Source organism: Asterias amurensis, chromosome 9 (genome assembly GCF_032118995.1).
Source record: "Asterias amurensis chromosome 9, ASM3211899v1".
Lineage (NCBI taxonomy): Eukaryota > Metazoa > Echinodermata > Asteroidea > Forcipulatida > Asteriidae > Asterias > Asterias amurensis.
Window position 1 is genome coordinate 17639271 of NC_092656.1, and position 63554 is coordinate 17702824.

Below are 63554 nucleotides of genomic sequence, written 5' to 3' on the forward strand. Positions count from 1 at the left end.
AGACGTCCAGGGGGAAAGGGACGAAGGGATGTCTGATGTGGCGGGGCTACTCCAAGAAAAGTTATGGGTTTATCAACGTCAAGATTCCTGGATCAAAGAAAAGTACAATGATTCATGTGCACAGAGTGGGTTACATGGCGTACACCGGAACTCCAAACTTGCCGATGGGAGATTATTTGGTGGGGTGCACCCCTAGGAGCACTTGGTGCTTCCGCTTGCACCAATAATGTAACAATTTCAGTTGCATCTAGCTCATCCGCCACAACGACCCAATAAGCTTAAGAAAAATAGTAAAAAAGACTGTCTCGAAACCCCCAGGTGCACCAAGCAAACCCCCAATAGTAGCACTAGTAAGGACTCGGTGAACCTAGGAACACTTGGTGCTTCCGCTTGCACCAATAATGTAACAATTTCAGCTGCATCCAGCTCATCTGCCACAACGACACAAAAAGCTTAAGAAAAAACAGTAAAAAAGACCGTCTCGAAACCCCCAGGTGCACCAAGCGAACCGCCCCCCAATAGTACGTAGCACTAGTAAGAGCGCATGCAGCAACAAGTCATGGTTGATGACCCTGTGCTCAGTAAGCTCAGCCTCCCGCTGCCCCGGATGAGCTCGAAATCTATTCGGGATTTTATCCGCAAGCACGAGGCAACAGCCAGCAAATTTGACCCGCCATTATCAGAGCATAACGGATGAACCAATACCACATGCCCCTCTGTTGCCTCCGAAACGAAGTCAACCAAATTGGCCCAAAACCACATTTAGTGAAATTGAGTGCCTTGCTGGGACGAAACTTACAAAATCAAAGCAGGACTTGCATGCGTCTAAGAGGGCCAAGCGAGCACATCGCCAAGATCCACCAGCAGCACAATCGCGTCCACCAGCAGCACAATCGCGTCCACCAGCAACACAAACAAGCGCTTCACTTGCCCCAGATGCGCCAGTCTTGCCTGCCAAAACAACACCACCTACTAGATCTACAATACTTAGTCCAGCAGCACAACTACGTGCACCAGCGACACAAACAAGCGCTATACTTGCCCCAGATGTGCCACTCTTGCCCTACGATACATTGCCCTCATGACCTACTTCACCAGTACCTAGTGCTTCTTAAACTTCAGCACCTACATCTTCTTTAGTTATTATGCCTATTTCCCAGTGGTCTTGTTTAACAATGTATTCCAGACGATTTAAGGAGAGCCAAAAAACTTCAATTAGATCATACAAATGAACCTCAAGATAAATGCCGATCGCAGTGGGCCTAGGAACACTTGGTGCTTCCTCTAGCACCAATACTGTAACAATTTCAGTTGCATCCAGCTCATCCGCCACATCGACTCAATGAGCTGTCTTTGGTTGTGTGTAAACATATAGTGTTTGTCTTATTTTTCTATCATATACAAATTAAGTACATGTTTTAAGAATTTTATTTTTCTTTCTAGTATTTTAAACTTATTGCTGTTTATCTCTCTTACTATGTATTGCAATATTTTTACTGGTCATTCTGTGATACTTTTCATTTTTCATTTTTCATTTGTTAATGCAGTTACATTGGCTTCCTGTCAGGTATCGGATTATTTTTAAGGTGTGTTTGTTAATTTTTAAATGCTTAAATGGTCTTTGCCCTTTGTATCTGTATGATCTTGTTGCTACTAGACCTGTTGTTAGATCTACTCGTTCTGCTAGTGATGTTACTCTGTTGATCCGCCCCAGAGCGAAGCTGGTTTCTGCAGGTGATAGGATGTTCTCTGTAATTGGCCCTGAACTGTGGAACCAGCTTCCTAAGCAACTTAGGGAAGCCAGTAATGTTGATAAATTCAAGGCTGGCCTTAAGACTAATCTTTTTAAGCGTGCTTTTTTAAACAACTAAGTACAAGTACATGTACATATATTTTTGTATTCTCTGTAGCAATTCCAGTTTTTTAACTAGGGTTTATTCTCTGTGTTTTTTAATCATTGATTGATGGTTGTGTACAAATTCTGCATTTATTACATGTTTACTGTATTTTCTAATGGGTGTTTTAATTGTATGGATTTCAATATGTTTTCTTTTAATTGTTCAGCGCCCAGGAGCATGTTTACATGGATAGGCGCTATATAAATTTCCATTGTTATTATTATTATTATTTACTTTTTGTACCTTTATCCTGTAAATACATAGTTTAATGATTTTAAAGTTTTTGTGATGTATTTTGTAAGTTTTAGTATTTTTTATATAATGAATCCAACCGTACGTGGTTGCAAATAAAATGAACCTTAACTTACCTAAGAAAAAACAGACAGTACAAAACACTGTCTCAAAACCCCAAAGTGCACCAACCCCCCCCCCCCAATAGTATCACTAGTAAGGCCTTGGTGGGCCTAGAACCAGTCTCAGTGGGCCTAGAACCAGTCTTAGTAAAACTAACAAAATTACAAACAGGACAAACAAACCTCATAAGAAAAATGGTGGATGTCTCTAAGGTAATATCTGTATCCAACATGTCTAAAGATATGTGAGTTGCAGTTGCAGACAACAAATCATTCCACTAAGGCCAAATACTGGAGATCAACTCTAATAATAAAATCAGAGTAAATTTTGTACAGGAGAAATCCAGAAGGTTGGGCGGTTAAATTGTTTGCTTGCTTATTTTGTTTTCAATAATCATGTTCACGCAGGTTACTCCTATACCATGTATACAGGTCATGTATATTTCAATGTAGCCTTAAACTTGTAAAAAATGAATGGACACAAACGGCAACCCACGCTATGAGATCTACGAGTCAATTCTGTGTCATACATTAAGATCACATCCATGCGATGTGATAAAAGCGCCACGAAAAGAGGTTCGGTACTGGTCATGTGACAACGTAGTTCGTCAGTTAAATAGGATGTTTTTTAACAGTTGGAAACCCGACAGTAGAAAAGAGACCACACTTTCATTATTTTCTTTGGGATGACTATTAGTTTTCAAACAATCAATAATTAACTTTAACAATCTATTTGAGATTCATTATTGCATATTCTTTACTTATTCTCTTGATGTTGTGCTGCCATTTTGTAAAGTGTTGTTCTCGAAACCCTCGATGAAAGGTGATGTGTGATCTTGTTCCGAGTGAATCAATCTCGGGTCATGTTCTCATAGTTCGGGCGTGAGAACAGCCCACTCGGGCCAAGAACACACTGACCGAACTCAGCCAATGTGTCCACCAGGCTGCTATGGTTCAACCATGGTAGAATTAGATTCTACCTCCATGGTTGAACCTTCCTCTGTACATCATGTACATCACACAATGACTGGCTGCTATAGCAGACATACCAACCTCTGGGATCACAAAACTGTATCCTGAAACCCCAAAACCTGTATTTTGCATCAAAAACCTGTATTTTTCATAAAACATGCGTAAACGTAGTTTTAAGCCCCGAGACAGTCAGTTTCCCTTGTGGTTTATATTGATATTAAAAATTTGGGCAGAGGTTTCCCTGCGAGTGGTTAACCAAATGAAACAGGTTTTGTATGAAAAAGATATTGATAAATCATATCTTATAAGAACCCTTGTTAAAAATCATTTTGTCAAAAGAAGACATGTAAAAAAACAAAATTGGATGCGAGGGAATCTCCGTTGCGCTCGATGTGTGGTGAACGTTGAATAAGGAATACCACAGGAAAAAACTTCACTGGAGTATCATTGTCGGCCGTAAGTAGTCGGCCGAAAACTTATTTGTGTCATTAAAAAAATATTGAACTTGAGTTAAAAAAGGGCACGACGGCCCACGAGGAAAAAATTGTTTTTTTGCGGTGATGCTCAAAACCGTATTTTTTTTTGCAAAACCCGTACACCCGTATTTTTTACAAATACCCGTACGAAATACGGGAAAAACGTACTAGTTGGCATGTCTGCTATAGTCATGGTGTCCACCTGGCTGCTATGGTTCACCCATGGATTCCACCTCCATGGTTGAACCGTCCTCCATATATCACACAATGACTGGATGCTATGCGTTCATCTAGATTATTGCATCAATCTATTGTTACTTGACTTCAAGGCACATCTCCACCTTCTATAGCAACCATAGCTGCCATTAACTCTTCATCACTCTCTGTTAGATCAGTGGTCACATCATCTACATTATTGACTCCTGACCACCGGTGTTCTATGTTACCTTCTACTTGAACAGCTGCGGCCAATAGCTCTTCATCACTATCACCACTCGTATTGGTTACCGGTGAAGATGCCTGGTGTTCAGCTTGAATAGCAGCAGTTAGTAATTCCTCATCCTCAAAGTCATAGATTGGTAGAAGGTTTGATGGTAGTGGTACGTCCACTGACTTGTAACCAGTCGCTCTACAATCTGGATCATGGCACTTCTGGTAGTAGACGCCCTTCTTAAGATCAACCAGAATCCTATCAGGAAAGAGTAATTCGTAAAGGTCATCAATTATAAAGGGGCACAGAATATACAACCAGCAGTAACTACTACAAAAACAGTGTTGAAGGATTATGGATTCCAGGGGGTAGGGTTCCGTAAGACACGGCACTTGCAGCTCAACATCTTTCCCAGACCAGAATCTATTTTCAGATCCAGATTCTTGATCTTGATCTTGATCTTGACCTCTACTGGTTTGTCAAATCTAAATTTTGCTGTTTCCAGAAATGCGACTGGCCACTGAAAACAAATAAACGAAAAATCCACACTAAACTGAAAAGAGCTTGTCCTGATGGGGTCAACGTGTTCAGAATCTGTGGGTGTGTTTGATTAGCTTCCTATGTGTACCGTGGGTTTACACCCGTGGTCAGACGGTAGCCATGAAACAAGGCTTATCGAATGCTGTGGGAAAATTAAGGTCGGAGGTTATTGAAAAGCTGCTTACAAGCACAAGGACAGCTCCGTCATCTGCTGAATTGGAATGCATCTGAATTGAAATGCATGTGTCCGTGAATACACAATTTAATAAGATTAAAGCCAGTGGACACTATTAGTAATTGTCAAAGACCAGTCTTCTAATAAACTTGGTGTATCTCAACATACGCATAAAAAAATAAACCTGTGAAAATTGCGCTCGATTGGTTGTAGGAGTTGCGAGATAACTATGAAAGAAAAAAGCACCCTTGTCACACGAAGTTGTGTGCTTTCAAGTGCTTGATTTTGGGACCTCAAATTCTAAACTTGAAGTCTCGAAATCAAACTCGTGGAAAATTACCTCTCGAAAACTACGTTACTTCAGAGGGAGCCGTTTCTCACAATGTTTTGTACTATCAACCTCTCCCAATTACTTGTTGCCAAGTAAGGTTTTATGCCAATAATTATTTTGAGTAATTACCAATAGTGTCCACTGCCTTTAAAGGGACACACCGACTTCGTTGGGCTATTTAGGCTACAAAATACACTAAAACATGATTCTAAAGGTCTTCCAGGAGTGGAGAGAATAGTTGCTAAAAGAAACCATCAATTAGGCCATTTTAACGCATTTTTCCAAAAACGAAGGTCACATGGGTTATCCGAACCACTGTTTTGGTTCGGTTAACCCATGTTATCCGAATATAGTTTTACTTCCAGCCGTATAAAAATAAATTAAAAATAAATTTCAAAACAATTTTTTTAAATTTTTTGTTACAATTATTCATGAATATTTGACAAAAGAGACTATGTATACAGAGTGCGGGTAAAAATTGTAAATAATTATGAAATAAGGGACGTAAGATTCTCATTCAGAGAGTTCGTGCAATGGAAGCGTGTTTTACAGCGCCTTGGCATGGGAGCAATCTGGACGTACATTCCAAGTTTTGCTTACGTTCCTTCAAGTTCTAGAGCAGTGTCTTACCAACTAGACTACCGAAGTTGCGCGGTAGCTAGAGGCAGTTCGAATCCAGTTCCTCCCAAAAGAGATTCTCCAAATGATTGTTAGCCATAAGTTGACCCTTTATATAAACAAAATGGCTTTTGACTTACATGATATTATTGCTCTTGTGCTGTCTATTAATGTTCCCACACCAACGATTCTTAATGATGTCATAGATGAGAAGTTGACCTTGTGTGAAGTAGACCCAACGTCTTATATCTCCTTGGATGCCACCATTATTGATGACAGTCAGGATGAAATCATCTACCTCAGGATAAGGAGAGTGAGCAAACCCTTCAAGATGTCCTGAGCTTGACTCTAAAAAGGTCAAACACACAAATGGTCAAAAATGTCCTGAGCTTGACTCTAGAAAGATTAAACAAATCAATCATCACATGTCAGTCCTGGGCTTGACTCTAGAAAGGTCAAACACACAAATCGTCACATTTCAGTCCTCAGCTTGACTCTAGAAACATTACACACACAAATCATCACATGTCAGTCCTGGTTTTGACTCTAGAAAGGTCAAACACGCAAATCATCAAATGCCAGTCCCGAGCTTGACTCTAGAAAGATTAAACAGTCATCACATGTCAGTCCAGGGTTTGACTCTAGAAAGGTCAAACACACAAATCGTCACATTTCAGTCCTGAGCTAGACTCTAGAAATATTAAACACACAAATCATTCCACATGTCAGTCCAGGGTTTGACTCTAGAAAAGTCAAACACACAAATCATCAGATGTCAGTCTTTGGTTTGACTCTAAAAAGACTAAACATAGAAATTGTCACATGTCAGTCCTGGGTTTGACTCTAGAAAGATCAAACATACAAATTGTCACATGTGAGTCCAGGGTTTGACTCTAGAAAGGTCAAACATACAACCCATCACATGTCATGAGTTTGGGGCTACATACCTGCCCTTGGTTCGTCTTTCATCACAGCCACATCACATGATGTCTTCCATTTGTCATCATGGTCCATTGTAAGCACTGTCATATTGGGACTGTATCTAGAAATATCAATTATAGAAAATAAACTTTGATACATGTATAAATCAGCAAACATTTGAAATTGTGTGCTTTATATAGAGGTTAAAGCCAGAGGACACTATTGGTAATTGTCAAAGATCAGTCCTCTCACTTGGCGTATCTCAACATGCATGTTTGCATAAAATAACAAACCTGTGAAAATTTGAGCTCAATCGGTCGTCAAAGTTGCGAGATATTAACGAAAGAAAACACACCCTTGTCACACAAAATTGTGTGCTTTCAGATGCTTGATTTTGAGACCTCAAATTCTTAATTTGAGGTCTCGAAATCAAATTCCTGACAAATTCATTCACTGCGTCATTTCAGTTTCTCACAATGCTTTATACTATCAACAGCTCCACGTTACTCATTTTCAAGTAGGTTTTTATGCTAATAATTATTTTTGAGTAATTACCAATAGTGTCCACAGCCTTTAAATCTGCATTGGGGATCAAAGAATATTATTAGGTTTTCACCTTACTCGTTTCTCAAAAACTACAGCATCTTGGAAGGAGAGCTTTCTACTAGCTTTATCTTAAAACCCTACAAGTGTAATGTCAATCTGTGCAAATCTTGAAAAAGTACCTGAATCCTTCAAAGTACAAATGTATGGCCAGAAATTAGGATTTCAACATTGCCGTTCCAGCAAGCCCCACATAAAAGTTTTCTGTTGTAAAAAGTCCTTAAATAGACAGCCACCACAGCTCGTTACAATATTCTGATCAAGATATTTTCTAATACATTTGTACGTCTCATATTGTTATACTTTAATGTTATCAAAGCAATGTTGATGACAGTCAAAGTGAAGGAATTGTGATTATTAACGCATTTACCTTACATTAGTGATGAGAGAGTCTAGAAATAAGTGTCTTTCTGTAGCTACTTGAGTGCTGTTGGTTTTCTTGGGTAGTCTTGGCTTGTATTGATTGTCTGCTGCAACCACCAGGGGATTAGCCTTACCATGCTTGATGCACTTATACAATCGGAAGTTTCGATTACGTGTGTACACACCTGCAAAACACATTTTTAAAATACAATCATTTCAATGCAGACAACAAATTCAAATGCACCCACAGTTTTCTCAGTAAACTAAAACACCAGACAGTAACTGTAAATAATACTAATAATAATAATAATAATATCGAAGTCTTATATAGCCCACAAACAAACAAGGTACTCAAGGCACTGAGTAAATACAAACTTTCAGAAAGATAGGTTATTGCAGTGGTGGATTCTGAGACCCAATTATGTAGCACTTATAAGGGTTTACAAGGTGCTACGGCCCATGAAGCAGCCACAACCAGGAACACCAGGGCGAACCCCTTCTCTTTTTGATAAGTGCACTGGGTTCTTTTACATGCGTTACACAACACATTGGCTTTACGTCCCATCCGAAGGACGAAGCAATGGTGTCTTGCTCAAGGACACAGTGTCACGGCTGGGGATTTGAAACCACACTCTGCTGATCAGACACTAGAGTTTGAATTCGGTGCTCTTAACCACTAGGCCACAACACTTCCACAAAACTGTTTACCTCGTCACGAATGTACAAACTGAGCATCCTGTTGATTTTAGCCATGAATAATAAAAAACAATTAGTGCTGAAATCCATCACTTGGTCACGCTCATGCATATCATGGCGCTTTAACGTTCAGTATTTTTCCTGCAAGGTCAGGGTTCAAAGTTACAGAAGAACACAATGCATCATTTACCTCTCCTGTGAGTGTGTCCCAAAATGCACACAACATTGGGATCATATTACACAAACCACAATCCATCAGTACTGTTTGTGTGAATGAGTCACTTCATGTACATTATGGTTGCTTATTGGTTATAGCTAGAATGAAATGGGTGGTATCTAGCTAAATATGCTCACATGAATATGATGAACAGTCATGCACATCAGTAGACACTTTAAAAGAGAAGACACTGTGTGTGTAACTGAAAGGCCCTGGTTTTTACACCATGGGTAGACAATAAAACAGACAGATGCATAGCTCCATTTATTATATCTTAAAAATCTGGCATTGTAAGATATGTCAGAATTTTATACTTCAAATACAATTGTTATACCTCGGTAACATACTGTGAAGTTTGATTGGTCGAGAACCAATCATGTGGCGCGCAACAAAAACGCATGTTACATGGCTCGACGGGCCGGGTAACATGAAAAGTGATGTACACCGGTGTACATCACCTTGATCGTTCCCAGCATTGGTCGATTTCCAGCGCTGTACGAAACACACGCGGGTTCGAGGGAACTGTTTCTTGTTCGTATGCTCATTAAACAATGAATATTTTGTCGTAACAATGTTTGAAGATGACAACAGAACTTTGAGAAGAGGAATAACAATTAAACAAAGGTATAACAAAACAATTGTTGCACGTTGTGACCTGGGTCCATGGGTTTTGTACACACTCGAGTGTACAAAAAGCAATGGACCCCGTCACAGCCTGCAACAATTGTATAACGGCGATATAATCGAATATCGCGATTTTTACTTGATGATACATCGTGGGATAGTAAAGGCAATACCGCCAAAGCTTATTCTGAATATCATGCAAAGGAGTCCTGTCAACTCTAAACAAGCACAAAAGATAACCAAACGTTTAAGCTTTAAAGAGCATCAGATCAGCAACATAATGTACAATTTGGGGATATCTTGTGCTTCAAGCATGTCTGAAAATAGAGGAATTATTCTACGATTATGAGTGACTTATCAAAAGATTGAGTCATAGTAGTAGAATAAATCACCATATTATTACCTTGATCTACAAATAAGACAGCCTTTCCATCTCTGTTTTGAACAAACAGTTGACGAAGCTTGGTCAGGTCATCTATACGACATGTACTTGCATCATGTAATGATTGCTTTGATCTCTTTGCATCTGGTTCCCCGTCTTCATTCATGGTAGCTTGGTGGGTAGTCAGATCATCTATACGACATGTACTTGCATCATGTAATGATTGCTTCAATCTCTTTGCATCTGGTTCCCTGTCTTCATTCACGGTAGCTTGGCTTGTAGTCTGGCAGAGGCATGTGATCTTATGACAAATATGATGCACAAAATTACCTATTGAAAAACAAAATACGAAGCTTGGTCAGGTCATCTATGGGACATGTCTTTGCATCATGTAATGATTGCTTTGATCTCTTTGCATCTGGTTCCCTGTCTTCATTCACGGTAGCTTGGCTTGTAGTCTGGCAGAGGCATGTGATCTTATGACAAATATGATGCACAAAATTACCTATTGAAAAACCAACAAGTTATTGATCACATCCAGAGCTTGAATCAAGGGTAAAGTCCCACAAGACTGGGATGTCGGACACTTCGTACCTTTGCCACTTCGTACCCTGGACACTTTGTACCTTCGGGACACTTCGTACCGTAACCAAATTGGTCACTTTGTACCGTGGGCGGGGTACGAAGTGACCATCAGCTAAGTCACTTCGTACTTATCACAAAGCACCAACAAAATCATAAACGATGCAGAAACTGGTGAGAAGGTACGAAGTGTCCACGGTATGAAGTGTCCAAAGTCACTTCGTACCTTCAAAAGATGAGAAGTGTCCAGGGTACGAAGTGGCAAAGGTACGAAGTTATCCTGACACCACAAGACTATAGAGCTTGTACATGTAGCTCAGAATGTTTACTGGTCTACAATATCACATTAAATTTTAAATTGCTGTTATTTGAACATCGTTCTCATATTCTTCACCCTCACTCTGGAACAAGTTGCCGCACAACATCAGAACTGCTCCAAATGAGAACATTTCAAACATCTGCTGAAAACTTACCTGTTAACTCATTAATTTTTGTTAAGCACTTCGGGACTGTTGTGTGAAGCGCTATATAAGTACCGTTCAATATTATTATTATTTATATATTTGGTTTGCAGTAACACCATGTGTGTACATGTATCTACATGTACTTGCCAAGTAGAGTTTGTTCTGTATAGAACCGTCTTGCTGTATATTCTACCACCGTGTAGTACATTCTTGGGAGACTTTCCTGCTTTTTAACTACTACAGGGGCGGAAGGTAGAAAATCGGCTGGGACTACTACTTTAGCTATTATCTTCAAGTACGCCCTAATCCGCCAATCAGATACGCAGAATGGAGTGGTGATAAAAACCTATATTGCACAGCTAATATCACTACCATGCGTCTTGTGTGTTCTATGTCACGCGCCAAGTTTGCTTAAAGATAAATACGTTATCACACCCGTGCTCGTGGAATACAGAAATTTAGCGCGTCTGCGTCCCATATCCAACTCGGCCGACGCAGAAGTGCTATGTTTTTCTGTATTTGATAACTTCTGTGTGAAACAACAGCGGTTCGAGGCAATTGTTTCTTGTTCGTCTGCTCATTAAACAATGAATATTTTGTTGCAATAATGTTTGAAGATGACAACAGAACTTTGAGAAGAGGAACACATTGTGATTGGAGTCCATGGGTTTGTACACCCTCGATGGGAAATGGCACCGTTGGCTTCACCTCGGCTTCCATTTCCCCCCCTCGAGTGTACAAAACCACCATGGACCCCGTCACAGCATGCAACAATTGTATACTGAATCATCTTTAGAACCAAGTTTGCAACCAAAAGACGTACATGTACATGTACCTTCTCTTTTAGAATACAGAATTATCTTTTAGAGTCTTTGATCAGACTAATAAGCCATTTACATGTTGGATTTGAATATTGTCTGGTACAGTAATGTGCTTGATTACAAGTTACCGATTAAATTCAAATTTCTCAGACTACCAAACAGTTGCTATGTCATTATGATTAGACATTAGAGACAAGCTTTTGCTTAGTTACATGTACATGAAAATAAGAGACGTTGAATACCCAAATACATGGGTGGCACGGTTGGCTTGTGCGTAAAGCGCTCGCCTCTCACCAAGGTGACCCCAGTTCGATTCACGGTCGAGGCCATATGTGAGTTGAGTTGTGCATTGGTTCTCAGCTGTGCCATTAGGGTTTCCAGACCATCCGGTTTTCCTCCTTCAGAAAAAAATCACACACTTTCGATCTTGGCTGTGCGCCGTGGTCATAATGGGTTGATGTGGCTGGCAGCTGAATGTGCCCTTGCATGCCTGCTTCTAAAACACTTTGTATCCGCGTCCTTCGCAATTCAGCTCTAGCTGCGAGTAAGGACGATTAGCCCCCCAAATTATTATTATTATCATTTTTATAACACAAGATTGCTCATCCGGCGGTTCCTATACATAAGCTTGCCCCAAACCATTAGACATACAATATGTGCACTGTAGAAACTGTCTGTCTCTATAGTCTGAGGAATTCAAATGCAAGTGGTACATTGTGCCTAATCAAGTCATGGTACCAGACATTATTCAAATTGAAGCAGTAATTTGAGGGTCTTAACTAAGCTTGGGCGATATCGATTGATTTTATTCACGATATATCGCCGCCAATATATTAGTGCTGGGAGAATACTGAAATTTTGTTATTTTGATACCGCTGGCCAACTATCCGAAATTAACCGGATATTTGAATACTTTTTTCGCCGCTAGAGGGCGCTGTTTAAAAAAAAAAAAAATTGGTTTTTTTTTTGCCACTAGAGGGTGCTGTTCGTTTGTGAATGAGATCTTTTGGGCGGATTGATATTAGTTTTAGACAGTGTCACTCGGTTCATTCATAAAAATGACCAGATCTAATTTAAAGATGGCGATTTGCTTTTTCTTTTGATCGTGATTGACTCTACGTGAAGGAAAACTTGTGTAATCTTCGAACAAATTACGTCAGAATGTCATTGTTTCAACTCTTCACGGAGGTGAGCATAGTTAAATACTTAATTTATACTGTTTTATACTGTCTTAATACAAGTTTCATAAAGATTCAGACAAGACATTCATATCAGTTATCGCCCGACGGCCGCGGATATTCGGATAGTTAAAGAATATCCGGTTACTTGGTTGTAATTACAGAATTATCCGGTTTGTAAATAGGTATTCGCGCCCTACGCGGATATCCGCTTAAGAATAAAAAAGGCATTCGCAGTACGGATAGGAAAAACCTATTCGCCATTAACCGGATATTTGAATAATTCGGCCAGGCCTACAATATATCGTGATATTCGATATAATCACGATTAATTAAATTTAACATCATCAGTCTTTTAAACTCCCAGTGAAAGCTTGAGAAGAGACAGTCATTGCATAAGGGAGGTGTTCTAATGACATTTTCTTCTAGTTTTACCATGTTTACTCCAAACCTATGGGGTGCAAGATGTCTCAGCTAGGAAATACATTGCGAAACTGCGATACTTAATCGATATCGCGATGTATCGTGATATATCGATATTTCGATTAAAACCAAATCGATCCGCTATCGACATCGTTTCCAAATTAGTATCGCGATATTGGATATTATAACACCCCTTGCAAGTATTGTGCCTGCTCATTGGTTTAGAGCGCGTCACATGACATGTCTTAGTTTTGCTAGACGACGGCCGTGTGATAGAGCGTCGGTTTGCCATGCGCTAGTCCGAAGACTAGCACACGGCGCCGTGCGCTAGTCCGACAGACTAGCACACGGCGTGCATTACCCAGACGTCCGTTGCGTGTACGAGGATGATAAATTAATAGTCTGTAACCATTTCAGATTGTCCGACACTACATGCAACACAGTAGGTAAAAGTGTTTGCAATCTGTGTTCGCGTCGTCCGTGGATTGTAGCATTCAGGTCTGTAACTTAATAATAATAATACAGGTTTTAGAAATGTTTGGGGTGTTATAAAACAAATATTGACTGCTTTTACTCGTGCAATGGTTAAAAACTATGACTCCCTCGGTGATCCCCGGAGCGTTCTATTTTCCCTCGGCTTCGCCTCGGGAAAATAGAACGCTCCGTGGATCACCTCGGGAGTCATAGTTTTAACCATAGCACTCGAAGCAGTCAATATTTGTATAATATCGTGGTATCGCCCAAGCTTAGTCTTAACCCAGACAAGATAAAGTGTTTAAGCCTTTATAAGGCGCATCACAGTATCAATGCAGATGATAAATCAACTTGATTTAGACTCAACTTTACCTGCTTGGATGTTATCCTTAAATACACAGCCAGGTAGATTAAAGATGAGATGTCTGCTGAATTTACTGTCCGTTGTAGCATCAAGATTAATGACTTGATGAACATGACAAGAGATGTCATAAATCAAACTCAACTCATCACATACAAACTGTAACATCAAAGAGAGATTGCAAGATAAGCGACTTGACGAACATGACAAGATTATGTCATAAATCAAACTCAACTCATTACATACAAACAAAGAGAGATTAATAACAAGATGGATTTGGTAATGGTGTGGTGGCCGAGCGGATAAGAGCACCAAACTCAAGCTCTTCTTCTGTTCAGCAGAGTGTCACGTGTAGCTCCGAAACCTGGTCGTGACATTTGTATCCCTGAGCAAGACACTTAACTATAATTGCTTCTCTCCATCCAGGGGTAAATGGGTACCTGTGAGGGTAGAAGATGGTTCTTCTGATTGATTTATCCGAGTAGCGCATATTAATGTTGCACAAAGCTGTATACAACTAACCACCGAGACAAAATAATTCAATATTGGTAAAAATTCAACACAAAGATGCAAATATTTTGCCAAATACTTCTGCAATACCACACCTGATTTAGGCCATCACAGGTGATTGGTGACCCAAAACATGGTGTAACATGCCATGAAGTGTGCGAGTGCGCAGCGTGTCTGTCGTACATGCTCGTTTCTGTGGTTCACAGGGTTTATGTGAATACATTAGATGTTCTTGTGTTGGTTACTGTACTATTGGACCTCTTAAAACTAATAATAAAACCATTTAACTTTGAGCTGTCTGAACAGGTAGTTTTATTGCTATGGCCCAACGTCATAGAGCTGCTTATAGTAAGCTCAAAATGTTACTAAACAACTTTCTACTGAGCAACAGTAAGCAAGAAAGGAATCTTGAATGTTACATGCAGAATGTTACTTTGGCTGGTTACCTTATTGTAGTAAGCAGATATCATTATGCTTAACTTATTGTGCTTCAGCAGCTCTAGGATTTTCAGCCCTGCTTCTTTGACCGATGGGCGCATGATAGAAATGGTTGGAAGTCATCAGTTCCCTTTTTAACAGTTAAAGGCAGTGGACACTAGTGTTAATTTTCAAAGACTAGCCTTCAAAGTTGATATTCATGTTTACCTTTGTTTGTTTACATTGTATTCATGTTTACCTTTGTTTGTTTACATTTTATTCATGTTTACCTTTGTTTGTTTACATTTTATTCATGTTTACCTTTGTATGTTTGTTTACATTATATTCATGGTTACCTTAATGAAGCTCTGAACCATTTCCACCCCATTGCATTCTGGGTTCAGGGATTTACTGAATTCAAGATCAAAGTAGAGTTTGCATGTGGATCCTTCGGGGATGAGCTCATAAAAGCTAGCATGTTTATCATGAGCTGCAAGGTGATAAACGGTATGCCAAAGCTGCAGGTAGTTAGTGATGACATACTTGCGCTGGCCTCTTCCTTCGCATTCAGCGTTTACATTGTCCACTTCAAAGGCAAATACATGGACATCCTACAAAAAGTATCAAAGACAAAGCATTATTATTAACGAGAATGTACATTTTTGGTAAATCACCCTTTAACTAAATGGAATTAAAAACTTATTGGGTTAAGAAGTGCAGCAGCTTTCGATACCACAAAGTATTTTAGACTCTTTTCACTTCAAAGTATTTCTGGTTAAAGACACTGGACACTACTGGTAATTGTCAAAGACCAGTCTTCTCACTTTGCGTTAAGCTTGGGCGATATTGCTTTTATTATTCCACGATGCATCGTCAAAAAAAAATCACCATATTTGATTATATATCGTGATTCATATCTGCACGGTAAAATTCTGACAACTTATGTTGCCAAATTTTAAAACCCTGTAAACAAAAACAAATCGAGGTATAAATCTGTGGGGTGTACTGTCTATCCATGGTGCAAACCTGGGCCTTTCAGTTACACACACATACTGACATGTAAAGTGTCTTTTGAAGTGTCTACTGCGCATGACTGTTCTTACATAAGTGCATATTTTGCTAGATCCCGCCCATTTCATTCTAATTAACCAATAAGCATCCATAATGCACATGTGGTGACTTCTGATGGGTTGTGGTTTGTTATGATCCCAACGTGGTTTTCATTTTGGCTCCACACAAAGGGGGAACATTATACAATTGTACTGCTTCTGTAGTGTCCGTGTGAGACCGCCCAGGCAGGTGGCAGGCGGCTTCACACACAGGGGAAAAATTATACAATTGTACACGTATATACTTCTGTAGTTATTGTGTGAGACTGCCTGGGCGCTAAAGACTTTGATGTAGTTTTTTCAAAGAAACCCTGTCATTTCGGGATCAATTGGGAAACTTGCGGTTGGTTCTGGGACTTCATATTTTTTTGAAACAGCCCTTTGTGGTTGCAAGACGTGGCAATTTGGGAATACATCTTGATACTTCATCAAAACCATGATTTGCCGATAATGTCCAATAGTGTCCAATAAGTAATCTGTATTTATCCCCCAAAATTTGAATCTAAAAAAAAAAAAAAGGTTTCTAATTACCAATTTTTCCTCCTGAATAGACATAAAACCACTCAAGATTTTATGCATGTATCTCAAAAACCAGGTTACCGTTAAAGGGTATATATATATATATGTACTTTTTCCTAACATAAACACAATGTCCACAATTTACATTAAACTTACACAGTTTGAAGATTATGATAGTAGACAGCTTCCCTTGAAATTTTACTTACTGAGGTGCTGTAGTTTTTGAGAAATGAGTAATGTAGTAATTTTCGTATCAGTTGTAGCATGTAAAGACGTGTTTTCAACCAGTTATGCTACAGTTTTGGTATAATATCATAACTGGTTAAGGGGATTTTACATGCTAAAATCATTTTGGTCTCATGAGACCAAAATGATTTTGCGAGTTGTTTGACTCATTTGTTAAGAACTACACAAGTAAGTAATATTTGAAGGGAAGCTTTCCACTATCATTATCTTCAAACCCTGTAAGTTTAATGTAAATCTGTGGACATTTAGAAAAAGTACCCGAATCCTTTAAACTCCAACCTACGTTGTACAAATGTATGTCCTACCCCAAAATTAATTCTGCAATATGATTATGTCTGACGTCTGTGGCGACATAAACATTTAAAGGCCTTAAATTTATCAGGCTTCCGAGTCCAATTTGCATTTCTGTGAAAGCTATGTGACAACTTCTTGCAGTGTTCCTGCACAAAGCACACATATTGTATTATACATGACATAGTGATAGTGAAAAGGTTGGACTTACCTCTGGATGTACAGCAGCAACATCAAATGCTTGCTTCTGTCTGTATACTGTATGCCAGAATGGTGAAGGATCAAGCAGACTAAATAGAAATAAACCATACATTAACACTGATTATAACACTCCTCTTCTGTATTCTGGTTGGCTGAAACACGGTCATGTTGGATGAACTATTGAAGGCTAGTGATCGCACGCGTGTTTAGTACCAGAGCGACACTAGTCTTTGCAAATAGTGCCCGCTGTAACAGCGCCCTCTCTTGACTTGAACCGTGAACAACAACTACAAAACTCCTTTTTCTGTTCTTATTTTGACATTTAAGACCAAGCTGTGTTTTAAAACACATATTGACTGGCATAATTCGGTAACTACAATGTAAGTGTATGTTTATTCCCCCTCGGGCCTGTGAGTGATCAGAAGAGGGGCCTATTTCCCTCGGCCTTCGGCCTCAGGAAATAGGTTGCTCTTCTTGTCACTCAAAGTCCCTCATGGGAATAGACACCTCGTTGCCAGTCAATATGTGTACAATACTTCATGAACTGAAAAATAGTGACCACAATATCACTTACTGTACACTGTCAAGTATTCACTTCACATGGAGGGGGTGTATGTATCCGATTACATGCACATGGTACACACTGAGTGAGAGCTACATACGCCTTTCTTAATATTTATATGCATGAGGTACGTCACAATGCTAATCCAAAACGAGGCAATGGGCGCAGCCACTGCAAGTGATGGGGGACATGCGCCCATAGCCTCATTTTGGGTAAGAATTATGATGTCATGCTGTGCTCATGCATAAATATTAAGAGAGGCGTATTGTAATACAGACCACCACCCCACCATGTAAAGATTGTACCAAGCCTTGAAAAAGTTGGCCAGTTGTAGCATTGAACTATAATTGTACATCATGTGTTCATGCTCTATGCTGTATGTTTCAAGCAAGACCATGGTGAGACTCACTAAATCAGAGCAAGGAAACCTCGAGTACTGAGCAAGCATCAAAACAACAACCACCTCAACCATTGACCATAACCAGCAGAGGTGGGGCATAGACTCCTGTCAGCTTGCTCTAAGCTCAATTTTATAGCAAAAAAATTAAATTATCACTGCAAAAGAATATTATAAGACTCAACTATGAAAATTGTGGGGTTTTTATTATCTGAAAGTACTTAGATGATTAGTTACTTAAATTGAAAAGTCTCTACAGAGCACCAAAATAAAAACATGCCTTGAAGTGATTACCAGGGAAAACCAGGGAATCTCTGATCCGATTGGATAATTGTGGGAAGTTTAGAGCAAAGGTCAGCATCGTGAAATTTCAACCAGCATTCAAAATTGGCATGTTAACCCTGACTAATACCTGATTGGCAGAGTCTAGCACACACATAATTTGTACATGGTTTATTAAGGCCCAATCAGATATCAGGGCGACTGTCTGGTTGTTTGGTGATATGAATTTAAAGTAGGATGGGTGGTAAGACATTCTCTTCTAGCAATTGTTTACCATTGGACTTTTTTTTAAACAGAACTAAGGAAAGTACAAAGCTTGCAAGTGCTTTTAAAATACAAATCGGAGTTAGGGTGAAAACCCAAATTAGATTGTTGAAAAGTTTGTTATAGGCCCCTATAAGGTTATACTCAGTTTCAGACATTAGGATTTTCACCATAGATGATGTAAGTTTCAGGTAATGGAACTGATACGTGATACCGGGTACAGATAGTGGCATTCAGGTTGTATTTCTTCACGTAAATAAATTATATTCATAAATACCTCAGACAGTTTCGCTATTTCTATTGATGGAGAGCGTGTCACGTGGGTGTGACTGAACCTTTATTTATGACCAGTAAAAAGTGTTGAAACCTGGGCGTGACAGGCGAGCTTGCACCTGTGCTTATAAGACAGTTTCTTCATTCATATTGGTCAAGAAATGGCTGAAACAGTTGTGCCACATCACACAATACGCGCAACGTGCACAGCATTCCCTTATAAGGAGTTCCTTATAAGGAGTTGTTAAAGGAACACGTTGCCTTGGATCGGACGAGTTGGTCAAAACAAAAGCGTTTGTAACCGTTTTTTATATAATGCATATGGTTGGGAAGATGTTTTAAAAGTAGAATACAATGATCCACACAAGTTTGCCTCGAAATTGCGTGGTTTTCCTTCTACTGTGCGAACTAACACGGTCGGCCATTTATGGGAGTCAAAATTTTGACCCCCATAAATGGCCGACGTGTTAGTCGACGAGGTAAAAGGAAAACCACGCAATTTCGAGGCATGTTTGTGTGGATCATTGTATTCTACTTTTGCAACATCTTCCTACCCATATGCATTTTATAAAAAACGGTTACAAACGCTTTTCAAAGACCAACTCGACCGATCCAAGGCAACGTGTTCCTTTAAGGGCTTAACCATTCCATAGCTGGAGGGGTGTTGTGTTGAAAGAAATGAATGAACAATTATTAATTTTTGCATTTGTTTTACTTTTTGACGAAGAAGTGTTGTTGTTTTTTTGTTACCGAAAAGGTATTTACGAATGGGAGTAAAAGATGTGTTGAATTGGTTTTCGAGTATTGGTTAAAAAACGCCGAGGTCCGGTTCTTGATAATTTATCTCTACTTTGTCTCGGTAAAATTGCCAAGAACCAGGCCTCCTTGGGATTAAACCAGTAGTTGAAAACCTCTTCACCACACATTGATCCCCTTATTCAATTTTCAAATAAAAAAAGTGACAGCTGAAGTAGTAATGAATTATAATACATCCTCGACAAAATTAGCTGGCATCCAATTTGCCCTGGACACAACCTTACCATGGACAACCCATCTCTGATTATTTCATTACTCACTGTGGCCTGTATGGCGGGATTAATGGAAAGTTCTTATACCACTCTTCAATTGCTTCCAACTTCTTCAGTTTCTCGTTCCAACGCTTCCTCTTCCTGAAATAAAATCAAACCTCAATAAACAGTACCTCAAAGATGAAATACACCAATGTAGCCAAGGTCCCTTGCTATAAAATTTACTTGCGTGGATTGTTTATTTGTTATCACCATGCATGACTGATTTTGTGAGCTTTCCCACTGCTAAGTTAAAAAACTAACAACCCTTGTGCAACATGAGAGTGATATGACGAATTGGTAATCCTGATCACCTTAGTTGGACAAGATAGCACCCACTGTATGGGCATTTTCACCTAGGACATTGTTCAATAAACAAGGGTTCCTTTCACACATTGATGTAGCCTAAGTCCTTGGTCAAAACTTCTGCTAGTGTAAGATTTTGTCGTCGGTCTGGACCTGCGACAAAATGTAGCAATGTTGGACAAGATTTGTTAAGGGGACCCTGGACACTCCACAAATTATTGTCCTTTCACACGAGGAGCATTTTGTAAAATCTTACAACCATGCTACAATTTAGCATGGGACCCTTGCTAAATTGCTCTTGTGTGAAAGGGGCTTTTAAAGATGACATCTGAATGGTTGAAACCTGATGTTTAACATGGGGTGTTTTAAAATATACAAATATTGACTGCTTCGAGTGCTACGGTTAAAACTATGACTCCCGAGGTGATCCCCTGAGCGTTCTATTTTCCCGAAGATCACCGAGGGAGTCATAGTTTTAACCATTGCACGAGTAAAAGCAGTCAATATTTGTTTTATAACACCCCAAACATTTCTAAATACTGTAGTATTATTATCGAGTTACAGGCCTGAATGCTACAATCCACGGACGACGCGAATACAGATTTACTTACTGTGTTGCATGTAGTGTCGTGCAATCCGAAATGGTTACAGACTATTAATTTATCATCCACGTACACGCAACGGACATCTGGGTACTGCACGCCGTGTGCTAGTCTTTGGACTAGCGCATGGCAAACCGACGCACTATCACACGGCCGTCGTCTAGCAAAACTAAGACATGTCATGTGACGCGCTCTAAACCAATGAGCAGGCAGAATACTTGCAAGGGGTGTTATAAAACTGATTCAAACTACAGTGTAAGCAAATCTGTGCTATACCTAGGCAATCATTGGCAAGTAATGAAATTCATAACCTTAGGCCTACTACATGTGTACTACAGTTGTGCTTAAATTAGTTGTGACGTTGACACTAGTTTTGCACATTACTTCCAAAACCAAAGATTGTGGATGGCCGCAGATGCCAATGTTAAAATTCAGGTTGAAATGCATTGCAGTGGATGCAATGCACTGTGCAACAATATTAGAGCAGACAATGATAGTAAGAAAACTTTCAATACACAGCTCAACGGAAGAAAACATAAAATCTTTTTTTAATGGAGAGATGAAAAGGGGAACATCTCAAAACTTGACCAGCTGTTACTTCCCAACTCTTGGCCTTGTGATTTATTTGGAAATTATGACACAAAATGTCAACTTTCCCATAGGACCAGTGTAGTAGTATCTTGCCTGCCAGAAAACTCAAAGCATGTATATAAGGTTACACTTTATTGTGAACACGGCCGGTTCACATGGTTTTAAGTAATGCCACAAACCCTACCATCATGCACAACAGTAAAAAGACAACACACACCGTGCCCGTTAGCCCTGGTACAGTGCTACAGGACGTCAGTCAGTGCCAAAACGGAGGAGTCCAACCTGGGTTACGTGCCCGTTTGTATGGCTATAATATAACGACCATCCATATTCAACAGGTTTCCTGAAAAGTATACAATGATATTGAACCTACCGTTCATGAGGAGGAGGTGTCTGAAAGGAAACCCTGAAGTTTTGCTCCGACATTTCAAAGTGACATGGTTTACTCTGGTTTGGTTTTCGCGCGAAGCGAATGTTGTGTATTTGGTGGGTGCCATGCAGGAAGTGGCCATGCCACGAGTCTAACAAGTGGCTTCTCTGCTGCGTCAGGTGAGGGCGGTATATAACTTCCTGTGTGACCATGCCGTCCACGATGCCAAGTCCCACACAAAACTCCAAAGTAGTGACAGTTCACCCAAGAAATGAAAGTCTCTACGCCTCTTGAAAACCCATCAAATGTATTTTATCACTTTGCTTCAGATTTCTTTCAATTTGTGGCAGGTCAGCCGTTTGGATTTTTTTGGTAATTACCCAAACGAATTAATTTGCTTCTTTTTTCTAAAACCGGTTTGCTTTTTGTTTTCATATGAGCCCCTCCTACAATTAGCATCATAGGACAAACGTAAAGCCTACATTATAAAATACAATGGAAGAATGTAAGAACAAAATCTCGTCAATAGTGGTTGGTCAAGGCTGGGACAAAGAATTGCTGAACGTTTTGAAAACATTATGGCACTTGAGTGAGAGTTCGTGTTTGGCGCGCTGACAGGTTGTTTTTTGAGTACGCGGGAAACAGAAGTGAGGGAATTGATCCAGTATTTCACAATGAAATAAATTTAAAAAAATATCTTTATAATAATCGAAGTGGGAATGCTTTTCAAACAATGAGTAACAAAGTGAACGTCAGATACGGATTTTTAACTCGTACTGTATCGCACCCGCCGGCAAACCCATTTACTGGTAAAGACAGTGTAACTTTGTAAACGGGTAAAGATCTTTATCTGTTAAGACAAGAATACCAGGCGTTAGTTATTACCCCATCCTTCTGGAGAAGTGTTTGTTCTTTTCTGTTTTGAACGCTTGGGAAGTTTAGTCCAGTCCGGCTCAGGTCGGCGGACCGCAAAATTGTTTCTGTACATCAAACATTCTCAATTGAAAAGTACTACGTGGCAATTTAAGTTACAATTAAGAAGTCAGCGACATCTTAACAGGAAATTTGTGTTCATATTCTGTCTCTACATGAGGGTATGGGGGCCCACTTCGGGGGCCCGGAAAAATTGTGCATTCTAGATGCTCTGTGGTGCAAGACCAATTAGATGCATTATTAGAATGTGAACGAAATATAAATAATTGCTTTTCAATATGACTCTCTCAAAACTTAGTTCCATCTAATAAGCTTGTTCAGTTTCAGCTGTTTCATCCCCCTTTATTTTTTTTTCCCCGTACACTGCTTGGTCTTTATTTTAGTGTGTTTAATTACTTTTATGTTTCAGCGCTTAGAACACCTGTAATGAGCTATGCCTGTTTGTATTAGTACAGGGGACATACATGTCCCCCGTCGCCCCACCCCCTGGTTGACGCCCATGTCTACGGCACACTAACATCAGTGATACCATTCTTCTTCATTTTTAAAGGGAAGGTACACATTTTGTAATTGTCAAAGACCAGTCTTCAGTGTAGCCTAAAGCATAAAATACAAGCCTGTAAAAAACTGAGGTGAATTTGGTCGTCGAAGTTGCGAGAAATCGGAGAGAAAAAACACCCTTGAATAAAAGACATTGGCTAGAAGTCTTTTTATTATTTTAGTGAGAAATAGAAATTATCTCTTTCTCAAAATCTATGCTATTTCAGAGGCAGCCGTTTCTCACAATGTTTTATACTATCAACCTCTCCCCTTACTCGTTACCAAGTCGTTTTAAAGTCACCTGGAAATAGAATTTGTTTTCTTTCAAACATAAGAGTATATGCTTACGAACAACAAAACATTTTTTTTTAGTAATTGTTTGTCACGATTTATATGTTTAAAAAATATATAAACGTGTTTGGGGGCTGACTCCGCCTACCCCTTTTGTGACGTCAATCGAGGCAGACTTTGCCTGCAATGCATATAGTAAACACACGTGCAAAGTACATGTACGTCCAAGTCGTGAGTTGGTACATTTCAAAAAGTGTTTTTCTGCATTCAGCAGCAATACACCTGGTCAGCATTGCCGGAAAAAAAAACAGGCACAGTCTGCCTCGATTGACGTCACGAACAGCGCCCTCTCGGGTCGGGGTCTACTCTTAAATTTGTAAATAACGTAAGAACTGATTTTGTAAAACCTTAGTTAACTGTTTATTCACATTCCACTCATCAAAACACATATATTAGTGACAAAAGCTTTATTTTGAAAAAATACAACTTCCAGGTGACTTTAAGTTAATATTTGTTTTGATTACCAAACCTTTTGATTACCTTCCCTTTATAAACAAACTTCCTGGAAAAGTCCTACATGAGGTAAACAAAACATTGTTCCAGGATTGTTTTTCTTTATCTGGGGCATGAGATATGTTAATTTAAAGAACCAAATGAATTATTGTACTAGTTTCTGCAATCCAAAATCAAATGAGAGATGTTTTTTGTCACAAACAATTAAAGGAACACGTTGCCTTGGATCGGACGAGTTGGAATTCGCTTGTTATGAAATGCATGGTTAGAAAGAAACATTGCCTAAATACAAATTATTTTTATTAGGACTTGAGAAAGCATCATTGTTTTGGCGACGAATAATTACTCATTTTAACCTCTGGTTTTCACAAACACACTTTCAACTTGTCACAATTTAATCAAATGGGGGGGGGGGGGGGTCGCACTGCAAGAAACACTTCAAAGATGCTATGTCAGATTTTTGGTCTATTTGACCCAAACATTTTTATTTAAAATTCAATAGGTATTTTGATGGGGGTCGAGAAAGTTACAAGCTTTCATTTGAGCCATTGCTCGAAAAAAAGCCCGCCAATTATTAGGAGCAGTGAAATAAAGTGCTCAAAATTACTTTTCGTCGGGATCCCGACAATCACGTGATCAATTTTTATGTGTTTTATAAGAAACGTTTTTATTTTTTGTCATGGTTCCTGATCATTAAAAGTAAAAGTTAAACTTTTTTTCGTTGGAGCGGGTGATACTCTTTGAAATACCATTCACTCAAAAAATCTATTTTTTAATGTTTGGGGCCAAAAATCTGACATAGCATCTTTAAACAATGACGCAGGTTTTGTAATTGATTTTTCATTTTATTAGTTATTGTCAACATTTCAGGCAAGTAATCTCAAGACATAATATACTATTTTATAAACTTATACTCTTCATTCAAATCTTATAAACAATACATCATACCTGATGTAATAAATAGACTATACTTCTTTCAAATCAAATAAATAGCAAAATGTAATGCCTGCTTTATTACTTATCTATTTCAGTTTACGGGGAAAATCAACATAGAAAAGACTGTTTAAAATGATGACCAGTCAATGGTTGACTGACACACAAGACTCTGATTATTGGCCTCTAATGGGTGTAATGAGTTCAAAGTCAAAACTAAATTAAACAATCAAGAAAAATGAGTCCTCTTTCAATAACGGACCATTATAAACAACATTTTGAATCACTATTGGAATGTCCTTGTAGTTCAAATTTATGATCACCAAAATGTTAACGCCGTTTTTTTCCCATGACTTTCAAAATATGTGGCGGTAAGCAATCACTAACCCGTAATACATTTTTCCAGATCTTTAATCAATTTCCACAAGAGTATTTCCGACAAATTTATTTCTCAAAACGATTGGTCCATTGGATCCTGTAAATTTGTCTCGGTTTCTTGTCAATTTTAGACATGAAATATTGCACTGAATATTCTTTATCCCCGGTGCAAATTTACCCTTATAAAAAAAGGAACGATGGATGGCCTGCATGTATGTTAGGACTTTACAGGCTTTTAAAATCAATTCAGCTGCAGAACATTTAAAATCAGAGTCAAGAAGACAAAACATCCTGATTCTGATTGCATTGGGTAATAATTTGGATAACAATAAAGGAATGCCACTCAATGAATGTAAATCATCCTTATACACACCAATAAGGTAATAAATTAAATTATGTGCTTGGTTGGTTTTAAACACTTTGTTTAATACCAGTTGCAGTCTGATTACAATAATTACCCGAGCTGGAGGCGAATGTTATTATCAGCTCCAGACTGCAACCGGTTTTAAACAGAGAGTGTTTAATACCACCCAAGCACATTTTTATTCCCATTCATAGATACCTTTTCAGTCTAAAACATCAACACTTTTTGGTCAAAGAGTTTCAAAAACCGCAAAAATTATAATTGTTTAAAGGCAGTGGACACTATTAGTAATTACTCAAAATAATTATTGGCATAAAAACTTACTTGGTGACCAGAAATTGGGAGCTGTTGAAAGTATAAAACATTTTGAGAAACAGCCCTCTGAAGTAACATAGTTTTTGAGAAAGAAGTAATTTTCCACAAATTTGATTTTGAGATTTGGCGGTCTCGAAATCAAGCATCTGGAAGCACACAACTTCGTGTGACAAGGTTTTTTTTCTCTTTCATTATTATTTTGCAAGTTCGACGACCAATTGAGCTCAAATTTTCACAGGTTTCTTAATTTATGCATATGTTGAGATACACCAAGTGAGAAGACTGGTCTTTGACAATTACCAATAGTGTCCATTGTCTTTAATGATTTCTTTAAAAAAAAAACAGCCCTCCAGCTATGAAATGGCAAGGCCCTCTGGTGAAAATTCCTTTTAAGGAGATTGCCTGTCGCACGTATCGCTCTCGACCAATAGGAATGAACAAACTGTCTTATAAGCGCAGGTGCAATACGTATAAACAAACTACACATATAAATCAAAATGTTGTCAAAATACAAGTATTTATTAAAAGTACCCTGGGATTAATTTCTTTATAATTTTTTAAAGAACTGAAGCTAAACTTTTTACATTGGACTATCCAATGTTTGAAAAACAATTAAAATGTTTAACTCGAATACCTCAGTTGCTTTTATTGGATTACCACTAAAATAATGCTTACAATAAATGTTGGTATTATTACAGATTTTCCCGGCCAATTTCAACAAACATCACTTCAGTTTAACACCAGACTCTTTCAAGTTTGATTAAAAAGAAACACTCTATTGAATCAGCATTCAATTTACTGTCAATAGCAGTAATTAAATGCTACCAGCCCCCGATTTCACGAAGCGCTGCGACGCGTTGCAAGTGCAAGTTGCGACCGATTACATGTCGTTAAGTTGCGAACTCGTCGCAGCCGCAACGTGTCTTATAGGTCTGGCGACGAGTTCGCAAACCCTACGATGCGTCGCTACTTGCGATGAGTTTCGTGAAATCGGGGGCAGTTTAGTATTCACCGGTCAAATAAGAGCATTCAATTTTGATCTGTTGCAAAATTCAGTAAATTTTATAAGGGCCAAAAGCTAAAGCTTGTCAATCATTAATATTAAAGTCACCTGGAAGTGGTATTTTTTTAAAATAAAGCTTTTGTCACTAATATATGTGTTTTGATGAGTGGAATGTGAATAACAAGAAAAACAATCCTGGAACAATGTTTTGTTTACCTCATGTAGGACTTTTCCAGGAAGTTTGTTTATAAAGGGAAGGTAATCAAAAGGTTTGGTAATCAAAACAAATATTAACTTAAAGTCACCTGGAAGTTGTATTTTTTCAAAATAAAGCTTTTGTCACTAATATATGTGTTTTGATGAGTGGAATGTGAATAAACAGTTAACTAAGGTTTTAAAAAATCAGTTCTTATGTTATTTACAAATTTAAGAGTAGACCCCGACCCGAGAGGGCGCTGTTCGTGATGTCAATCGAGGCAGACTTTGCCTGTAATGCGTAGAGTAAACACAATTGCAAAGTACATGTTTTGTTTTTTTCCGGCAATGCCGACCAGGTGTATTGCTGCTGAATGCAGAAAAACACTTTTTGAAATGTACCAACTCACGACTTGGACGTACATGTACTTTGCACTTGTGTTTACTATACGCATTGCAGGCAAAGTCTGCCTCGATTGATGTCACAAAAGGGGTAGGCGGAGTCAGCCCCCCAAACAAATTTATACATTTTTTAAACATACAAATCGTGACAAACAATTACTAAAAAAATTGTTTTATTGTTCGTAAGCACATACTCTTATGTTTGAAAGAAACAATTTTTTATTTCCAGGTGACTTTAATCAAGTGAGAAGTAGAAATTCAACTTGAGAATGGCCAAAGTGTAGTCTTTAATGCCTATAAACGAAATAAAATAAGAATCAGATATCAATATCAAGTGTGCACTCAATTGAACTTGAATGCATTAATAGCTAAAAAAAGAAAGCCTACTTTGAGTGGATAGAGGCCAAATGCATGAATGTGAAAGTGTGTTTAGGAAATTGATATCAATATAAACCACAAAATTTACCCAGTCAGTTTCCCTTTACCCAGTCAGGTTTATATTGATATCTGAAACAAAAAGTCGCATCCCCTTAAGATGATCCCCTGGCTGCCGCTTCCCAGGTTGTAGCGTAATTTGGGTGTGATCCCTAGCTACAGGGCTAGATAGTTCAGTTGGTAGAGCGCCGGCACGTTTATCCGGAGGTCGTGGTTCGAATCCCACTCTAGTCAATTCTTTGTTCAACCCCAAAAATCATTTATGAAATTGAATGATTATTTGCTTAAATTGGCCAGGAAAACCTTTACATTATCATTAATTTAATGTTTTCAGGTCAAACTGTTGGCAAATTGATGGCGTCAGTTGTTGCAGTGACCATATTCGAGTCCGAATCTCGTCAGCCAACAGTCATTCGATTTGGATACAGCCTTATTTACTACAAACAAAGTTCATTATGAACGGTACAACACCTTGTATGGAAAGCTTGATTTATCCTTTAGTAAAATTTACGTAAGCCAAGATATAGAAGGTTACATTCTGTCATTCAAATAATAATAATAACAATTCTTACAAAGTGCATTTCACAATAACTGTATCATTGCACTTTACATTAGTGCCCTGGGCCCAATTTCATGGCTCTGCTTACCGTAAGCACAGAATTGGCGCTTACGGAAGCAGGGAATTCTGTGCTTACGGCAAGTGCATTTCACGGGTTAGCGTCAAATTTTGGCTTCTGCGCGTGCATACTTCATGTTACTAGGCATTCTATGCTTACAAGGCTAGCGCAGAAATTCGGCGCTTGCATGTAAGAGGGGAATCGTGATCGTAAGCGCAGAATTCGGCGGTAAGCAGAGCCATGAAATTGGGCCCTGGTCATAAGGGCCACTAACATCCATTTTTAAGGTTTCTTAGCTACCTTGGGAGTATACAACCTGGGCAACAGTTTATATCACTCCAAAGGCTTTTTCATTCACAATATCAACCTCTACCCTCGCAGATACCCATTTATACCCCTTGGTGAAAGTATCTTGCTCAAGGACTCAAGTGTCATGACCAGGATTCGAACCCACACTCTAGAGACTTTGCACCAGAACTTGAAGTCGATGCTCTTAACCACTCGGCCATGACAAAGGAAAGGAAAAAATGTTTCCCAACCAGAAGTTCTTGTAACAAAAAGCTTAATACAAACATTTGTTAATGAGAAAGATTGAGGAGAACATGGGATAAAAAAACAATGATGGATGTAATCTTTTTGAAGATAGTTGATGTTCTAAAAAACTAAAACGCTATATATATATAAAATTATATATTTACATACATAAGAAGTAAATAAGTAAATATAATGATAAAACGATCTCTCTTAAAAATTTATCATAGATTGGACTGTTTTTTATATTACGTTTACCTGGCATATTACCTGGCGTTTTTTATATTATTTTTTTAATTTTGTTTTTAAATTGTGACCAAATAGTGTTATAATACACTCTTATGTATGGACAAAACACTGACGAATAATCACCTTCAGTATTAAGTTGTCCATGACATGTTCACAGTGACACAATTGCACCACAACATTTGCAAATCCCATGATGAGACAATAAAATATTATTGGTTAAACCTCAAAACTTCAAAAGCACATAAAACACGCAACCTGTAGAAATTGAAGCATGAGAAGAAGCATCTGACATACAGTGATTGAATCAGTAATTTGCATCCTACAAGGACGTAATGGTAATCAGATGAAGACTTTTGTCTGAGGCACAAAACCACCCCAAGACCCCAGCATCAGGAACGCAACATGTAAACTTGCTGTTACCCCTGTCAAAGTGTTTCCTGATGACAAAGCGAAAACAATTATTGTGTTCCTTCTTTTTTATAGTATCAACTTCACTGTACATAACAAGTGTTTAAATTGGTTTAAAAAAAAAACACCATCCATTTCTTTGGCTGAAGTTCCAGCCGCCAACTGATTGTTTACATGTGCTTGGCAACCCTACATGTGACCTACATCTTCAAAAAATCAAGAACAGATTTTCTGTATTTACATTCAATGGTAAGGTTTTGAAAAACTGACCATATCTAGTATATATCCAATGGCCATATTGAAAAGGAAAACAAAAATATTGGGGGGGGGGGGGGGGGAGATTTTATCTTGAATTAGTGTAAATAAAAAATTTAAAAAAAAAAAAGTCTTGCAATTTAAAATGCCGGGGGAGTTGGGGGGGGGGGGACTATTTCCATGATGGTACAAAACAATTGGGCAGTACTGTTTTTGTCAAAGGATTCCTTGTTTATTGCAGATGGGCCAAATTAATGGGGTTATTTTAAAGGATGTCATGTTTTAGTTTATGTTTAATTCGACTGTTGCTGATCAAATTGTAAGCCAACACTATTTTGGATTGTACATAAAAGTGAAGTACATGTAGCAAAATATTTTATTGATCTTTTTTGTATGTCACCATTATCAGTCATTCAAAATCTTTAACACTTACAGCAGGGCGCATTGAATTACAAACTCATTATAAATACCAAATACATTGCTAGCTTAAGAAGGTCATGAAGGTGAACCTTAGTTTTTTTTCTTTATCAAATTTGTCTTTTAGGTTATGAATTGGAGAGAGAAGAATTAAGTTGACTACCCTGCCACACAAAACAGACCCACAGGTTTCCACTTCAACAGAAACAAATCAACAGAAAAAAGTTTGCTCGACGTCAGAGCTTTTTAGAAAAAAGGTCATGGATACAAGAAGATCTATCACTCGAGAGGAGCTGGGATGACCGGTATGATGAGGGGGCAGCCAAAGTCAAAGGTAGTGGATACTCCAGCTAGCTGTGAATCAAGAATCTAATGCCCTCAACCTTCTGCAAGTTGCCTTGAAGGTCAAACTAAAGGAGAACCTCCACTTGTCATATGTAAGTGACTCTGAGATAACTTTACATTTTCCGATTCAGAGACAATCTTTTCATGTAATGATGCAGAATTTACCAAGTCACAAATGTTCAGTTTGCTTCATGTACTAATGTGTGATGAGACCCATTCCCCATGTTCCCAGTTATGAGGATGGATAAAAAGGCATTGAAAACATCACTTTGTATTTATGTCATGAAACTTTTAAGGGCAGTGGACACTTTTGGTAATTATCCAAAATAATTATTAACATAAAAACTTTCTTGGTAATGAGTAATTGGGAGAGGTTGATGGTATAAAACATTGTGAGAAACAGCTTCCTCTGAAGTAGGTTATTTTCGAGAACGGAGTAATTTTCAACGAATTTGATTTCGAGACCTCAATTTTAGAATTTGAGGTCTCAAAATCAAGCATCAGAAAGCACACAACTTCATGTGACAAGGGTGTTTTTTCTTTCATTATTATCTCGCAACTTTGACGACCGATTGAGCTCAAATTTTCACAGGTTTGTTATTTAGTGCATATGTTGAGATACAGCAAGTGAGAAGACTGGTCTTTGACAATTACCAATAGTGTCCACTGCCTTTAATGTCATGGAACTTTTAAATGTCAGGTCACAGAGGTTAGTTTGCTTGATGATGGCTCAAACATAGGGAGGTGATCTACTGTGCAGCGCATTTAGGCAATGACTGGTGGTGAACATAGTAAATCTAGCTAGCAGAGTTTGCCCACGTCACAAAAGACACCGTTCCGGTTTGGCTGCATTTAAGTTAAACAGCCACTAAAGGATGATCTCAATATTTCAACTATTATCTTTTTATGGCTAAATAGACATCGTAGATACCGGTAAATAACCATTTTACTCTCAAAATTTGCATTTAGTAATAAATAACTGCACCCGGTCGCGCGGCTTTTTCAGCCGAGAGTAAAAAACGGCTTAACTATTATAATGACCCCTTGACGCCAGTGGCGATTTTCCCATAATTGGGTTTGAACACAGTTCTCAAGCTTTGCCAAACTGAGGGCGTATTTTCCACATCAAATAGTCGCCACTGACAGCACGATTCCTTTGTCGCGTGGGTTTGTTTGACCCCGCGTTTTTCAGAAATTTGGCTTGGAGCGTTCTGGAGAAAAAAAAAACATTTTTTACCATGTTTTAACGCCAGGTAAGAGACTTGTTATATTTTTTTATGTTTCCTATGGACTGCAGCTATTAGACAACTGTAACATCTATATAATTTGAGATCATCCTTTATTGTCTGTTTAAGATGTTTGGGGGAGTACTTTCTAAGTGAAGATAAGAGTCTCCAGAAACAAATGCTTTATATAGGATACCTCATAGAAAGAAAATCGGCATCAGTTTTCAAAGTTATGTTTAGTTGCGTAACATGAGTTCTCAATTGTGGTTAAAAGTCACTTTCCTGACAAGATGACTTGAGATGGTACGTTTTCTCAAATAAGTAAGTTTAAACTCCAGTATTCTTATCTTAATCAAATACTGCTTTTCAACCATTGATCCCTATAGATTGTACTCATTTTCAACTTCCAGTTGATTCAATATGGCTTCTCTTTTGAAGTTGTAACAGTTATTAGATATGGAACAAAGAATAAGCACACAGCCATCCACAGATTGGGTTTTAAAGACAACCCATAATGTAGTTTATCAATGGTTAGAGCAAGTAAGCTTTCCCCTGGGGAAGACCATGCAGAGTCTGTGCTGAAGAAACTGTGAACAAAATTGAATAAAATTTGATTTCCTTGATGCTGAACAGCACAATAACATGTCGGGTCTGGCAACTTTCCAGCTTCATAGCCCCTTTTATGAAGAGAAGCCACATTGCTCTGTGTTTTGTGTACATACTGTCAATAAATTCAATAGGTATTTTGATGGGGGTCGAGAAAGTTACAAGCTTTCATTTGAGCCATTGCTCGAAAAAGTCCGCCAATTAATAGTAGCAGTTAAATAAATTGCTCAATAGTAGTTTGGTCAGATCCCGACAATAATATATCAACTACGCCATTTCTTTAAATGGTGTAGTCGGAATCCCTCCATCCTCCATACGTCTGTAGGGGAGGTGGGAGACTTCCTAGCATATCTTCTGGACAGCGGCCTCACGACGGGCACGGTAAGAAATGACCGGTCAGACATTGCTGCCATCCACCCAGGGTTCCCGGGCGGTTCCTCCGTCACGGATAACAGGGCCATCAGCCAACTACATGTAATCAAGGGGATGTTTGTTACCCATCCTCCAGTACTCAAACTTGTCCCGTCCTGGGACCTATTTAGCGTCCTATCGACTTTGACAGAGCCTCCCTACGAACCGATGGACTGCTCAACACTATTGCAGCTTTCCATCAAAGTGGCATTCCTCCAGCACTGCAAATTTGTTGGTCCAAAAATGTGTTGGGTAATTGCATTACTAATTAGTTGGTTACAAATAATGGCAGTTGGTTAAACAAAATCGTTGCCCAACATGCTTGGGCAGAGTTGACCAAAATGTTGGTTAACTGGATCAGTCGATTTAGAATAATTGTAGTTGGGCAAAGATTTGCCCAAGAAGTTGGTCAAATTTATCACAATAACCAATAGTGTTGGGCATGGGTAATTGCATTACTGATTTGTTGGTCACAAATAATGGCAGTTGGTTAAACAAAATCGTTGCCCAACATGCTTGGGCAGAGTTGACCAAAATGTTGGTTAACTGGATGGGTCAGTTTAGAATTAATGTAGTTGGGCAAAGATTTGACCGAGAAGTTGACCAAAATTATCACTTTCAATAGTGTTGGGCACAAAACTTCGGTCAGTGTTGGACAAAGTTCCCGGGATTCACATCACAAGTGCGCATCTTAGACACGTCTTCCTGATATTGCATAACATCCATGTGCACACACACACACACCCACTCCACACAAGCATCATGGCAGGCGGCGACGAGGAAGTTGGCAAGATTCTGTTAGATTGGGGGATGAAACCTTTAATTGGTACATGATCTAGAGTTACTTGTGTTGCATTGTGTGGTATTGCACTGTGTTGGGAATCTTCAGATGTTGAATTTATGCTGAATAAATTTAATTGACAAACTCCAAGATATTGTATATTTGCAGCTTATTATCAACACATAATTGGTTTTATACCCAACAATTGAGTACGGGAGCAACCAATAAATAATCCATCATTGCTACTTTTATTGGGTAACAAACTTTGCCCAACACAGTTGCCCATCGTTGGTTCAAATATCCGGAAGAAAGTGAAGAGGCGGAGGAGACCCCCATGAAGGACCAAGAGAAAGCCAAACGCGAGGCCAAGGCGGTCTTGAAGGACACGGCCTACCGCAACGCCAATAACTGAGCCGAACATTTCCTGTCTTGATGAAACTTCCTTTAAAGATACTATAAGTGATGTTTGGCAAGCATGGAAAATGCAAAAACCCCTCTACGCCATTCTGCTGGATTGGTGGGACGAGGGAAAGCAACAAATTAAAAGAGCGGTGATCTCGTTTTCTGTTGAGGCTTCTAAGAAATGTTATTCCGAATACAAGGGGGCCCTGAAAGAACTCAATCGTTTACGGGTCCGGGTTGACGGCGGGGATGAATGTTCTCCCAGACTGCTGACCTTCGTGCTGCTGTGCATAAATTAGACGAAATAGCCAAAAAACAACACGGTAGCCGTCCTCACCAGGGCCTTTCTTCAGGGATTACTGGTGAGGACAATGCACAGCAGCCATGCACAAAAGACCCGGATTCTAAACGCATGCAAAGCTTGAAAGACCGGGTGGTTGTGTGACTGAGGACCCTGTTCAAATGACTGACTCCTGTCGTCATTTACATCCACTCCATGGGCCCAACTTAGCAGCAATCCTTTGAGGAAAGCTGGGACAGAATAGGCAAGAAGGCTTCACTTGCATTTGACTGGAGACAGCCAAGAAGGAGGCCAAACAAGGCATCGAGAAACACTTTCAAGAAAAGAGCTTTGATCGCCCTAAACCACATCAAACCAAGGGGGCAAAGAAAAAAAACGAGAATGCACCTAAGCTTCAACTTCAAAACCAAAACCAACCTGTCCTTTTTCAGGACCAACACACTTTCCTAACAGAGATTTACATGACTTGCGATAATAATATAATACGGTATTTCAAAAAGTTATTATTAAAAATTTTATTATAATTTATAAAGTTCAAAATAGTCATAATAATAATAAAAAGCATTGATAAGGCCGCTTTACAAAGAACAGAGCGCCTAACATTACCAAAGGGAGGGCAACACAAGAACAAAAACAAAACCAGACCAACGACAGGCTAATAGAGAAAAAAGATATATAAAAAAATTAGGAGGGTTGTGGGGGGAAAAAAAATGTCTTGAGGAGGCGTTTATACACAGCCAACGACGCAGCCCATCTCAGACTCGCTGGCAGCCCCGTTCCACAAGCTATCTAGATTTCTCTTAATGGCAAAACCTAGAATTGTTCAAGAAGTTCACTAAGTATTCCTGTCACTAGTATTTTTCAGAAATCCCTGAATGTTGGCATTTTTCCTACAATCTGGAAATCTGCTAATATTTGCCCAATTCACAAGGGGGGGTTCTCAAACTTCAGTTAAGAATTTTCGTCCTATCTCACTCCTCCGTACTTTGTCCAAAGTTTTTGAAAAGATTGTTGCAGGAAACATTCTAAAAGACCTCATGTGAGCGTTGTTGGTTCCTGGCCACCATGTCTGTATGACTCTTTTTATGGTGTCTCCCAAACCATGTCGAAAGGTGGGTTATTCTTGAAAAAACTGTGGTGGGTATCACTTTTCGGCCTTTTGGCTAAAGATCATGTCTTGATAAGCATTGACAAATCGGGAATGATTCTTGGGGGTTCGCCCCATAACACAATTGAAGTGTAAGTTTTCCTGTCAGCTCAGCACCCTGCGGGGTTTTGAAGTGTGTGGAAGCGACCGTTCATTCTTCTCCGGTCAGGTGGTATTGTTTCATATACGTTGCGTACAAAATTGGGGCATTTGTCGGAACCATATCCACTGCCGTCAGGTTGTAAACTTATTGTATTATTCTATCGATTGTTTTAATTTTATAGATGGTTCCTAGCTAAGGGGTATTTTGTAAACCAAGGTGTGGTCAGAATGTTGATCCATGAAAAGCTAATAGAATACCAAACGAAATGTAAGATTCTGGAAGCCAAGGGCATGGCAAGTGAAGGCATTGACCACCCTCACCTACATCTTAAGGCCAGAGTCACAAACCATCACCCAAGACATGATAAACCAAGATTATACTTACATCCTTTGATTGCTCAAATAATTAAGTTGTAGTCTCGATGAGCCCAGCAATGTTCAGTCATTTTACTCACTAAAAAGCATTAAGAGCAAAGCAATTACATTGCTCAACCTGATCACATCCTAGTCCTCTATCCAGGCCAGATTTCCAAAGCGTACATTAAGACATTATATACACAGGCATGTGAGTAACTAGCCATGAAAAAAAGACGAAAAGAGAAAACCAAGGCAAGCAAAAAAGAGGAAAAGACAATTTTCCTATACTTTTGTACACAGTAAGTTAAGAAAAAAAGAGGAAAATCAAAACCAAGAAAGAGGAAATCAGCTGAAACGAGGAAGTCTCACATGCCTGTATACACCATTATACTCTGCGTTGGAATACAGTTCGATCTTCGTGCCCGATAACTACAATTAGAGTTTGTAAGAAGTACTACAAAAAGCAACTTCTTCTTAATAGTTAACAACTAGGAACTTAATGAACTTTTACTTAAATTGCCAATGAAAAATTGTGTAGTTATAGATGGTTATTTTTCTTTTAAATAAGGGAATCAATGTGTAGTGAAGAGGTTTTCAACTAGTGGTTAATCCCAACGAGGCCTGGTTCTTGATAATTTACCAACTTGCAGTGTAGTAAATCTGTTACGCGCGGGAGGTTTGGCAGCAAATGAACAATAGTGGCTGCAAGCCTGTTTGTCTGCAAGCCTGTAGCGATGATTTTTTTTGACCATTACTATTTGTTTTAAGCTTATAGTATGGGTCTGCTCTGCTACATAAGTGTGGTGAAAAGGAACATCAGAGCAGCAGATTTGGAACACCTTGCCCAAGAACGACCAGCATGTCCAACGGGGCGTCGAACGGATACATGATGCATGGGCCCAAGAAGGAGCTGCGAACACGAAAGCATGCCCACGCTGCTGGAATGAACTTTGCCGGCATCGCCTGACAAGACGGCCTGATCGAAGAAGAGTTTAAAGTAAAGAGTTTTGTGGGGCTATTCACAGGAAGAGACGTCAATGAAAAAATGTTGACTGTCGAGGCTGCATGGCATGCGGGAGTTAGAGACCTTTCACTGTGGACCCTGACGGAGCATCAGAGGGAGGTTGTTGATTTGGGGCTGATGTAAAGAAGAGTCCTGTGTGACTTTGATTGATACCCCAAGAAGCTTTTCTCAAAGCCAGCATTGCCGCAGATGAAGTGCAGGGACTCAAGAAAGGTATGTGGCACATCATGATAAATGTGCAATACAATCCTCCCTCCCCCCCCCCCTATACACAAAGTCCCTACCAACACCAACCCAGGGAACCAAGAGAAACAAAAAAAACTAGCTTCAAAGACAAACAAGGATCACTACACTTTCCTATGGGTGAGCACATGAACGCACCAATTCTTTGCAACTCTCTTTGGTATAAGTGTAAGTCAAAACTTCTAGGCATTGGGAACCACAACGCTTGGGTGTCCTGTATTAGACAAACTTGGATGTGCGCCTAATAGACCGGGGCAACTGCACCGTTTCAAGTACATGTACATGTATGTTGAGGTACAACTGTAGGGCACTTCATGTTGACATGCCCTAATGTCTCGATATGTGCGATCTGTGGGACAGAAGGAAGGGCACCGATATGTAAGAAGGAGAGGCAAGGCCATTAAATGCCCCGACTCATATGCAGACCGTGAAGCACCGACGCCTGAAGTGGTTTACAGTGGCTCCTCTGAAGGGTTTGAACACTCGGTATCAGCTGCTGACACCGAGGGTTCTAATGGGGAGCACTAGTGTCTATGTACGTGCCGCACCGTCTTTCTAGTCAGAGACATCTTTTGCACCAAAAATAACTGTTTCACTGAAAGCTTCATTTAGTACATTCTGCATGCATTTTCTCTTTTAAATTTTTGTATACTTTGGGAACTATGGCGAGCACAAAAAAGAACTGTTCTGTCAAACTTTGGTTCGACAACCCCGTAGCCCCCTCCTATGTTTTTACCCAGCTAAGTAAGCTGGGAATTGTAGCCAAGAGCCACCTATGGGCCTTACAACCCCTTAAGTCAGGCCAGTTTGTACTTTATTTTAAATCTGTTGATTTGTTGCGCCGTTATGGTTCGGCCTTGTCGTCCATCTCTGGGTGCAGCGTGTCCGGTGGCAGTGGTTTGACCACTGTCACCAGGTCACTGTGTCATACATTGCCATGGAGATTTACGACATGGTCGAGCGCCATAAATTGCGCAATTATGGCGAAGTTTTCTCCGGCCACTTCTGTACCCATAGAGGTGAGCCGAAGGTGTTCAATGGCAATTGCCAATATCGTATGCGCTTAAAGCGTTACATTCCGACGGTTCTCCGCATCGGGGACCGCAACGCCTGGGTCTCGTATCTTAGACAGACCCGGACAAGTGCCCGATGTGAGGAACCAGGACACCAGGCCCGTGATTGCGGCCAGGTGAGATGCTCCACATGTGGTGAGGTGGGACACGTCATTTTGTCGTGTCCCAACGCCTCGGTGTGTACGATCTGTGGGGAGAAGGGGCAAACCAACACAAGGAGGGGAACTCGATGAAAGCATTCTCCAAGGGGTTCCTTCGGACAGCAAGCGACGGGAAATAAAGAAGAACAAGGAGGAGCAGGAGTTGGACGATTCTGATGGAGGCTCTATCTATGAAGGGCAGGGGCACATGGCGGGGAACTGCCCCCTCCTCTGCGTCTACCGGCAATGTGGCAACCGGGGGCACTCAGCCAACCGTTGCCCGGAGTCATACGCAGCAAGGGCACGTATGCACCTCGCCAGATCCACAGAATCAAGTGACAAGAACAGCAACGACGACGGTAGCGTCAAGAGCAAGTCAACTCCACGGCCGACCTCCCCCTTTATGCTAGAGGTCACGACCACGGAGGAAAGCGAGGAGGCGGGGGAGACCCCCAGGGAGGACGAGAAAGCAAAACGCGAGGCCAAGAGGGTCTCGAAAGCCATGGCCTACGTAAACACCCAAACCTGGGCCCAACAGTGTTCTTCCGGGGAGCTAGTAATTGACTCCGCCGAAGAGGGCCCCACAGCATGCCCCATGCCCAAGAACCCAGCACAAGCACCGCGCAAGACCGTAGCAGCTCTTGCCCCAAAAGCAGGTCCCGGGACCGGTGCCTACAGGAAAGAAGGAGAATGTGAAGGCCCGGCGCCCCCCAACACGGCCAGACCAACACAGGGAGGGGAAGTGAAAGTATTCTCAAAGGGGTTGTGCCTTCGGACTGCCAACGACCGGAAAAGAAGAACAAGGAGGAGGGGGAGTTGGACGATTCGGAAGGAGGGTCAACCGTATCAAACATCTCCCACAAACGCGGCAGTGACTCGTCGTCCTCCTCCTCCCCGCCACAGGCGGAAAACAAGATGAACAAAAAGAAAAAAGGAAAGAAGGGGAAAAAGAACTACTGAACTTTAAACTTATTTACACGCTCTAATGGCTGAGTTTTTTGTATATGCTCTTTGTTGTATTTGTTTTATACTTTCAATGTATAACTATAATTTCTGTTCTATTAATGTAAATGGCCTTAGGGACAGGGCAAAATGCCGTCAGACTCTCGCCTCCTGCAGCAGGGAAAACAGTGACGTTTTACTGCTGCAGGAGACCCACGCCTCGGGTTTCCGACATGCAAGGGAATGGGACAGAGAGTTTGACGGCAAGGGTTTTTGGTCTTTCGGGACAACATCCAGTTGTGGCGTAGCCATCTTGTTATCCAAAAGACATTTGAGAAGACCAACAAACTATTTGCTTGACAATGTGGGTTGTTCGGTGTATGTCACCATTACAATGCCAAAAACCAAGGTTCGTTTTACAGTTGTAAATTGTTATGCACCCAATGATCCAGCAGAGAGGCAGAATTTCTTTAAGCAGGGATGCCAGTGGTTTCATAACTATTGTTATCTCCATCGATAATTGCGTTTTTGTATCCTTTATTCTTCAGTATTCCTAGTATTGTCCCGCCCGCCTTCCCCTTAATTCATTATAATCAAAGCATTTCTAGTATTTACTTTGTATTGAGTGCCTTTGGAATGCCTGGTATGCACAGGGTGTCGACCTAGTGGGCCTTTGCTGTTTAGCAGCGGATTCATGTAGCAAGGACAGTTGGGTCATTTCTGTTCCTGTGTCCGTTGAGTTCAGTTTGAGTTTTATTTTAGTTCTGCTCCTGTATTTTTTCCTAGTCATCTCTCGTAAGTAATATATATCTTGTTCACAACTGTGTTAGTTTTAACATAACTTTTCTTATGTAAAAATATCTCTACTTGTTATAATCAGCAAGGCGCTGTTCTCTCCATTTCAATATTATTAACGGCTCTTAGCTTCTGAGGTTAGTTTCTCATATGATTCATTTATTCATTATATTGGATATTTATTACATTTCTTTGATTTTTTTTGTTCGTGTAAAAATTATCCCCCATTGTTTCGCGTATATTGTTGGTTAATATAATGTTTATTTCCTGTTGCTTCTCATATATTTATTATTGTTGGTTTATTATATGACTATAATAGCACCCCAGTATGCCGTAGTGAGCCCTGGAATGCAGTAGTTAGCCCCATGAATGATGCCCACGTGTATGGATGATAATGAGTTCTCCCCGCAACTACATGTAATGTGAGTTCCCATCACCCAAGCCATCGACACACTTCCCAGGGCAATTCATGTCACTAATTGAGGCACTGGCATCGTCACGTGAACTTCCGTGCGAGCATCTACCTAGGTTCCATGAGAAAGGCATTGGAAGATGCCAAGTCTTCGGATGTAAGTATGTTTACACCAGCCAAAAGGACATGTCAGACGACCGACTAAAATTCCATCCAATGAGGCCTATCCATTGATTGATTTTGACTCTAACACCAAGCCCCATAAAAATCTGTAACTCTCCGATACATGTATACAAATTATTTAAATTTTAATTTATTGGCTTTTTATTTGTTTATTATTATTGTTCTTACTACTTTTGGGTTGGATTGTTTGAAGCAATACCTGGATCGCTAACAACAACAACAACAACAACCTTGAAAGGCTGTTAGCTAGTGTTCTTGCTTTAAAGTTTTTGAAATCGGGGCCCACACTTCAAAATCTGAACCATCATTTAATATTGAGCAGCAGAAGAGGTTTCCCCGGCCCATGGAATTGTGACCAACTGGCTTGGAATACCCAGTCATTTGTTTATGTAGTTATTATTATTCACCGAATTCCTTTCCTTATTATAAGTAAGTTCAATTTATAAAGAATACTTCCAGTTCGCTGAGGCGTTACGGGTGTGGCGCAGAGCAAATACTGCATTGGCAGCGCTGGACTAATCATACCTGCACAAGACAGCGGCAAGACGTGTTTAAAGTGTTCGTTCTTTCCGTTATTTTTGGTGCACAACTTTAGTTAAATTAAGTTGTATAAAATCTTCAAGCAATAAATGTCATAACTCCATGCCACTCGTTAGCACCATTCCCCCGGAGTTTCTAAGTAAGTTGCAAGATGTTTTTATTAAGTATTGGAATTGCTTTACTTGATATAAAGCCTATTAGACAATTATTGAGCCTTTTTTATTGCATTTAATATTGTGAACTTGTCCAGGTAGATTTTCATTGCTTATAATTTTGGTACATTTTGTGGAGCTAAATTGGTTTCACGAAACATCTTTTTCTGCCGAGACAGCCACTTAAGATTGGGCTGTAAAATTTACCATTGTGTTTAGATGAACTATGCGCCAAGAAGTTGACTCTATTGGTGCCGTGAGATAGTTCTGGTGAAACATTTTTAAAATTAATGTGAAGAACGGTCATTAATTAAGTATCCATCAATGAGATGTAGTATTATTTAACAATGATAACGTTACGTTAATTTCCAGCTGGTATAAATCCCTTTTGATGTCTCTCACTGAGTCTACTCCTCTGGCTAGTTAAACCCGTCCCTACAACTTGTTGAGGTACGAGTAATATGCATTGTGTTTTCTTTAAATTGTTTTAATATAAAAATGTCTCCATACATGCAGTTATGCTGCGTAACAGATATGTTATGAGTGATAGGCAGAAAGTATTACTATTTGGCCACTCGTTCCCAGCAATACTTTTATGGTTGTCACAAGACAAATCTAAGAGTGTTGCGCAAACGATTAAAGTCACTGATGATGATTCGAGTACATAGAAAGTAACAATCTTGCAGTTTTGATATCCTATGTACAGAAACAAAGACGAATGATTTATTTGATGTACATGTAACTCCCAAGGTAGTTGTAAATAACACAGTGAAGTTTCTTGAAAGCTTAGAAGCAGAGGGAGTCAAGCCTTAGTGTACTATGTTTGCCTTCAGTGATTCGTAGGTCGAGAATTACTCGGTCTGGCCAAGTTCCTTAACAACTATTAACAATCCGAGTCAGAAGATGGCTCGCTGAGCAGGACACTTGCTATACCACTTTCTTGATGTAAAGGGATATCCTCAGAGGAAAAATTGATAGCGCAAAGTACTTGGTAGATGGTTGTCCTCGCAATGCAGCCGGGATGATGAAATATGGCAGAGGATTGAAAGATGCGATGATGAAATATGGCAGAGGATTGAAAGATGCAATCAAAAATAAGTAGAAGATAACAGAGTTAGATAATGAGCTTAGTTTTGTTAACCCTTAGATGTTGTAAGTGAGATTTACTTTAATATTCTTAACAGTCTTATATAAAACACTTAAGTTTTGTAATATGTCACATCTTGCTTTGTGTAATTTTTAATGGGTGTAACGTGACATGTTGTTTAGTCTTAGTGGAGAATTTAAGATCTCACCAATGTGTTTTATATTAACTGTTGATATAATGGTTTAATTAGATCTTGAAACTAAGGATACTTTTAATATGATGATTGTAGTATCCTTGCACCTGATAAAGCAACCCAATCTATATACATGTGTTTCTCATCCACATTCCAATCTCATGATATCCAACTAATGAATATGCATATATAGAGACCACCACCCAATGCAGTGATTGTACCCTTGAAACAGTAGCCCATAGATAAGTATGTATCTTACATTGTATGTGTACTATAAGCAAGACATGTGTGAGACACAACAAACCAAGCATCAAAGCAACAGCTCTTGTAGAACTCAAGACATTACATTGGCGACGAGGATACAGGACAAGTGCTAGGAACATCAACACCAACATGCCACATTTCTCTATTGCCTGTACCACCACCACAAATGACATGGCCGATCGCAACCTCCCCATGAGCTGGAAAAAATTCGAGCAAAACTTCAACATTGCTACTCGCATACACGACAAGGACGACACATTGCGTGTTGCCACCCTACTGTTAGTCATCGGCCAGGGTGCTGTAGACGCCTACAACACCTTCACCTGGGATGAGGAAAGTGACAGCCACATACGATAAAGTCTTTGACAAGAAATTTGCTTCACTCTGCAAAAGCAAGAAGAACACCACATATGAGCTTTACCTTTTTAACAGCCGTAGCCGTGGCTACTACTTTCATCACATCCCAAGACCTCACAAGACTGGTGGAGGAGTTGCAATACTGTACAGATCTACTTTATCTGTCTCTGTGAAAAGTAATGACATCCAGTACACAACTTTTGAATCTCTTCATGCTGAAGTTTCCGGAAACTCCAAGTCTGTTCGACTTGTCATTGTATACAGACCTGAAAGGGATTCAAACGGCCAACATGTGACTTGCTCAAGTTTTTTAAGGGAGTTTGAGAATTTGATTTTGGAATATCTGCTTCATCCATCGGAAATCATCATCACCGGCGACTTTAACATACATGTTGATGACGTCCACAACACCAATGCAAACCAGTTTAAGCATCTACTTCAAGCTTTTGGTCTTACCCAGCATATCAAGGAGCCGACACATCGTCTCGGTCATTGCCTATACCTTGTCATAACTCGTGAAATCTCCCCACCAATTGTCTCAAACTTTGTTGTTCTACCTGGATTATCTGACCATTATGCAGTCATGTGTAACTTGAGTCTGTGCAAGCCCAATGTCCAACCGTCACTATAAAGAGCCGACAATGGAAACATGTGAATTCACCCGAAGTGTTCCATGACATAGGCACTCATTTAGCAAATCTAGAAGTTGATCATGACTGCTTGGATTCCTATGTCAGCCAATATGAGAGTATAGTCAGTGACATCTTGGATAAATACGCACCTTGGAAAACGAGATAAGGTCCGAACTGAAGTCTCCTCGTTCAATGATGATATTCGTACAGCGAGAAAGATCTGTCGTCAACTGGAGCGGAAGTGGCGGAAAAATGTCAAATTGGCAATACAACAACAAGAATATCACAACCAATGTAAAGTAGTTAGGAATTTGAGCAACCAGGCAAAGATCATCCATTATTCATCTCAAGTACAAGAATCCTCAGGAGATCAAAAGATGCTCTTCAAGATAATTGGTAAGTTGTTGCTCAAACCCAAAACCCCTGTCCTTCCATCCACCTACAATAACCAGGACTTAGCAAATGAGTTCCAGAAATTCTTTGGTCACCAAGATTTCAGACATCCGCTCATCATTTTTATCAGTCCCTTACAACGTGCCGCAGACATTGCCTCATCTTCAACCAGCTAGAGTGTAGACTATCTGTGTTTGAGCCTGCCACTGTTGCTGCCAGATTCAAAGGGTTATTATGAAATCTCCTTCAAAATCCTGTGAGCTGGATCCAGTATCAACATCCATGATAAAGCAAAACATTAATATATTTGTACCCTACATCACTAAGCTTATAAACGAATCTCTTAGTTCCGGTTGTTTCCCAGATAGCCTCAAAGTTTCCTACATCAGGCCGCTCATCAAGAAACCAAACTTGGACAAGGAGATATTCAAAGACTACAGACCGGTCGCAAACATAAAATATCTTGGAAAAGTCACCGAACGAGTTGTGTCATCATGTATTTCTGACCACATTCATACTTTCAACCTGTCCGACGTGTTCCAGTCAGCATACAATCCTTTCCATGGGACCGAGGCTGCACTACATGTATAGTCTGTGTGAGCAACGATATTCTCTCATCTATGGACAATGGTAACCTTACAGCACTAGTCCTGCTAGACTTGAGTGCTGCTTTTGACACTGTTGATCATAACATCCTTCTCTCTCGGCTCCAGAATCACCTTGGCATAGAGGACACTGCCCTAGCATGGTGCAAATCATATCTCCACAATAGAACTCAGCATGTATGTATTGGCACTGCAATATCTGACCCTGTTGTTTTAAACTCTGTGCCACGCTGTACACTTTACCGATTCGTGACATCATCCTCAAATTTAATCTGAATTACCATGTGTACGCAGACGACACTCAGCTATACATCACGTTTAAATCTTCACAAGAAAATGCCAATGCATCTATTGCAAGACTTGAGAAATGCATCCAAGAGATTCGACGTTGGATACAACAAAACTTCCTGAAGTAAAATGATGATAAGACAGAGTTCCTTTTATTTGGGTCACGTCAACAGTTAATTAAGGTTTCAGTGCCATACATCTCCATCGGTGATGCTCGGATAGCTCCCTCACTGAAAGCTCGGAACTTCATCAATGACACTTCAGCCACACATCAACAATATTGTTCGTTTATCATCATATCACATCAGGAATATAGGTAAGATTCACAAGTACTTGGACAAAAGTGCCACTGAAAAGGTCATTAAAGCATTTGTTATTTCTCGTCTTGACAACGGCAATGCTCTTTCCTTACAGTCTTCCTAACAACCAGATTTCCCGACTTCAACGGCTCAAAAATACTGCTGCCGGCATTGTGACACTGTCTACAAAATCCTGTTCTATCACCCCCATTCTGAAACAACTATACTGGCTCCCTATCTCTCAAGGAATCATCTTCAAGCTGATGCTCATTGTCCACAAAGCTCTAAATGGCAAGGCTCCCCACTACATTTCTGAACTGCTTCAAGTTTATACTCCATCAATGAATCTTTGATCAAGTTCCATGCTTCTCCTCATTGAACCCGAGTCTCGACACTCACGGGGTGACAGCCGCGCCACGCATCTGGAACTCTCTACCACTTCATCTTCGTCCTTAAGTTTGTACCGCAAAATTCAAGTCTCTTCTCAAAACTTATCTTATGTCACAGGTTTTCAATGACTAATTTTGTTGTGTCTGTTTTTCTTTGTGTTGTGTTTTGTTTTTATTTTGTTTTTACTGCGCCTTGAACACCCAGCAGGGTGGTTATGTGCGCATTACAAGTCTTAGCCAGCAGGATGGTGAGCCCATCGATGTCTTTGTCACAGCCCTGAAAAACGTCGCAGAAACATGAATTTGGGGAACTCAAAGACTCACTCATTCGAGACAGAATCATTCAAGGCATTGCAGACTATGGCATTCAAAAACGCCTTCTACGCGATACTGATCTTACCCTTGACAAAACAATCGCCATCATCAGATACGAACAACAATAACTGCCTCCACACAACTCAGCCACATGGCAGGCAACGACCAATCCAGAGTATATGCGGTAAAGTTGCAGTCGCGACAACGCTCGAGACAATCCACATCAGAAACAATGACGAAATCATCAGCTGCTTTTAAGCAGGGAAGCTGTGGGAACCTTAAAATAGTCCTTGACACTGCCCCTTTAAGACATAGATGTAGTTTGTTTTACATCAGTGTTTATTGCGATCTTCCGCCATTGGAAACAGGCATCACTATGTTTTGGTATACATGTAGATTAAATGCATAATCTCAATTTCATGATGCATGATCTCCATTTCATGATTTGATGTAACTTTTGATGTGATTATTACTGCCCAACTGCCTTTGTAGATGCCATTGTGGCCTAACTTACATGTAGGCTGCACGCCATTAATATGCAAACGTGTATAAGTACATGTAGGCCGGGTGACACACTATGTGCAGTGGGGTTTTACACTGTTGTTTAGGCATGGGCGATGCAACTACACTATTTCTACTTCGGGCAGTTGGTGACTGGACTTTCATTTAGACGCAATTATTGTCATCTTATAAGATGCATGGGTATACTACATTTATTATAGAAGTTGATTACTAACATTTGTGACTCCATAAAGGTAGCAAGACCATTTACTTTATTTGAAAACAATTCTTTTGGGGTAACGTAAGTGCAAGTATTTAACTCAATATGGCAAGGATGGTCCACACTTCCAGGTAACTTGCATAAGTGGGCTGACCTGCTGTGCTCTTTGAGAGTAGAGACTGACAAGGTCAAATAAATTTTTTTCACTAGCAGTTTTTCTTTGGTTCCCTAGGGTTAAACAGACAATCGCCATCACAACCACAAATACCTTATTCATAAAACAGGCAGCAATTTGCCACAGGTTCAGTTCTGTGTGCTTTTGAATCACTTTGGTTTCTACATGATTTTGGAAGACTTATAACTTTTGTCCCATCAGTCTCATAGATTAATTGTTTTGACTTACATTACTAGTCTTTGTTATGTGATATTCATTAATCCAAGCATTGACATGGCCTTTGTAATAAAGTGCATTTTCCTACTACGTTGTACCCCAAACCTTATTGCTTCATTGACTGTTGCACATTAGCACCCAAGTAGATATTTGTCATTTGATCGTAGGCCCCACATCATTTTGTGGTTCACACCATTTCATGGTCAATGTCTGTAAGTGTCCCTTTTGGTTCTATTCAAGGTGGATTAATTCATTCCATCAGTTTTGCACTAATGCACGCAAGTGTAGGCCGGTCAATCACGCAGCTGAAAGCTTAACGCGCAAAGTGAGGCATAGTTGAGTACCTGCTACAAAGACGCTCAACCCCTCAGGGTTGACCATTCAACGTGCAACCGGCTAAAAGCCTGCCTTTTAACATGATAAACAATACACAATTTTTACATTTTGATCATTGGTTTTCCTCCAAAGGACAAAGATCTACTTGGATCTTATATCAAACAAATAAATTGTTGTGCAACCTTGAGAATATTTTCATTTGTTGAAAGATGCTATACTCTATTCAACTCCGCTCAGCTGCCTCGTTGAAAAAAACACCGCATCTTTCAACTCGCCATGTCACTGCTAAACAGTCATTATTGGTTTAGTATCACACCAATGGTTCCAGCATCAACCTCCTCAACCGTTGCAGTTTCGACTCGTCCAGTTCAACGCGTCCAGTTCAACTCTTCCAGTTCAACTCTTCCAGTTCAACTCTTCCAGTTCCTGTACAGAGGGTCTTGGTTGATCTCCTTTGTGTCCAGCTTGACTGTATTTTACAGACTTAAACTCCATGTACATATAGATGTGAAGGCAATGTCACATGGGGGCAATTTACAGACAATCTGTTCCAGGCAGTCTTTAAGAACAAAATACATTTACATTTGATTGTTAACTTTCTTGAGGATTGTTTGACAAAATCACTTTTTTTTACAGATTTTTCTGATTTTTTTTTTTATTTCATTTTGTTTATGCAAGTCGCCTGACACACAAGGCCTGAAGGCCACTTCAAGGTGTGGGCTAAATTATTTTTGTCCAGAGGCCATTGCCACCTACTCCTAGGGCTGAAACAGGGTTACCCCTTTCACAGTCCATACGAATGTAGGCTTGGGTATCATCAATTCGAAGCCTGGCCGGTAGAGCAGAAAGCACTACCTCCCCAATTTTATGTAGCAAGTGTCACGACCGGAATCCGAACCCACACCCTGCTGATCAAACACCAGTGCTTGAATCCGGTGCTCTTAACAGCTCGGCCATGACACTGCCACATGTGCTACCGGAGTGGTCATGATAGCATGCACTGTACATGGTTGCCTCCAAGTTGCCTGTAAAAGTTCCTCATGTGACAAAGGTTCAAGTCTGGATGTTTAAATGTAACCACAGTCCCACCATCATTGGTAGGCAACATGCTAACCAAACATGTAGGCCTACCATGTAGAATGAACCTAGGCTTACCCCCGGATGGTGACACATGACTTGAGGCTTGAGGCTTGCTTCGGTCATACTTGAGAAGAGACTTGACGACCCATCATGTCAATCACCTCCCTAGTGCATGCAGAGTATAAGACATTGCAGAAACCCTCAGCGTAACACTCATCACTGCAATCTACCCCCATCCTGAAAAATCATTAACGAAAAATTCAATAAAAATCATTAACAAAAAATTCAAGCTTAGTTGTTCCAAAACAAACTCTTCAAAAGGGGTCAAGGCAAGATAGAAATGTACAATAACCCTGTTCCATTAACAGGAGTATATGTGACAAACATAAAAGGACCAGGGGTGGATTTCACAAAGGTAGTCTTAACTTAGGGCTAGTCCTAGGCAATGCAAAGAGATAGGACCAGTCCTAAGTTAGGATGAGTTACTGGCATTGCCTAGGACAAGACCTAAGTTAGGACTACCTTTGTTTTAACGTTTTCTCAAAAAGTATAGCATTTCATGGAATAATTTTTCCAGAGATGTCTTTTTCCATTACCTTCTGTAAACCCTGTAAGTAGTTTGTAAATTTGTGAACCTTTTTGTATTCTGTTCAGAAAGTGTATGATGGCTTTAAATTTAAAGCGCATTGATACGGTTTATTGTGGAATGAGTTGTAAACATGTATATACTATATTAGTCCAAACTACCTTCTTCATGTAGTGCATGGTATCTCATATTGATTTCATTCAATCTAATGCAACAATGATTAGCTCTTCATTCTACCCTAGTTTACTCAAGTTGGATTTAGTTTGCTCAAGTTGGATTTAGTTTGCTCAAGTTGGATCTAGTTTGCTCAAGTTGGATTTACTTTGCTCAAGTTGGATATAGTTTGCTCAAGTTGGATATAGTTTGCTCAAGTTGGATTTAGGTTGCTCAAGTTGGATTTAGTTTGCTCAAGTTGGATTTAGTTTGCTTAAGTTGGATCTAGTTTGCTCAAATTGGATTTAGTTTGCTCAAGTTGGATTTAGTTTGCTCAAGTTGGATTTAGTTTGCTCAAGTTGGATTTAGGTTGCTCAAGTTGGATTTAGTTTGCTCAAGTTGGATTTAGTTTGCTCAAGTTGGATTTAGTTTGCTCAAGTTGGATTTAGTTTGCTCAAGTTGGATTTAGTTTGCTCAAGTTGGATTTAGTTTGCTCAAGTTGGATTTAGTTTGCTCAAGTTGGATTTAGTTTACTCAAGTTGGATTTAGTTTGCGCAAGTCGGGTCTAGTTTACTCAAGTCGGGTTTAGTTTGCTCAAGTCGGGTTTAGTTTACTCAAGTTGGATTTAAGTTACTCAAGTTGGATTTAGTTTGCTCAAGTTGGATTTAGGTTGCTCAAGTTGGATTTAGTTTACTCAAGTTGGATTTAGTTTGCTCAAGTTGGATTTAGTTTACTCAAGTTGGATTTAGTTTGCTCAAGTTGGATTTAGTTTACTCAAGTTGGATTTAGTTTACTCAAGTTGGATTTAGTTTGCTCAAGTTGGATCTAGTTTGCTCAAGTTGGATTTAGTTTGCTCAAGTTGGATCTAGTTTGCTCAAGTTGGATTTAGTTTGCTCAAGTTGGATTTAGTTTACTCAAGTTGGATCTAGTTTGCTCAAGTTGGATTTAGTTTGCTCAAGTTGGATCTAGTTTGCTCAAGTTGGATTTAGTTTGCTCATGTCGGTTTAAGTTTGCTCAAGTTGGACTTAGTTTGCTTTACTGGAAGTGAGCTAACCAACAACTGCACTTACTCATGAGAATAGTTGATCTTTCCAATACAGACTCGTTGACATCAGTGTAGTCCATCAGATCTTTCTTGGGTTCTTTCTCACAGTGTCTCTTTGTTTAGTTGACTCCAAAGTGCTAACAAAATTATATAAAAACAAAAATTGCAAATTAGTGAAATGAACAAAGAGTGTACCAAAAGGTACACTCTTTGTTCATTTCACCAGTTCGCAATTATTGTTATTAATATCATTATTTATTCATTCAGAAACACAAACAACAAGCATTCAGAAATTTTGTATTAAAGAGAGTGGACACCATTGGTAATTGTCAAAGACTAGTCTTCTCACTTTGTGAGAAAATAACAAACTAAAATCACAAACCTGTGAAAACTTTAGCTCAATTGGTCGTCAAAGTTGCAAGATAATAACAAAAGAAAAAACACACTGGTCACACAAAGTTGTGTGCTTTTAGATGCTTGATTTCGAGACCTCAAATTCTAAATCTGAGGTCTCAAAATCAAATTCGTGGAAAATTACTTCTTTCTCAAACACTATGTCACTTCAGAGGGAGATGTTTCTCACAATGTTTTATACTATCAACCTCTACCCATTACTCGTTACCAAGTAAGGTTTTATGCTGATAATTATTCTGAGTAATTGCCAAAGTGTCCACTGCCTTTAAACCACATGTTTTCATTCCATGCATAGTGTATCATTGTTCATATCAATGCCACATTAGTGGGAGGTTTGACCCGTCCTCTTCACAACCAAATCACACAATTATTTGAGGGTTCAGCAACTCTGTTGTGAATGCAAGGGGGTCTGACACAGACAGAAACTCAATCTTCATACATTCTCATGCATGGTTGAGCACAAAACTTGACCAATTCAATCTCACAAAATGCAAGAATTTGGTAATGTGCTCTTTTACATCAAAGTGTTATAATGGTGTCTCCAATCATTATCATGCAATGTTTTTCCAGTCTCAAGAAAGCCCATGCTATGTAGGACTATTGAAGATGGTGCACCCAAGAAGCAAGCAGCACTATTTGCAGTGATCCCTAAATCCATCTCCAAAGTGATGGTTCAGTTAGTGACATCAACTACAGGCCAAGAAGAGGGTGGCCCACGAAGACAACACTAACAGAATCGGGTTCCTCATCTCAGAATCATTTTCTAGGTTCAACTGCTTCAAGTCCTGTTTGCAGAATACCATGTCAGCCCACAATGCCAGAGCATTGTGTGACTATAAGAAGTGCCCAGCATTGTAAGATGGTGCCAAGCTCTTGATGTAGGCTGGGTTTATGCCGAGTTTAGTTCTTCCATTCAGTACTGAAGTTAATTCTGAGTTTGGTTCTTCCAACCAATTCTGAAGTTGATTCTGAGTTTGGTTCTTCCAACCAATACTGAAGTTGATTCTGAGTTTGGTTCTTCCAACCAATACTGAAGTTGATTCTGAGTTTGGTTCTTCCAACCAATACTGAAGTTCATTCTGAGTTTGGTTCTTCTAACCAATACTAAAGTTGATTCTGAGTTAAGTTCTTCCAACCACAACTGAAGTTCGTTCTGAGTTTAGTTCTTCCATTCAGTACTGAAGTTGATTCTGAGTTTGGTTCTTCCAACCAATACTGAAGTTGATTCTGAGTTTGGTTCTTCCAACCAATACTAAAGTTTATTCTGAGTTTGGTTCTTCCAACCAATACTAAAGTTTATTCTGAGTTTGGTTCTTCCAACCAATACTGAAGTTGATTCTGAGTTTGGTTCTTCCAACCAATACTGAAGTTGATTCTGAAATTGGTTCTTCCAACCAATACTAAAGTTTATTCTGAGTTTGGTTCTTCCAACCAATACTGAAGTTGATTCTGAGTTTGGTTCTTCCAACCAATACTGAAGTTGATTCTGAGTTAAGTTCTTCCAACCACAACTGAAGTTCGTTCTGAGTTTAGTTCTTCCATTCAGTACTGAAGTTGATTCTGAGTTTGGTTCTTCCAACCAATACTGAAGTTCATTCTGAGTTTGGTTCTTCCAACCAATACTGAAGTTCATTCTGAGTTTGGTTCTTCCAACCAATACTGAAGTTGATTCTGAGTTTGGTTCTTCCAACCAATACTAAAGTTTATTCTGAGTTTGGTTCTTCCAACCAATACTAAAGTTTATTCTGAGTTTGGTTCTTCCAACCAATACTGAAGTTGATTCTGAGTTTGGTTCTTCCAACCAATACTGAAGTTGATTCTGAAATTGGTTCTTCCAACCAATACTAAAGTTTATTCTGAGTTTGGTTCTTCCAACCAATACTGAAGTTGATTCTGAGTTTGGTTCTTCCAACCAATATGAAGTTGATTCTGAGTTTGGTTCTTCCAACCAATACTAAAGTTTATTCTGAGTTTGGTTCTTCCAACCAATACTGAAGTTCGTTCTGAGTTTGGTTCTCCCAACCAATAGTGAAGTTCGTTCTGAGTTTGTTTCTTCCAACCAATACTAAAGTTTATTCTGAGTTTAGTTCTTCTAACCAATACTGAAGTTCATTCTGAGTTTGTTTCTTCCAACCAATACTGAAGTTCATTCTGAGTCTGGTTCTCCTAATAAATAGGCTGATTGAAAACTTGACTTATTGTTTTATACCCTCTTGCATTCACAAGGCCATTTGATGAGCCCTCAAACGAGTCTTTAAATAAATGTGGTCTCATTGTGAAAGAATGAATAATGCTTCCTATTGATGCAATACATGATAAAAACAAGTCAAAAATAAACAACATGTAGACCCCTTGCATATGACGTCACACATCACAAAAGGCACCACATTTTGCATTATGCTAGGGGGTCTTTTGACTTTTATAGCACCCTTGCACAGCGTGGAATTCAGCTCCAAACGTTTTGGGAATCAAACTTGTTTGCATGTTTGTACACGATAATGACTAAAACAAACAAGAACTGTACAGGATAGGCGCGCATAAGTGTGTTGCACGATGTAGAATGGGTCTATAGGTGATAAATCCTCAATAGAATAATTCATATAACATTCAGGTTAAAGAAAAAAACACCAGGGGTGGGTTCCACTTGAGCAAACGTTGCCAACAGTTGCGCATGTACCGCCACCATTGGTAACTTACGCGAACATACTTCTGAGGTGTTGGCGAGTGGTTTTTAAAATGGCCATCAAAGGTATTATTTCTTTGTCACAAACACAATTACGGCGAATGAATGCAAATTTAACATAACAAAGTTAATTAGTTGATGTAATGATGTAAAAAAAAGAGGATTATTACAGCAAAAACAAAGTTAAAAAAAGACTACGTATGGTGCTCCCCATCTTCATTTCAGGGCGCCGCCATATTGACATCGTGCAATGCGCACCAATCGTTCCAAACACAAACAACGATTGCGTGAACAGTTGTGATTCGTTAGCGCGAGTGCAATGCACCCCTGTAAAAAAACAAGTCAGATCACCACGTGAGATCCCAAACCGCAGTATGGGGATACGCCTTTCCCGTCACCAGGGGATCTGTGTATATGTACCCCTGATGACATCAGTGATGTTTTGACCTTTCCAGGGGTCAGGCGCCTCTAACCCAAACTAAACCAAAACATCTAAGCCAATAATAGTAATAATAATAACCCGTTTTTATATAGCGCTTTTCACACCGGGAGGGCGCCCCAAAGCACTTCATATTATTACCCCTGGTCACTGGGCCTTAATTCACTCCTTAAACCATCTCAACTACCTAGGGAGTATACAGCCTGCGCAACATTAACATGCGCTCCTAAGCTAAATCAATCACAAGAACCACCTCTGCTCTCACAGGCACCCATTTACCCCTGGGTGGAGAGAAGCAATTATAGTTAAGTACCTTGCTCAAGGAAACAAGCATCACAACCAGGATTCGAACCCACACTCTGCTGAACAGAAGCAGCAGAACTTGAGTTCGGTGCTCTTATCTGCTCACCACAACACCCCGAAATCAGATTGTTAGCATCCCGCCATGGAATACACATATCTTAGAATTTGTACTTTGGGTTTACATCAATCAGACAAACAATGGACCCTTCCCATGAAATATGCTAATTACTTTTACACATGCGTACATACCCTATTGGTTGGCAAACGCCATAGGGTTGTGCGCGCAATTGCGTCTGCGTCACGCAGCCATTTGCTGTGTACAAACGCCAATAGCCCTGTACAAAACAGCACCATGTTCCCTCATTTTGCCAACCAAAATGTTAGTGCGCATGCGCTATGTGCAATTAATATATTTCATGGGAAGGGTCCATTACATGATCCCATCATCTAGTCAATTGACTATATTTATTTAAAGTGGACTACTTGTTGCAATTTGGGAGCTCATGGTTTTGTCTGTACTTTCCCTCTGGGAAGATAGATAGGGTGGGATCTGCATAATTTTACTCCAAAAATTAATTTGATTATAAAAAAAATGATTTTAATATGCATTTTCACATGTTAAATGAGGTTAAACAGTTTCTTATAAAATAGGTAAATAAGTACTCTATGTAAAAAGGTGTTTTCTTAAGGGACCATAAAGAGGCATTTGTTTCTATTTCCAAAGGTATGTTGTTGCTTGTTTCAATCACTTTTGTACAACTTGTTTCTTTGAAAAATCAGTACAGTTTGGGAAATGTCCGTGCACAATTTCCCTTCTGGCAAACGGTTACATAGAATTAGCTGACAGCACACTTTAGGCTTTTAAGACTTTTTAAGACATTTAACACCATTTTGTTGCAAATGTAAGAGTGTAAATGTATGTGAAAAAGAAGACCAAACAGCTACATGTATACACAGTCACACTTTGTTATGTTTTTTTTTTTTTCACATGCAGTTTATATCATTTCTTGGCACGGTTGGCTTGTGCGTAAAGCGCTCGCCTCTCACCAAGGTGACCCCAGTTCAATTCCCGGTCAAGGCCATATGTGAGTTGAGTTGTGCGTTGGTTCTCTGCAGTGCCACGAGGGTTTTCCAGACTATTGGATTTTCCTCCCTCAGGAAAAGGTCAAACACTTTTGATCTTGGCTGTGCTCCGTGGTCATAATGGGTTGATGAGGCTGGCAGCTGAATGCCCCCCCTTGCATGCCTGCTTCTCGAACACGCTGTAGTCGCGTCCTACGCAATTCAGCTCTAGCTGCGAGTAAGGAAGATTAGCCCCCGCCCCCCCTAAATTGTAATTACTATATCATTTCTTAATAAGCTTAAATTATAGGAAATTCTTCATGCATCCTAATACTTTTTTGGATGCACAAAACCCTCCTACCCCGCTGTACACAAACAGTGTTTCCTATTTTTAGTTGATCTGAACTAAGTTTCCAACCTAAACACCTGAAGATGCAAAGCAGCAAGTTAACTGTGAAAATAATTCACAACATAATTTTACTCTCAACAAAATAAGCTTAGCTTGTAACACAAGAAAATGCTCAGTACAGTAGAAAATCTTGTCAACATAAGTGCAACAGGTAGGGGTAAACAACCCTAATTTTTAAACAGCCAATAAAGGATGATCTCAAATATATACATGTGTAGGTATTACAGTTTTCTAACAGCTGCAGTCCATCCAAGAAACATAAAAAATATAACGAGTCTCTTTAACTGTACCTCACGTTCAAATATGGTAAAAATGGGTTTTTCTCCACAACGCTCCAAGCCAAGTTTCTGAAAAACGGGGGGTCAAACAAACCCGCGCGACAAAGGAATCGTGTCGTCAGTGGCGGCTATTTGATGTGGAAATGGCAAAGCTGGAGAACTGCGTTCGTAACCAATTGGGGAAAATCGTCACTGGCGTCCAGGGTCATTACAATAGATAAGTCGTTTTTGACTCTCGGCTGAAAAAGCCGCGCGGCCGGGTGCATTTTTGACTCCAGAAATATTTATTACTTAATGCAAATTTTGAGAGTGAAATGGTTATTAACCAGTATCTGTGATGTCTATTTGGCCATAAAAAGGTAAAAGTTGACATACTGATATCCTCCTTTAAGGCCTTGTGCTAAAGAGTTCTTTTCCTTCTTTTATGAATTTTGTTGCTATTTAAATCCTGTATATTAATCTGCAAGGAAGACCAATGACAGTTTACTTGAGATGGATGATCCACCAATCACAAGTCTGACCTAATAGCACCATCTGGTGCTCACACTCGCTGAGTACAAGTTGCAGATGGAGGCCTTGGGGACAAGATTTAGACAAGGTCAAGAAGAACGCAACAGCACAGTGGGTACAAGATTTATAAGAAGCTGAACTGAGAACAGCAACCCATCTCTTCGGTTTCTGTACTTTGCCAAGACCAACCAAGGCATTAATAACATTGAGGGCGCTACCACAGTCTACACAGCTTTTTACTTGCTCTGCTTTGTGTTATGCACTGGGATACATTTTATTTCAAAATGTATAGCATATATCTCTATACTTAATTCACCTCATTCAACATGGACTGTATTTGGCAAATAATTTTGTTCCTGTGGATGGATGTTGCCAGATAATGATTTGACCCCATGATGTCACCTGAATGTGTGTACTAAATAACTACAGGCGGCCACTGTTGTTTCACTTTGTTTTCTTAAATACTTTTAATGTATGTACATGTGCTTGTAAATGTGATTGCCCGAAAAATATTCTTATTATATTTATAATGAAATCAATAAAATAAAAAAATAAAAAGGGCTCAAAGAACCAAGAGAACAAAGCAGTCTATTAATAAACCAACGGGTCCTTTTCAGGACCATCCATCCTCCACAGACTCACATTATTAACTTCTCTGAAGATGGCAGCCCGATTTTCCTCGTACCTGAAGCAGCTAATAGTTTCTATGCATGTGATGAAAGGGAAGCGAATCCGAGACTCCCTGAAGTCAGACGGCATCTGCACATACACAGGGCCTGTTCAGGCTTTTTTGAAACGCTACAAAGACACAGGATCTGTTTTTAACAAGAAAAGGTCTGGTTGTCCATCAAAGTTTAAACCAAAACCAAATGCAATGCATAAACAATCTCTATAAAAATTATGAAAGATTTTCTGTTGGAAACTCAAATCTTGCCAACTCGCATGTACATATTGTTTTCTTCGCTGAAACACTGGAGAAAAAAGCTACAGGGTGTGAAAACTGGTGCTAGATATTGTCAATTTCAATACCTAGTCTGCAAAAGTGTCTTGATTTCTGTATAGAGGCACTAGCAGATAATGAAACCCTTGAAAATGTCATTTTTACTGACGAGAGTTCAATTCATTTTGATTCACACAAGAAGAGCAGTTCTCGGATCAAAATGAGGCACATGGGATGTATCCCAAATGTTGGTATCCGATCGCACAATGGCTGCTATAAATTCTTCGTAAAAGAGATTCAAAAAAAAAATCTCCCTCGTTCAAAATTATTTCCTGAACAGTCAACACTCCCAGCAAGAAAATGACCCAAAACATACAAGCAGACTCAGCAGATTATATGACAGACGTGGGCAATAAATGGTGTGGAAAACACCGACAGAAAACTCAGATTTAAACCCCATAGAAAATGCCTGGCATCAGCTAAATCATCATCTCCATCTCCATCTCCTTCAGCACATCAGTTCAGTAAAATAATACAGCTTCAGTTCAGTAAAATAATACAGCTTCAGTTCAGTAAAATAATACAGCTTCAGTTCAGTAAAATAATACAGCTTCAGTTCAGTAAAATAATAATGTCTATAATAGATTGTCATCTCCCGCCGGTGATGTGTTTATATGGTTGTTTGTAATTCATACGTTTCTCTTACGTTTATCAGTTTATCCTTGTTTGCATAAAGTCAAAGTTCAGTGGCCACAGCCAATCGCCTGCGGGTATCTAAGGAATTTCGTTTAAGGTGTGGCAAGCCCCTATTTTTGTATACATGTGTACCTATACCTTTTTGTATACATATACCTGGGTGCCTGTATTTCCAAGTCATTTCTGTTCCTGATTCAGTTCGAGTTTATTTCAGTTCTTCTCAGACATGCAATTTTCCGTAGCCATCTCCCGTAAGTAACCTTATTTTGGTTACAACTGTCTACGTAGCATTTATTTCCCTTATGTATATCTTTATTTTAACCTCGGCAGTCAAAACTTCCCTTATGTAAGCATTTTCCTGTGCGGCATATTCAGCAAGTTGCCGTTTTCTCATTTTTCCTTAGTTATTTATGGCCGTTTGAGCCAGCTCACTCGGTCCCCCTTTTTACGGCAAATAGTCTCTGGAGTTAATTTGACGTGTAATTCAATTTTTTGCTGCTTCATCCTGTATTTATTCTATTGCTTGGAATTATTTCTTTTAAGTCCCCCATTGTTTCCTGTATATTTATTGTTGGTTTATGTAACGTTTGTATCAGTCGGATTACCTCAGAATGCCCCCGTTGTTTCCTGTCTATTTACTGTTGGTTCATGTTATGTTTATACCAGAATACCTCAGACTACCGCAGGACATTTACCTTGTGCACGGATGAAGTATCTGAGTTTCTCCCGGCAATGATGTAACTTTATTATATTAGTTATTTCACTTTTGTAATTTAAACGCCGGATTTGTCTTTGTAGTGCCTTTTTAAGTTTCATTCGCTATCAGTCCTCATTCATTGCTTGTTATATTGATGTATCTCATTCTGCATTTAAAGTTGTTTTTGCTAGACTGATATGGTTCACCTTTGTCTCCCTTCTCTTAATTGTTTAGTAATGTGCATCTTTCGTGTCATTTAATTAGCTTTTTATGTATTCGTTATTTATAGTTTCACCTATGTAATGTTATACACTGAGTGCAAATAAATGGGAAAAGCTCATCTAAACGTCTCCGCCGTCTCCAATTTGTACTGTGCATGTGACAAAGGGTATGTTCAGACAGCGTACTAACTTAGACCCGAACCGGTCTAACTTTTACGAGCAGCGGGGGGTGGTCGTAAAAATAAAAACCCATAGCTGCCCCTTGCCTATGGAATGAGCTCCACGCGGGTCTGAGAGAGGCGATCTTGTGTCCTGTATTCAAAAGCCTCCTCTAGACATTTCTTTTTCCCCACCCATCGTATTTTGGGTTTTTTTCTTTTGTTGTCTTAGTCCACCACCCTCTCAATTACATGTGGTGTTCCACAGGGCTCTATTCTGGGACCAATTCTCTTCTTGATCTATATCAATGATTTCATCTCCCACCGGCCATGTATTTATATTGTTGTTAATAATTTATATGTTTCTCTTACGTTTACCAGCCTGTCCTTATTTGTTTAAAGTCAAAGGTCAGTGCACGTAGCCAATCGCCTGCGGGCATCTTAGAAATTTGGTTTACGGTGTGGCAAGCCCTATTTTCTATACGCAGGTACCTAGGTGCCGGTATTTCTAAGTCATTTCTTTTCCTGGTTTCGTTTGATAACTTCGCCGTATTTTTCTTAGTCAACCCCAGCTAGCTTACATCGCCGTTTTCGTAAATAGTATTTTCTTTATTGTATAATATTTAATGTCACTTATTCTGATTGTATTTAAGTATTGGTTTCTGTAAAATTGCTTCCTTTCCATTTCAATGTTCTGGGTTTTTTGTTTCCTCTTAATGCTGTTTATATGTCGCTAGATTTTGATACAAGTTCGAGAAAAACAAACAAACCAAACCTTCAAGATGAGCTCTTTAAACCGCGACATGAGTGTCGTCATGGACCTCGACTCAAAGGAGGATTTCGACAAGGTGTGTAATCTGTTACAGAAAAGAGTGCCAGATCAAGTCAAGTGCCTTCAGCGGAATGCAGAGAAGAAATGGACAGTCACCGTCAAGAGTGCAGCCGCTAAAGAAGCACTGGTCGCGGCTGTATTGAAGATTGGAACAACGACCGTCAACAGCGTCCCTGCAGGGAAGTCTCTGGTCTTCGTGAGCGTCCTCAACGCTCCGTTCGAGCTGTCTGACGCCGCCATAAGCAACGCACTCTCGAGATATGGGACAGTGCACAGCATCAGACGCGGCCATTGGCAAGTAAAGCTTGCATGGGAAAATGGTAACCGACACGTATGGATAGAACTGAACCGGCCAATACCATCGTACATCAAGGTCAACGGTTACCAGCTTGGAGTCAAGTATACCGGACAAACAGAGACGTGTCGTAGATACGGCGAGGAGGGACACAAGGCCGCTGGCTGCCCCAACTTGCGCTGTTCCAACTGCGATGGGCATGGACATATGGCGGGAAACTGCCCCCACCCATGTGTCTGCCGGCAATGTGGGAACGTGGGGCACACAACAAGCCGTTGCCTGGACTCCCTGAGAAATGCCCAAATCCCAAATTGTATGTAATTCGGATCATTATTTTGGGAGATACGGCTTAACGAACTTTTGACTAATTAGCATGACCTGCTATGTTTGGACAATCATATCTCCAAAAGTAAAACACCTACCGAGATAATATTTACATCATTTTGAAGCTCTTGACACGGCCCACATTTAATAACATAAAATCAAAAAGTTTCCACGCACCACCAAAAAAATACGCAAATTTTGACCTTTGACCTTGATTTGCAAAAATGCGTATTTTTCAAAATGCGTAATTCTTTTTTAAATGCAAGTTTAAGATGTAAGCAACAATATTCTGAAAAATTGTGATGGGCACTCTTACAGTTTTTGTGTTATGATTTTTTTAACATTGGCTGTCAAGACCAAAACGTGCGGGATTTTTTCGGTGGTGCGTGGAAATTTTTTGATTTTATGTTATCAAATGTGGCCCATGTCAAGAGCTTCAAAATGATGTAAATATTATCTCGGTAGGTGTTTTACTTTTGGAGATATGATTGTCAAAACGTAGCAGGTCATGCTAATTAGTCAAAAGTTCGTTAAGCCGTATCTCCCAAAATAATGATCCGAATTATATAAAATTTGGGATTTGGGCATTTCTCAGGGAGTCCAATCAGCACACCGAATTTCATTTAAATACGTGAGGGTCAGGTCCAAAAGCGTGTTGAATTGACACGGAATGACCCTAACACCTCTAAATGACTATCTCTAGTGTGTATTTCCCAACAGTTTTGTTATATCAGTATGGCGCCGAAAACTCTCGTAAACCCTGTTCATCGCCGTTAAGTTTCCCACAGTGTTGATGTGAATTTCCCGGTAACAATTTGTAAGTGTCAATTTAGTAAAGTCCATAATTGTATTGTTCATCTTTTGATATAGTATTGCAGAAGTAGATTTGTTCAAGCTTCAATAATTGCTTTCTTTAAATCCTTGTGAAGTATCCCGATTGCTTAGTTTCTTTAATCTTCTTTTGGAAACAATTGTCTGTTCATTTTCATATAATCTTTCAGAAAGTCATCGATTGCATTTTATTCAATCTTTTCGGAAACCTCTGATTGCGTGTTTAATTTAAATACCCTTATTGTATCTTTGATTTGATTATTGATAATTTAATTATGTATTTATATATTAATTATCTATTTCACTATTTGTTGTTCTATAGTTCACCTGCTCCTCGCTGAGTGCGAATAAAACTACCGGGTCGAACAAACACAATTTTGTCCACGAATTTCATTGTTTCATCAACACCGTGACAAATTATATTGCTAAATCCTCAGATGTCCTCTCCTTCATCCTATTTGCTGACGACTCTAATTTATTTTTTAGCCATTCTTACTTAGACACTCTTATTGCTACAGTTAACTCTGAACTTGCTTTTGTAAGTAATTTGATCAAATCTAACAAACTGTCTTTAAACATTAAAAAACCAACTGTATGCTTTTTAGTAATGTGTCTAATGTTTTACCTAGAGATATTTATATTGATGGTATTAAGATTTATCAAGTTGACTGTACTAATTTTCTTGGCTTGGACATAGATCACAAGCTTTCCTGGAAACCACATGTTGACTCTTTGTGTAAAACTAGAAATGTTGGTGTCATCAAGAGACTTAAGTTTTATCTCCCTGAGTATATTTTAATTACCGTGTATAACACCCTTGTCTTATCTCACATTAGTTATGGTATTTTAGCTTGGGGTAATGCGTCTCATTCTGTGTTAAGTAGACTGTTCCTTGTAGAAAAAAGGGCCATTCGTGTCGTTAGCAATTCGTCTTATCTTGCTCACACTGATCCCCTATTTACCAAGTACCGGTCTCTGAAATTGAATGACATCTATTCTTTTCATCAGGGTACACTCATGTTTCAACTGGCTCTCAACAGTTTACCCTCCTGCCTTTTTACCCATAATCAGTCCATCCATACTCATTGTACCCGTCAAGCTTCCCACTATCACATTCCCTTTACCAGGACCCTTCTTTCTCACAATAGTATTAAATACCAAGGTCCTAAACTCTGGAACTCTTTGAACACTCCTCTCACTAATGCCACTTCTTTGAGTATGTTTAAAAGTAAGCTTAAGCAGTTCCTCCTTAATAATTGTGCCTAGTTCTATTATGTCCTGTATTCACCTGTTCACATTATTTTTATAGTCTTGTTGCCTAATTCTGGTTTTCCATTTTGTTTTGTTTTTGTTCTCTAATGAGTATTTATTTAATATAAATGAATCTAATTACGCACCTTACTTGTCATCCTGTTAAATTACATGTATTGGGTTTTTGTTTTGTTTATCTGTTTCATG

General features: G+C 39.4%; 1 protein-coding gene across 1 annotated transcript; it reads right to left on the reverse strand.

The window, feature by feature from the left end:
- Window positions 1-3882: 3882 nt before the first annotated feature.
- On the reverse strand, window positions 3883-22042 carry LOC139941658 (DNA-directed primase/polymerase protein-like). Its single transcript, XM_071938255.1, has 10 exons — window positions 21913-22042; window positions 20050-20142; window positions 17206-17284; window positions 15186-15440; window positions 13914-14061; window positions 9621-9929; window positions 7688-7865; window positions 6741-6835; window positions 5934-6141; window positions 3883-4387 (listed from the first exon to the last, which is right to left on the reverse strand). The coding sequence occupies exons 1-10, from the start codon at window positions 21963-21965 to the stop codon at window positions 4024-4026; spliced, it is 1782 nt and encodes a 593-aa protein (XP_071794356.1). The 5' UTR covers window positions 21966-22042; the 3' UTR covers window positions 3883-4023.
- Between the last annotated feature and the right edge of the window lie 41512 nt (window positions 22043-63554).

Bases quoted from the DNA above. Each gene is read 5' to 3' on its own strand.
- LOC139941658 (XM_071938255.1), bottom strand. From the start codon at position 21,965: ATGTCGGAGCAAAACTTCAGGGTTTCCTTTCAGACACCTCCTCCTCAT. The intron at 9,930-13,913 runs GTAAAGTTGAGT...GTTTTTCAATAG, and splicing joins TAAGGATAACATCCAAGCAG to GTAATTTTGTGCATCATATT. The intron at 6,142-6,740 runs GTATGTAGCCCC...TGACCTTTTTAG, and splicing joins GAAAGACGAACCAAGGGCAG to AGTCAAGCTCAGGACATCTT.